At 37.0% G+C, this 72,089-nt stretch overlaps 1 protein-coding gene across 4 annotated transcripts; it reads right to left on the bottom strand.

Moving 5' to 3' along the window:
- Window positions 1–7,549: 7,549 nt before the first annotated feature.
- Window positions 7,550–60,128, bottom strand: MDFIC (MyoD family inhibitor domain containing). Of its 4 annotated transcripts, XR_008489505.1 has the most exons (6): window positions 60,060–60,128; window positions 57,758–57,912; window positions 47,562–47,693; window positions 23,260–23,535; window positions 10,795–11,112; window positions 7,550–9,605 (listed from the first exon to the last, which is right to left on the bottom strand). XR_008489505.1 is itself a non-coding variant. In XM_054399452.1 (5 exons), the coding sequence occupies exons 2-5, from the start codon at window positions 57,846–57,848 to the stop codon at window positions 10,865–10,867; spliced, it is 747 nt and encodes a 248-aa protein (XP_054255427.1). In that variant the 5' UTR covers window positions 57,849–57,912; window positions 60,060–60,128; the 3' UTR covers window positions 7,550–10,864. The 4 variants fall into 4 exon arrangements, 3 of the variants coding, with proteins under 3 accessions (XP_054255427.1, XP_054255428.1, XP_054255430.1); XM_054399452.1 differs by having other exon boundaries at window positions 7,550–11,112; XM_054399453.1 differs by lacking the exon at window positions 60,060–60,128 and adding an exon at window positions 56,048–56,087 and having other exon boundaries at window positions 7,550–11,112; window positions 57,758–57,797.
- Between the last annotated feature and the right edge of the window lie 11,961 nt (window positions 60,129–72,089).

Here is a 72,089-nt window from a genome sequence, read left to right on the forward strand (position 1 = left end):
AATAAATAAATACACCTAATGGGGTAGTCCATGAGTTAAATTTCTCCTGGAGTAGAGGAATGCAAAACTGTTGCTGAATCAATGTAACAAAGCATTGCATTAACCTCTAAGGAGTAGGGAAGCAAAATATGCAGTAAGTGTCCACACATGCTCTATAATTTCCTGTATTGCAACATATGGAAGAATAGTGTACCAGGGAAAAAAAGCCAGCACCCACTTCTTTTCCCCAGCCCAGAGGAACTGGACCTTCTATCTCTGCTTTTTTTGCTCTTTTAACATTTCAGAGTTGATTTGTCATTATTATGGTGAGACTACTGACAACTATCAAGGCATTAAATCCCAGTGGTCCTTTGTTTAATACACTAGAATGCATTTTGTCTTGCAAATTTTTTCATAAACTTCTATATCAGAGATGAACTTTCATGCTTTATTTTGGTATGAGTGGACTATTTATCTTAACATTGCTGTTCATCTTCCTCTCACAGCCCATTTTATTAACTTGTTTATACTAGGTAAACTCACTTTTTATCTATGATGTTTGTTTTACAGGGGATTCATCCAACTGGAAATATATTTTTAGACTTCAATTTAACTATGCTTTTAAAATTAACATTTAATGTGTTTGATATTTTTGCAATAGAAAATAACCTTTATTTGAATTACTAGCCCAGAACTATAACCTACATTCACTATATTTAAATATCGGTATGGGAAACATCTCAGTCATGTTGCCCCAGACAGCTACTAAGAGTTAGGACGTACATCTCTGTGTTGTGAAGATCCTGCACTAGCCAAAAAAGTACATTTGAGGTACATTTCAATAGATACTGACACTTCTTATGCTCCCACCAGTAAGGGTAAGGAAATGGAATAAAACAACTCACCAACAGAGACGTTATAGAGCCTGGTACAGGAAGACAGTCAAAGAGCAAACCACCTTGTAGACCCAGAAAACCTGTCCCTCCCTTATCTGACTCACATATTTTACTTGCAGAGAGCACAGGTCAGAAAAAGTAATTTCCTCATTAGATAATCTCTCTGAATACAGGTGATAAACAACCTAGAATACTGCCACTTTTCTTATGTACCTAGAGAATATATATATTATGCCAATGAAAATTTTATGGAAAAACATTTCCTTCTGTTCCTTTCAGTGTTTGACAGAAATAAGGATTCTATGAACTCCATTTAAATGATCAAAATAATCTACTACTGCCACTACAAAACAAATCCGTGAGGTATTACTACACCTACCTCATCTAACCTAATACAATAGGAAATAAAATTCCACTCATACAAATGTTTATTGATTTTATATGCTTTTTAAATCTATATATGCTATATATAACTGTATGTATATATGTGTATATATATATACACACATCCCTCTAAAGGAAAGAACATCTTTCAGAAAAGTAATTAGTTGTGAGGTAAGACCATTAGGAGGTGGGTAAACAAATGATGCATTTAGTACTTTGTTCTGCTCTTTCTTATCTTCACAGTTACACTCAAGTAAGAGGTTTTACATAAATTTTTATTTGAGTTTAGATTTTAGTTCTTTCCGTGTCTCTCTGGTGAAATACAAAAAGCATCAGACTACAGTAATTTGTGCCTGTGAAGATACCAGCACAGACTGATGAAGTCACATCTCAGTCTTCTGCTGGATAAACTGACTAGAATAGGCTGTGAGATTGTCTAATTTTAAATCAGTTTTATGTCTCCAAGGAATTTTTGTGGCTCTGTTCAGGACTTTTAGTCGTTTTCAAAACGTGAAGTTCAGAAAGCAGTGTTCTGAACCTGCTTACCTAAGCACACTCTCTTTCTTGCTTCCACTCACTACATTACCTATTTAAAATCAAAAGGTCACCAGGAAAGGCCACATCATTTCAAATGAAAGCTATTGTTCAGTACCTTCTTCATTATGATTCTCAAATCTTTTCAATGTTTAATTTTTTTTTTTTTTTTTTTTTTTACAAACTAAATATTACTTTTCCCTTTCATAGCATGAGAAAAACCTTTTTCTCCACAGAGGTTCATCCTGCTAGGTCCAGATTGTTATTCATAAGCACCTTGTAAAAATACATTTGATTTACTGTTCCATTAACTATTGATTCATCTACAAATTCTGCTAGAAGCGTTTCCAGATCATTGATGAAAATGTTGAAGATTGGCAGGTAGAGTACCAATTTCTGCAGAAGCTCTCTAAAATCACCCTTTTTAACAATTATTTCATTTGACAACTACTGTTTAAGACCTATCAGTTACTTTTTTACAAACTATCAGGAGATATTAATGTACAATCTTGCAAATCAAGATGTCATTTCAGTCCTAGGTCAACTATGTTAAGAACCCAAGTATACAACACAATTATTCTTATCAGCCTAAGTTTTATTCTCAGTGATTAATAATTGAAAAGTATTTCCCATGAAACTATATTGACATGCATCAGTACTTCTTCAATACTTTATTACTACTACCAGACCATCCTTACAGTCATTTTCCATATGAATAAAATGAGCTTTCTCCAAATTCTAATTACCATTTTTGAACATGAAGTGTAGGAAGGTGGCATCACCCTTTTGAAATTCAGTTTGGTTTTATTAAAATCCACTCTTCCTAAGGTCTTAAAACTGTATTTTAAAATTATGTTGTAAAACTATATTGTAAAACAAAGCTGAAGGTAAGTTTGACAGGCAAAATACCACTCATTAGTGGCAGGGTTTTCTTTCATAGATAAATATGTTTTAAGCATCAAAGAAGCAATAAGAACCAATAGAACTGGACAGAAAGTTTTAGTGAAAACATGGAGAATGCTGGATTTGTAAGCAGAGGGCTTTAATGACATGGTAGATTCATTTGTTTGCTAAGTGAACGCCTGCAGGGCCTCACTCTGGAAATTTTTTAAGCCCCATGAAAATCAAGTTTTTTTGGAGAAAATCATGAAGGTGAGTCTTTTGACCATTTCCTTTACAGAAGTTAAAAGTGGAACTGAAGTTCTGTCGACATTCTTGTCACAGAAATGTGCCGTTCATTTTACAGTCATTAATACAGTTCTTACCTCAACACACTACCCAAGACCTATGTTTCTCATTAGTAAAGTCCCTTCACAAGTTGTCCTTCAGTCTTGAGATACTTAGAAATGAGAAGCACAGGTAATACAGTCTATAATGCCTGAAATGAATGCCATGTTGAAGAAGATAGGTTGACGAAACCAGACTGGATTTCTCTGGATTAGGTAAGAGAAAACCATGCAGGAGTCAACAAACTATATAAAAGGTTAATATATGAAAGGTTATTACAAGAGAATGGTGATTGTTCTACACAACCACAGGGAATACAACACAGATTCATCAGTCTTACTTGCAAAAATGAAAATAAGATTAAATGGGATGTTAGAAAAAAGGTTTCTATCTCTAAGACTACTTACAAGAGCATCTGTGCCTACTGTTTCTAGTGTGTCCCAAATTCCTTTCATCAGAGGTTTTCAAGAACACTTTTTTAGACACTGTTTCAGCTTAGACTGCTGAACTAGATGTTCCTGAGGACTTAGTTCTAATCATGTACTTGTGTGTTTTCATAATATGTGTTTGCATTTTGGAATTAATACCTTTTTGGTATTAGCCTTATTTTTACAAATATTCTGCAAAGTAATTTCCAGCACAAGTTGGAAGTAGGCATTACTCAGAAACACAGTATGTTTTTATCCTTTCCAAACAATGTGCGAGATGTAAGCTTAGTATGATATAGCCTTTTTTCATTTACATATGCCTATACCTCAGAAATACTACAGTTCTGCTTTCAGATGTTATAAAAATTAGTATTTTGAAATGTAAAAGTATAATTTTAACTTCAAAAAATACATCTTCATCACAGGTTTTTCTAACAAGACTTGCATATACAATACATGGAATGATTCAAAAATCATTTTGATGCATAACAAATCACCTGTGAAAAAATAAATAAGTGAAGACATTCTCAATTTTGGTAAATATTTATAGAGCCAAACAATATGAAGTATATGTAACAATCAAATTTCTAGTGAAAATGTGTGCAAGTGGGTTTATTTTGAAAGGAAAATTCCTACTCCCAGTGTCACACCCAATTAAATTCTCCAGGTAATGACCCCATTTGCATAGAGAGCTGAACCCACAAGTGGGAATTTTAATGGGCGCACCACCTGAGTACATTAATTGAGAGTGACACTACTTGAACTAGTTTTGTGCTTACCCCACTGAAAATTCTACTCATATTATTTTTAATGTCAAGCTACAAGTCAAATTTCAAGATGATGGATTTGTTCTTTTTTTAAGCATTGAATTTGAATAAAAGAAAGCTTTAATTCTGTTATGAATTGCATAGCTTTAACTAATCTGTAGTTCTGATTCTCACCATTGCTTCATTTTTTCAGTGATTGGAATTTAATTTTATTCATTAATTTGTGAATAATTAGATAGAAAATAATGCCTTCAGCAGCTAAATTGCTTTTGGACTGCTGTTTAATGTACTTTTACCAGAATATGTGTTACAGTCAAGCTGGCATAGTTTACTAAAATGTAATTGTATAAATATATCAAATTACTCTTTCTGAAGAAACAAGACTGAATATAAATAATTTTCTTATAATTTTATAGGTTTCTCAAACTTAACCTCATGAAAGCTTGGTAGTTACAAAGCAGATTACTGATGCAGAAATAGCAGTTGTCAACAGTAGTGAAATTCCTGCACCGTATTTCCCTTTATCCTTCACACACTAATAATGACCTTGAAGTTATTGTGGATTCTGAACCACTGCTGTTAGTCTACATTAAATATGTAATCAAGGTGTCTTATCCTCACATGAAGAAACAGATGAGTGGAGTTGCATGTCCTAGGGAGGAGCAGCAAACCCATGTTGTTTAATATATTTCCTTTTCCCTGCCTGTTCTTTTTAGTCTTCATTAACTGAAATGCACAGAATCTGAAAGGTAGCATACAAATGCCACTGTAAAAAGTATTAACTTTAAACTAATGTTTAGATTGGTCTTATTCTTGTGAGTAAAACTATTCTGAAGACTGGAACTGTGCAAGACTCTGCAAAGTCCATCTCAACAGGCCTTTTAGTTCTTTGTTTCAATGAGCAAGACAGTATCAACATAGTTCTAACTGCATATATTCAAATATAAACCACTGTTTCTTAGAGATATTCCAAAGCTTCAGTGATATCACTTTCACAAGTAAGTTCAACTAGGAGATGCTTATAACAGTGAACATAGAAAAGATGAAGAAATTATTTGAAATGTAACATACATCTTGGTATTGTTGTAGACCTCCATAGTGAAAGCATTTTAAAACAAAACAAAACAAAACAAGCTATCTTGTGATAAAGTGAAAGAAACAAAGGTAGGCATTGTGGAAAAAGATTGTAATTTGAAACACATACAGTTGAAGTACAGCGTATTCACAGTGTGGTCACTTGTGCAACTCAGAGATGAGGCAAATTGCAGAAGCCTACACCACTGATTGAAGAGGAATTATATAGTGCTTGGGCACCAATTACATACCCCACTGAGATGATATAAAGAGCCTCAATTATACTGGAGTATTTTGTCAGTTAAAATAGCACATGCATATCAGAATAAAAATTAGTAAGATACTATTAAAGGTACAAAAGGTATTATACAATCCTTCACATAACATCCCATTTTTATGAGTATTGAATGATAATGCACTAACAATTGCTATAATATACATACATAAAGGAGGCAAATAGGATTGTATGTAAGGTTTTTATTAAGTGAGGTGAACTGATACACTAAAAACCATATAGAGATTAAGATCACCTAACCAAACTCAACATCTGCCTGGTTTGCAGCATGGCAATTCACAGAAATTTCTCTTTCCAACACCATATCAAGGACTCTTAAACAAGAGAAAGGCCATCCTTTTATATCAGTAGCACCAAATCACTGGTAAATAGCATAAACAAGTGCTTATGAGATGGCTGAATTTTATGCATGCAATCAATTATGTATCTGACTATACTGAGCACAGTGAGTATGTACATCATTAAAGTGGGCTCAGGATATTATTTATATTGGGCTTCTTTCAATATCCTGATACTAAAATTGAGTTAAGGTCCCCTTGTTCTCTTTGGAAGTGGTAAGAACTGGCAGAAGGGTTTGAAGGTATGAAAAAAAAGTGAGATTAATGCCTGTAGGATTTTAGAACTACTGTTGTCACCATCAACACTATCTGAAGTCTTCCAACACATGGTGTAAGCACATATATATACAGAGAGAAGACATAGAGGGCCTATTTCTCTAATCTTTAATTTAGTTTTGGAAGAAAGAGTAAGATCTCAGGTATAGGATCCATTCCATATTCTACCCAATGACTTTCAGAAAGTCACATGAGTGTTGACAAAAGGAGCTTTACTGTTGGAATATGTCAATATAATTGGCATTGCTCTCCAAGAACACACATAAAACATTGCAATCATCAAGGCTTTTTCTTTTTTTTTTAACGTGTGAACAGCTCAGAAGTTTCTAATTTAGAATATTGTATAAACAACGTCCCATCAAACTCAAGAAACAGTTCTTAACATAAATAATATAGCTGAAATAAAGCCATTATTCAATCCAAAAGCTCCCAAAAGTTCCTGATCATTCTTCACAGAAGCCATTTTTTTTTCCTAGAAATATGATGTATTATGGATACTGGCTAGAACACTAAGTTTCAAATGGTACTATCTGTCTATGTATTTAATAGTTCTCTTAAATTATTATTTTGTCACAGTTTCAATGGTGAGAATTCACAGTGCACACTAAAGCACAATTTATGTCAGTTCTAACGTCTTACCTCTAAAGGCCCACATATCCACAGGCATGGTAGAACATTCAACAAATTTAAAACAGACACAGAAAAAATTACTGCATAAGACTGAAAGCATGCAGTTCCTGCACTATTAAAGTAGGATAAGCATGTTCACATTCAGCTTAAGAGCCAACACGAAAAAAAACTTTGCTTAAATCACAGCTGAAACACACAGCTGTGTGTGCTTAACTGACTTTTTAAAAAATATGCCTTACTTTAAAATGCTGTTACTGCATGTAAGCCTTTGCTTTACAGGCCACATAGACCGTTAGACCTTAATATCAGTCTGCTGCAATAGTGTGGAGCAACTACACTCTTGCTCATCTTGGTTTTAGTAAACTGAAGACTCTTGCTGCTGGTACACTAAAGCAATTTTCGTTTTGATCAAATTTAATCATTACTGGAATTTCACCTCATTAATACAATTTCACTAAGGAATGAATTTCCCTCGTTAATGACAAACATTTTTACTTTTGGAGAGTCATTTTAGCACAGCTTCTATCACCTGAGCTGGTTTACCTCCATCTGTAAGACAACTCACATACACTGGCTCACCCTCAGTGCAAATTACCCAAAGGCCAAAGCCTTCAGGAAGTGTTATAACAGGGAGAAAAAAAAATCACAAATAGGATATTAAATTATCATTCAGAAGAGTAACAGGACAAGACCACATGAAGAAGATATCCCAAAGTTTCAAAATAAAGATCTTTATTTCAAAATAGTGTTTGAGAATAGCACATCCAGTTGATAGAACATACAAATAGCAAGTTACTATTTTTTTCAAATGGACCAGTTTGCAGAACTATATACTGAGACACTGTACAAGTTCACAAGACTTATTATAAAATAGACAGTTAAGTTCTGATGTTTTTATTTCATTTAAACTGTATTTTCACATTTGACCCCTAATTCTGCTTGTTTTAATTACACGGGGTGCTTACAAGATTGCCTATATAGTGAAAATTACAAAACAGAAGAATATAAATATAGAAAAGAATTCCTTAAACTACATACTAATATTTCTTGCTTCAAAGATACATTTTACAAAAGTGCTAATATCTCTATGACACACAGTAGCAGATTACATTTAAATGTCAAACAATTCACACAACTTTTTTTTTCAAATGTCTGTAATACTTTGACACTTCTAATCACCAGGAGGGTTAATAAACACTATTTTCACTTCCGTGCATTTCACAAATGAAGTAGGAAAAGAAATAATATATCTGCATATGTGCATGTGTGTATGAGAGAGAGAGAATCTGTACACATATGCATCTATGCATGAACAAAGTTCTTATGATTATTATTTGTAATTTAAAAATACTGGAAGTGAATGCTTAACAGCAAGTACATGTCCCAGGTTTTCCTCATTTCAATAAATCAAAAACCCCTCTGAATTCCTGTAAGTAGAAACAAGGGTTTGTGCAGAGCAAACTGTATAGCTAAACTTTTATACAGAAAAAGGACTCCCTAGGTTGGAATTTTTCCTTTCTTTAAAACAATATCATACTGTGGTAAAAGTAATTTTTACTAACATTGATTATTTACTAAAGGCAAAGGTGCAGTTTTCTAAGCACAAAACTGGAAGTGGGCATGGACATTGGGGCAGGACAGCAGACTGGAAGTTCTCTTCCTTGTTCCAGAAAGCACTATCAGAAAAGAAACAACCATAATTCACCTCCGCTGTGACCAGGACATGACGAAGGACGTTTCACGGTGCTGCCTAGCCCCAGGGAGCATGTCCCACCATCAGAGTTGTCAACCATAGACCTAGGATGGGTGAAGCACCACCTAGACTTTTTCCAAGGTGCATCGAGTCCCAGTGCTCGCTGTGATGCCCCCAATTTCCCCAGAGGCATTATGCCTTACAAAGGCAAAATGCCTCCAGGCACTGCCACTCAACCAAGGCACCTTTTCCCCCTTCCCAATGTAGTTTAGACTTTTAGGAGTCATAATTGAGCCCCATGGGCCTGATTCTGAGCTCTGGGAATTTATCAGTTTAACTATACAATTCCTTATTAGCCTGCCTATTACCATAATATCTTTTTGCTCTTTAGATGGAGCTAAACCAATAAAAAAATTCTGACAGTAATGGAAATGTACTTTATGCAACACAGATCTGAATTTGGTCCAATACGTGGGGAAAAAAACCCACGGTAAGATCAATTCTTGTTGTAACTATCAAAAAAACAGGTGAGAAACCCTGTGAGTAAAATCTGCATTATATCATAATACACCACAATATTGCATATGTTAAGATAAAATGTAATACTTCTCAGCTTCCTAGTATAGTTGAGGATTTGGCTATGTTACCTTCACTGATAACTTGCAGTAGTAGGCACTACTAGTCAGTGTTCACAGGGAGAAGCTTTGGTTAATATCAGACCATTTGTTGACTTAGCTTCACATTCCTGTGATCTTTAGCTTGTCACATTTGCATAAATTGAATTCACTACAGTGGAAAGAGACATGTACGGTAAATTCACTCAGCAGAAATTTGCTATTGTCTATCAATGACTCTTGCAACAAGACCCAAATTTATGAGGTCCAATAATCTACAAAAGGAAAGTCTGGAGTGTAGGTAGGAAAGTTTAAGTATGTGAGATCACGAGATGTAGGCATTTTACACAAAAAAGTCAATGAGCTACAGGAATGGAAGTGAGGAACTAGCAGATGGTGGAGAAAATGGGTACCATTATTTCCTAAATCTAGGAATGCCATCTATGTGCTGGACCGATTTCATTTCTCAACTGCAATGACAAAGAGAAATATTTTTATAAAAATATTAATTGTATAATAAAGGAAAAAGTTGCCCACTGGATCCTAACTGTATTTTCCAAACATTTTAAATCCCAGTCCTTTTATTTTTAAAGGATGTCATATACTTTTTAAAAATTCCTTTTTTTTAACAATTGTCTAAAAATAACACTTAAAATGTATGTGAGAATAAATATTTTTGCATTTACATTATATATTCAATGACAGAATTCCTTGATCCATTTTAAGTTGGCCTTTGTAGCCTGTTTAAATTCTGCCATCCTCTGAAGATCTTTCTCACATAGTGAAGAAATAAATACTATGTTATATGACACTAGGTCTAAAGCCACAAACACTTGACAGGGCCCCTTAATGTATAGGTTTAGATTCCTGAGTTAGCTTCTAATAATTTTCCTTTTATAGCCAAATTTTGAAGATTTGTTAGTCTATTAGTTAATCTGTCAGTTTTAAGGATATATTTCATGTCCACACATATTTCTAAAGTCTCTTTCTACAAAGAAGCATTTCAAGTAATATTAGTACGGAAGTAAAATAGAAGTTCTCTATTCTATCTTGATTGATAACAAAATCTTGGTACTCTAATTCATGACAAAACTTAAATTTGCTTTAGTTTGCCAAATCTTCTCATAGTATCAATATTGACAATGGAAAATACAAGGAATCTCTCTCAAACCAGTAAGATATTCAAAACAAGCTGTATTGCCATGGTGACCAATGCAGCAAAACCAACAGTAGATTCCTGATGCTGACTTTTGAATGAATTTTAAAATAACAGAGCTAAGTTGCTTTCAACCCAAAGAGACTGAAATAAAGACATTTGACTTTTCAGAATGCCTGTAAAGGCATGTTATGCACAGAGGCATTTAAGCATTTAAACATTAATGTAGTAAAGGCAAATCCTTAAGGCTTTGCACTGTAGTCTCTTCTCTGACCAAAACCTGTTACTCAATTCAAATGGCAGATTTGCCCTCCTACAGCCTGAGGGACCAGGCCTATAATGTGGTGTCAATAAGTCTTCCGCTTGCAAAGTCAAAACGAAGGTGGAACATAGCTTGAGTTCCGTATACAAAACTATACAATTTGTGTTAGAATACATATTTGAGGATTGCTTTAAAAAAAATACATATAGGGAATTGACAGTGCAATGTGTGAAAATCTTACCTTGTCTTTCTTCAAATATATTTAAAGAAAAGCTCTCCAGTTATATAGAGAATAAAAAGGGATAAATATTTCATGATGGGAAGCAGATCCCACAGCATTCCATGCAGATTTCCAAGCAATCTGAAGATTCACAACATGCGTCCATTATGCCACAGTCCATGTCACACGGGCAGTTACAGTCATCCCCCATCTCATCCCCACAGCAACAGCAGCAGGCCTCCGATGTGCAGATGCCACAGGATGCTTGTCCCAGAACAATGTTACAGAGGGTGAGAAATTCACAGAACAAGCAAGCCAGGATACAGTGAACACAGCAATCTTCGTAAGCACCAGTTTGGTAGAATGTCATGCAGGATCAAACACAACAAATAAAACAAAACAAAACAAAAATAGAGAGAAAAAAGAATAAAACATTATTATGTTATTCTAAATATGTAACACTGTCAGACAAGTAGTTGAAAGACAATGATTCAGAATAAACATAATCTAACACCATAAAGAACACACTTGCCATCTTCAAAGCCACTTTTGCAGCCTAACTTGTCTCCAGCTCAGTACTGGGTTTGCTGCAAGTTTCCTTTCCCAGTTTCGTTTTATGTAAATCCCAAGTACCAAATGTCCACTTAGATCTATTTCTCCAGCCACTTATTATGTGAAATTTCCATATCTATTATCTTCAATAGTAACTTTTCCCAGCAGGCCCACAAAGTGATTAAAAAAATAATGTAAAGAATCAGTTTACGAAGGAAACGATTTCTAGCCTCTCCCAGTATATTTTTTCCTTCTGAATGTATTTCGTTGGCTTGATAGCTATGAAGAAAAATAAGGGGGTTGCCTAAACATTTTTGTTTTCTTTAGTTTTATGCACACCTCAAAACCAGTATTAACAAGCACATTATATGAATTTCTGTACTTTCACCAATATATTAAACACTGAGTCAAAACACGAATTCTTCTGTTGCTTTTCTACACAAATCTCCTGATAACCCTTTTACTCTACTACTTGGATCTTCAATAAAGTTTATATCTACATCTGCACATTGATACTCATCTTTCATAAGTACTAAACTATATGACATAACTGAGGCATCTTATGAACTGCCTGCAAAAAGTATGGCACCCAAAGTATAAATATAAGGAAGAACTTCAAATAATTGGTACTTCCATGAGACATGACAGAAAAACTTAAAGATTGGAACTAAACGTGTCAGTGGAAAGGAGACTGCAGGAGTGAGAGATATACTCTGTTCTTTTTATTCTCCTCCCATAATAAGCACATAACATATATAACTCTATATGTATAAATATACTTAACATGTAAGAGACAGTGAACAGTCAAGAAATCTGAGGATAGAGAATTACTTTTCTTTCCTAGGCTCAGTTTTCATTCTTCTTTTTACTATTTCCAAGCCTTGTAATTCTATACTCACAGACAGTTGAAGACTGGAGAAAATGTTCTGGGGAAAATATCGTGCACCATCTGATCCTTTCCCTGTCCCTATGGTCTATCACAGATATCTGCTATGACAGCCCAGTAGGAAAGACAAGATATTGAACTACATGGGGAATTGGTCTGACCATCTACAGATGTTATGTTTTTATGGTTTGCAGGCTGAAGACTGTTATAGAATCATAAAACGGCTTGAGTTGGAAGAGAGGTCATCTAGTCCAACGCCCCCGCAGCGAGCATGGACACCTTTAACTATATCGGGTTCGTCAGAGCCCTTTCCAACCTGACTTTGAACATTCCCAGGGATGAAGTATCTACTGTGTCTCTAGGCAACCTGTTGAGAGCTTCATCATTCTCATTGAAAAAAATGTCATCCTTATATCTAGCCTAATCTAACCTCTTCTAGTTTAAAACTATTACCCCTTGCCCTGTCACAATGGGACTTGCTAAAAAGACTGTCCTCATTTTTCTTATAGACTCCCTCTAAATACTGAAAGGCTGCAATAAGGTCTTCCCTGAGCCTTCTCTTCCCCAGGCTGAACAGCCCCAACTCTCTCAACCTCTCTTCACAGGAAAGGTGCTCCAGCCCTCTGATCATTTTTGTGGCCTTCCTCTGAACCCACTCCGACAGGTTCATATGTTTCTTATGGTTAGGACTCCAGAACTGGACACGTTAGTCCAAGGGAGAAGCTCACAATTGTTTGCCACAGTAATGGGCCTTCTAAAGATATTTATAAATGTCAAAAATGATGCAGTAACCACAGCAAGTATCTTGATTGATTTTGAGTATCTCTAACATTGCAGAAACTTTCACTGGAGGATAGCGTAGTGATGACTACACAAGAATTAAATAAATACTTACAGCAATGTAGCAGCAGAGGCTCAGACCTGTAAATGTGTCCCAAGAAGCAAAGTAACTACCTGAGCTCTTAGCTCACACTGAATATCACACCGCTGGGAAGTGATTTACTGACTAGAACTTAGAAATAGATCCAAACTTAGCTTTGGAATGCCTTTACTGTACTGTGGTCACAGTCATACATACTGAAAACTTACAAACAGAATAAAAAAGAGAAAAAGAAAAAAAAAAAGGAAAAAGAAACCCCAACACAACAACAAAAAAAAAAATCTAAAAACTCTCTACTACTGTGCATGAAGCAAAACTGAGAGGAAACTACAGCTGTTTTTAAAGAAAGTTGTTGCTTGTATTAAAAGGCTGCTTTTGCCAAAGAAATACTGTTGCTAAATAATTGACCTTTATAGAAACCCCAGAAGATATGTGAAATAAAGCTGGGGACTAGCAGTTCACCGAAGAGGTCCAAAGCCAGACTGATAGCGATTAATTAGGTGGTTGTCATGGAGATGGTGTTAAATTGTTCAGGTAAAATCTCCTTTCAGATTTTCTTTTACTATGAAGGAAAAACATAAAAAAGCTGAGTTCCATCTAAGAAACCTTCATATTTGAAGAACTGAGGTGTTTACTATGTTGCATCTTCAAAGCACAGTAGAAAGATGACAATACCACAACAAACTCTGTTCTACAGATGTTTTTTTAAACAAAAAGTAATAAAACTTTAGGTATATCAGTACTGAAGATAAAATACTCAAACAAATTTTGCCTGCTTCATGTGGGGATATGTGAAATTGCAAGGAGATAAAAAATATTCACAGAAATTGTAATGTACATATTTATTGATGGGCAAAAGAGAGACTTCATAGATTAAACAAAAGGGGCTGCACTCAGAAAGAACTTCCTGCACCCACAAAAGAACTTCTCCCTCATAATCTAAAAAAAACCACCAACATTAAAACAATAATTACAAGAAGAAGCTGTGTTAATTTGAATAAAAGTCTTCCAAAGGTAAAAGCTATTAAAAAATGGTTCAAGATACAGAAAGAAATTTTGGCTATTAGTGCCATGATGGAAACTCTGTGGAAAGTCTTTCTTTGCATCCCTTCTTTACTGACTGAAATGCTGAAAGGATTTGTTTGCCTGTTACTTACTTTTATTTTGTTCCCTCCAGATGTCAAAACTATTTTTCTATTCAGAAAATCTTTATATAACATTTCACTTAACCTACACAAATACTTAACATGAAGTAGGGATACCCTTTACCGTTCTCATTCTTGCGGTGACTAATTTGTACAATGAACATAAACTTTGATCCTTATTTCAAGGACAAACCTGAAATAATCATGCTTTTATATTCTTCATGTTATTGACTTTTAATAGCTATCCAGGTAGCAATTATTTAACACATGACAAAGCATGGTGTTACCTAGTTCTACTGAGCTTGCTGAATTCAGAATCATGACTCTAAAGGTCTGTAACATATGTGGATAAAATGGCTGGAAGAATAATTTCTTCCACGCATGACCTCTACTTCTTAGCTTCTCATTTACAAATGTAATTATAAGGAAATGGAAAAGATACAGCCACAATGTTTTTTGTTATAATAACAAATCTACATGCTACACAAAACTCAAACACTATTCTCTAGTACCCATATTCCTACAGCAATCTGTGTAGAAAAATCTGTGTAGCTAAAACTCATTTACTTTCGTTGCTTTTGCATGATGTCACAATCAGTGGGATCTATCCATGAAGAAGATGCTACATAAAGCTCACTTCAGAAGAGATGCCCATGTTGTTCATAACCATGTTGTTCATAACCATATTGTAGACCTCTAAAATATATTTCACTGCTTGCACAATATTGTTTAAAAATTATCTCCTTCCTCCAAGGCCAAGGAGACTATTTTAAATCACAGCTTTTCATCATAGATTGTAGATCTGCTTGTAAATACAGCTTTCATTCGCTTCCAGACTGAGCTAGCCTGGTTATTGTTGGTGTGGAGGGGAATTTCAGCTCACACTGACACACTTCAAATTTCAAAACTATTTTAACATGCTAAGAAAAAAAGACTACACTTAACTTTCACATTAAAATCCTAATAGTTTTTGTGGATGATTGAGCAGTAGAATACATTAATCCAACTGGAACTAAATTTGCTTTATGTATTTGGGAAGAATTTGGATAAAAATGTAAAGCCTGAGGATCTTAATGTCTGCCAACATGTTTTCTGGAAATTTGGCATAAATTTTAGTCTTTTCTGATAAAGAAGCTCTATAGTAATATCAGTCATAACACTGTGTCACTTTAAAAGAGATGCTATCTTACATGATCAATTTCTTTACGTCTTTGTTTTGCTAGAGAATTAGAGGTTTTGTCATGCTTATTTTCCCAGTTAAGAGCTAGGAGTGGGCCTTTATCAAAGACCAAATTCCATCCGTCTTGATTTTACAATGCAGTACTGTTAACTCCCAAGATCACATTTGTTGACCCTGACCCAGGCTCCCAAAAGTCATGCTGAATAACATAAGATAAGATAGGTTTGTTCTGCAGATAGTGGTAGTACACTTTATTAAACTAACTCACAGCTGGGGGAAAAAAAAAAAAAGAAGATAAGCTTTTAGACACTTAAACTTATTTTCAATTATCCTTTCATTTTGCCTGGGATGCAGGTTAGACCTGAAGTTAAAAAATGTTTTTCTAAACATTTGTATATGCACAATTTGTTTTTATGTCTAAAATCTCTGCAAACAGGTATTACCCTGATATCCAATTTCTTCTAAATGCTAAGATATATATTTTGTTTCAACTTCCCTTTCATCATCTCCTCCTTATTTTTATGAAAAGGGAAGGCTCTACTTAAGAAACTGACTTTTAAGAGAACTATCAACATTGAAACTGTACGAGGGATGCAGAAGTTTAACTGAAAAATGTACAGAGAAATGCACACACAGGCTGATCTGTGCTGCTTTTGTAATGGTTGACACTAAGCTGTCACAAACTGACCCAATAAGCTTTCATACCAAGCAGGCAGGTCAGATATGATAAAAGGTTTTCATGTTTCCAATGGTAAATAATCTCACTTACAGGATGGCGACCTTGGTCTGCTTCTTAATAACTATATTCACGGAGTTGAGACAACTCAAAACAAATCTCCAGGCACTCTGCTGTCTCACAGCAAGATTCAAAAAGGGCAAAACCACAATCAAAAAAATTCAATCAAAGTCACATCTGAGGTCCTCAGCAGGGGTTTACTCTAGGCCCCTGCAGAGTGTGGAACAGAAGCCCCAGCAGGTGCTACATGCATCCCAAGGGCTGGTAGCACAAGGCCAGCAGCAGTGGGGACGAACACAGTGCTCATAGTGGAGACATCCATGACCAGAGCAGCACAGTCAGGCGAGACACCTCAGCACAAGTCTCTTAAAGGCATGCATTGCACAAAGGCAGGGCATAAACTTACTGAGCAGAGGTATGCACATCATCATGCCATCATTCCTGCAATGTACATGGTTTGTGTGCAGCCCCTGCTACCCATTCTCTTCCAGAAAACTCACTCCACTCAGGAAAAGGGTCAAGAGAAAACAAGAAATACAGACAGAACTGACAAATCACATGCAGTATAGCTGTTCTGTTCAGAGAGATCTACTAAGAAATGTGCTAATTTCCACTATTTAAGGCTTCCTTTGAATAGGAAGCTTTCACTGACGTTGCTGATCACTGCAAATACTGAGACTACTTAGGCACAAGACAGACCACGACCTTATAAAATGCATACAACAGGAAGACCTTCTTCATTACAGGCCCTGTTTAATACCCACTCTGGTTACACAATGTGTAAGTCACCTCACAAGACTTCTGTGCAAACAAAAACATAACCATCCTTAAAACACAGGACTCTTCAAGATGCGTCCTTAAAAATCACAGGTTTGATAATGTTATTTGCCTACTGCTTGATTGACAACTGCATTCCCACACAATGTTTAACAAAAAAATCTGTTTTGCACTTCATGCTCAGACACAAATCCACTTTGAATTAATTTATAAAAGATAACAATGGAAATTTTTGTCCAAGTAGAGAGATTTTCAGCATACTAACTGGCTGCCTGGCTGTTACTTAAGGCTATGAGATGGATTTCAGAAGTATATGTACATTTGAAAAAAATGAAGAGGGAGAGACAGATGGCCAGCAGATATTTCCACAGTGTTACACTATTCATGGTGAAGTGAACATCCATAGCAAAATTCAGTAAACGAAGCCAATACGATTACAGAAGAATATATAAAAGAAAACTTATTGCTGCTCTTATGGTATTTAAGGAGAGAAAGAAAAATAAGTTTTAAAATCCTATTCAAAAATCATATACCCAAAAGGAAAGTAAAATTGACTGAAAACTATTTTTCAGTTTATACAAAGGTGCATAAACCAAAGTAAGATGCTCCTACTTCAAATAGAGGTCTACTAACCTGCTTAGAGAACTACTCATTACTTTCCATACATATGCACCTGGCTAAACAAAAAGGCTGTTTGATGGACTTACTTTGTCATCAGTTAAGCCATCAATATCACTTGGGATACTCTAATAAATTAATGTAGACAGACAGCAGTATGTGTTAAACAGTATCCACCAACCTCCTGCTTTATTTCAACATATAAAACAGAATAAGTTACACTATACTAAAAAGAAGGGCGGGGGGAAGGTCTCAATCAAATGCACCCTGAAATGTTGAATTTTAAACACTGGATTTGAAAACACTGGGTGAGACTGATCACAGCATCTCCGAGCTCAGTAGCACAAGGTACCAGTCCAGAAGTTTGAGGAAGGTTGCTTCAGGCCTTGCTCCTGGAAAAGTACATGTAGCGACTTCAATCTGGTGGCAAGCCTACCTTGTCTGTCCTTTCTCAGAGCCTCACTTCCACGTTGCAAGTTCTTTTTTACCTACCTTTCTCCTATATCTAGTCCTATTACACTTCCTATGGCCTATCTCGAAAAAAAATCCTTGAAAAGAAGATGCTTTCTGGTGTCTCTCTGGTTTAGAGAGCCTGGGAAGGAATAAGTGAAGATCTTGTACATAGAGGAGGCAGGCTTATGAGCTGTTCACCATAGTTTAACAAGCTATCATTTCCAGACTAATGCAGCAATTGTGTATGCTTTCAGGCTTTTGAATATGAAAAGTGTCATGCTAAACTCAACTTATCATAAGCTGCTGTAGTTCTGGGAACTACCCTAACAAGGGGTTGGTACTGGGACCAGTGCTGTTTAGCATCTTTGTCAGCAATATGGAGAGTGGGATTGAGCACACCCTCAGCGAGTTTGTAGATGGCACCAAGCTGTGTGATCTGGTTCACACATTGTAGGGAAGGGATATCATCCAGAGGGACTTGGGCAGGCTTGAGTGGGGGCCCAAGCCAAGCTCATGGAGTTCAACAACTCCGAGGGCAAGGTCCTGCAGTTGAGCCAAGGCAATACTAAGTACAAATATAGGCTGGGCAAGGAGTAAATCAAAAGTGGTCTCAAGGAGAAGGACTTGGGGGTGTCAGTTGACGACCCAGAAATGGGCACGTGCAGCTCAGAAGGCCAACTGTATCCTGGGCTGCATCAAAAGAAATGTGACAAGCAGGGCAAGGGAGACATCCATTTCAAGTGAATTAAAATCTCTATACCCTCTTTTTATAAGCAATTGCTTTGATTACAAAAATGCGTAACACCAAGCTTCATAATGTTTTGGAAAGGAAACATAGTTTAGGAAGGAAACAAAGGAAAACTTTGTTTAGTTTTTACAGAATAATTAGCACTCACTTCATTTTGCCCCTTGCACCTCCTTAATTAAATACCTCTTCCAACCCTCCCACTGCCCAGCTTCTTTCCTTTCCTCCTCCACCTCTGCATATGTCATTATTGCCTTCCACTACTCTGATACACATATTTATGTATTCAGTTACTCATTTTTCTTCATGTTCTAACATCTGGATTTACTGTTCAGCCACCACATAGACCTCCTCCTGTCTCCTATAGACTTCCTCCTGTCTTCAGGTTACTTTGGACAGGTACCACTGCTTTCAAACACAGCAGCTGAACTGTCTTCTTTTGATTCATCTACTATTGCTTTTTCTCTGCTTTATACATAACAGGTGCGAGAAAGTGACAATTCTCATTGCTAGTGCCAACAGTTTTGGAAAAATTATGACAACTGTGACATCAATAATTTAAAAGATTATTAAAATTTCTTTGAATAAAAAAAATATTTTATTCCCAATGTGCACTGAAACATACCCATTTCCTTTGAAAAATCTTTAAAACTGTAACAGTGTTTAAAAACTGCTTTTTAAGAGAGACACTCCTACTATTTCACAACTCCTTTAGTTTTCTGTAGTCTAAGTTATGGAGCTGAGTAAGATTTCTTCAGGGACAATATGGATTAATAATAGATGAGGGAAAAGCAGAACTGGTGAGTACATTCACACCCTCCTAAGCCTCATTGGATGTGAAAATGTTTCAAAACAGCATATATTCAAATGCTGACATGACTCTCCCATACAGGCTCAATTTAAAAGGCAGTTTTTAAAGGTTTTATACTACTGCTACCAAAATGTCTGTTACAGTTTAGGCATTTCCAATGCAACTCCAATTCCAAAAGTTCACAAGATATGATCTACAGTGCAAATGGAGTTTGCATCTGGAAAAATTAATAAAAGAATTGTTAACTATGGAAGCATGGGATTTGGTGGGGAACTAAGAGGCTTTATGGTTTGCATTAGGGCAGGCTACTACTTCGGGGATGAAGAGGAGCAGTTCTGATCTTCATGGGAAGCTGTGCTATTGTGGGTAAAGTAATACTGGACTTCATGTAGCTTTCTAGTATATATACTGGGGACTGCAGTATATGAAGCAGCATATTTTCTAAGCTTTTAAATAAACATGACCCCAAATATGCTCTTGTGCATCCAGGTGGCAAGCCTGGATGTTTCTTTGTTCTATTCTGTTTCAAGCACTAGTAAGTTTACTGTTCTGTCACTAGATAAGATGTTCTAGAGAAAAATAACTACCAGATCTGGACTTATTTTGCATTACAGATAGGTGTGGTGCTCCAAAAATACACAGCTTTTGTGAGGGAATAAGAAAAAACGTAAAATATTTTCTCTTTCCTATAATCTAAACTCAGCTTGATGAACAGAATTTTCACTTTTCATCTTTCTGAAGATATAAACTATTTCTTTCTCAGGCCACTTTGCTTCACTTAAAAACAGTTATTCTCCTGACCTTATTGATACGGCAGAGCATTCAAGGTAGAAGAGAAGGCAGATAAAGTAAAAATACATGTACTTTCAACTTAAAAAAAAAAAGTTGTAAATGATGAGATTATAAAATTCAAGGTCATACATAAGGAACAGCAAATCTAAAGTGAATTGGAATACCTGAAAGTGGACAAGTTTAACTGTATTTCTTTTATTTCCTTCTCCTAAATTATCTGGACATTATAGTAAACTGAAGTAGCTGAGTTAATTTGGGTGATTGATTAGTTACAGTACAAAAATTAGTATGATGTGCCTCTTTCTGCATAAGGTTACACAAGAAACTGTATACAAGTTATACTGGATAGATGTGCTCAAATACAAATGCACATCTTGAAGTAAACTCAAACCCAGCAGCTCTTCAGCAGTAATCAATGACTTACGAGGTTAACATAGTGCAAGTTAAAGAAAAGCCAAGTATAGTTAAGAAACATAGCAAATAATTTCCAAGTTTCCTATTTTTTCCATCTATCTGTAAGTAATCTTCAATAGTTTCTACAGAAAAGTCATTGGACCAGAACTGCTCACATAAAAGCCCCTTTGCCCTCAAAAGTATCATCCTTAATACAAAGAATCTGTAGAAGTTAGGTAAAAATTAATTCATATGTACCATTTTGAAAGACTGTCTATGCAATCTTCAGTCAGAGGGCTTACTAATGTAATCTTCTGGCTTGCTACAGTTGGATCATGGAGCATATATATACTGATAGTTTAAACATAGTTAAACTCCTCTGAATAAATAACTTTGCTAATTACATCAAATCTTTAAAGTGTATCCTTCTGATGTTAGTTATATGGGGTTTACATTTCTTGAAGTAACAAACAATTTTAAGTTGCAGTTAAATATTTTTTCCTTAACTAGAGATCTTTTCTTTGTGTTATTTTAGACAATTCAACTGATCTTCACCAGAATCTCTGGTTGTGCAACTTATTAAAAAAATGAGGGATGAAAGAACAAATTAAGTATATATTGCTACTGCCTGAAATGTAATAACTTGATAAGAATATTATTCACATAAACTAAGAACAGCAGACATTAGCAGTGTGGGTCAAGCTATTAAGAGCATATATCCAAGTTCCTACATTCAAAATGAGAACATTACAAGGTTCTGAATGTAGTGCTGAATATATTTAATTTTAGCTATTAGATGACTCAAGAAACTACATGTGACAGTAAAGATTACCCTGCATTTCTGTACTTTGAAAGAATGTAAGTTAGACAGTGTGACAACACAATGTAATTATTCTAAACAGATATGCCTTTAAAGGTATCAACACTTCTTATTGTATACTAAAAAAAGTATATTATCAGTTCCAACACAATTACGTGTTGGATAGTAAATCAGGTTTCATGATTTAGAGCAAAATCTGAAGGTATTTTATTAATTTTCTCCTCAATCATTTAGTAAGTTGACATAATCATTACCAAGGCTATTATGAACAAACGGAACCTCACATTGACTATATTCCTTACAATAAAATTTTAGAAGTAAAAGATAGTGTTTGCCATAAATTCTACAGGATTGTGAACAGGGCAGGCACTGTGTCATTAGAAGTCTGTAATTTTATCTTTTTTTTTAAGAGGTTGAATTTCTTAAATTCAGGGACCTGCACTTTGTACCAGTTGTGTGAACAGATCCAGGTCTCCTGACTTACAGTTTTTTTGATACTGCATGAAGGAACAATTTATAAGAAAAATATCAGGCTGGAGACTGAATTGGATTTCACATAAGAAAAAGAGATAAGGGGAATATAGGAAGTATGAAGCTGTGATTTCGGAAAGAAATGTTAGAGGACTGAAAGTGCAACAGAAAAATAACAGTAGGTTCTTGAAGATCAATATGAAAATAAACCACAGCAAGGAGGACCAGCCCATGGCACAGTCCCAGTGAAACTGTTCTTGATATTACTACACAGATTCGCTGAATAGGTTTGACTGAAGTAGTTGAAGTCAAAAGAAGTCACTCTACTGACATCAGTAGGCTTCATTCAGGCCACTACGTGCAGTCCTTCTGATCCCTCTTCCTTTCATCTAGGCTAAGAATCCTCCCCGTTTCACTGAACAGTACTGTCCCCCATTTCTCTAAGAATCTATGTCTGTATCCACTTCTCAGAGGTTTTTCTTTTAACCAGTTGCATCTATGTCTACCTCAAACCAATAAAATTTATAGAGCCTCTGCACCCTTCTTGTAACAGGTAGGAGTATGTTAGTGCTAATGGGAAGGCAGTGAACTGAGGAGCAGCTCGGGAACTCTGGGGCCATTAGAGTAATTAAAAGCAGTGAAAAGACATCTAAAACATAAGGGAAATTATTTATTTTTGTTTATTTAAACTGTGCATAGGGAGTAAAAAGGTTTTTCATGCAGATTAAGCATATGGCATGTTAAACATTAAGCACAGGCCCAAATTTGATTATCCAGCTTTCAGACCTCATGGCTAGTAAGAATATCAAGTAACAGAACATTTTCAAAAGCAAACTCTAGCTTCATGGAGCCTGCCATTACTGGATTTAAATATTTACTATGATTTGAACTAGTAATTTAACTTCTTTTTTTTCTGGTATATACATGACAATGTTGACAGGAATTTCTATCAGTTCAGGATACTAACTAGAATGACTAAAACATTATCAGACTATAGTGGCCAAATGTTTGAAAGCAAGAAATGTCCCATTCCTTCAATTTCCTTCAAATACTTAATATTTTCCTTTGGGGAAGTAACTCATGTTTTATCATCGTGATTTCTATTTGCTTCTGGAGCATGAGTCATGCTCTTCAATTATTTTCAGTTGATTGTGTAATTATTAGTGTGAACAGGATTTGGCTGGTCTGTATGCAGTTTGGGTTTTTTAAATAAGAAATTCTGCTTACCTTCAGGTGAAGTACCTGGCTTTTGAGAAAACACAGAGCTTATCTTACTCTTCTTGCTGCAGTTGCTGTTGACAGACAAGGTAGAATGAATTTTTCTGTGCACTTTTTCTGAAACAGGAGCTGAAAGTTTTCTGTTGTCTGCAGGCGTGTGCTTGACCCCGTTGTGAATTCCACTTCCATTACTTAGACCCACATGGCCGTTTTGGATTTTAACACTTTCTTCCTCACCCCTTTCCAGTGCTGAAGTATTTGGCTGAGGCAAACGTTGAGGTTGTGCTTAAAAGTAAATAAAGAATGGATTAATTTAAACTTGATAACTTAATTTAAAATTGATAACTGAACACTACAGGCTAGATTGGGAATTCAACTTTCATTGCTTTTATTGATCAAAGAATAGAGTGAAAAGTTAACACCTATTGTTGCGTTTCCTTTTTAAAATAGTCAATGTACACCTAACCACAGTTAAAAACAAAATCTTTGGCAGTATCAGGAATCCAAATTTTACTCTAAAATTCAGTGTTCATACTCATAGCTCCTCATAACTATTATTATCCTGCTCAAATGTACTATTAAGGAACGTCTCCCACATTCCATGTAACAATGTTCTCTCAAACTGTGCTGCTTATGATTCCCAACCAGAGTGGTACAGTCGCACCAATGACCTAGAATCAGTGGGGGAGGGTGTTAACCCTCCTCAATAAATAAAAGCAGTAGACTATGCTAAAACTTCTGTATGCCTGGATATGCAAGTTACTAAAACTGACAGCTAAATTGGTGGTGGCAGCTTGTAAGTGTTGGTTTATTTTTAGTGCTTTCCTACATATAATAACTTGATAAAATTATCCAAAATTCATTCTTCAAAATTAGGTGTGTTCCTGTCATTGTAGGTGAAAGTCAGTTACTGAGTCTAAACAGTTGTAGGTTTTTGCTTTAATTATTATAAAAGATTTGGGATTTTTTTTTGTGTTTGGATTTTTAAATTTTAATTTTTAGAGAAATAATCTTGTTTCCAAAGCACTCTTAGTTCATTTTTTTAATAGTAACATACAAATTTTTAGCTGACTGGCTTTACAGTATTCACATGTGATACACAGGTCAAATCAAAATGGAATAAACCCCCAAATGTATTAGTTATCTCAATTTAAATTTATTTTAACTTTATTGATAATTTTGCACTAGGGAGACTTGAATCTTATGGTTAAAACACACTTGAAACCAATTAGGAACCATACGACTGCATTCTAGCATAAAGAACAAAAGCAATTGACAGTTCCAAGACTAAACCACAACCACTCAGTTTAAGATAGAAATATTTTTACCTTATTTTTTAAAGGTTGTGTATATCTTAAAAAAAAAAAAAAAGGAAAGAAAAAAAAAGGTGTAATGTGGGGAACAACACAATGCTTCTTAAAACAGTGATACCCAGGGACTCTCACTCTCTCTTTAATGATCCACTGCTCTCATTCAGCTGTCTTTCTTTTTTCAAATCTTTACATATGTGACAGCTCTCAAAAGTAGACCATAGACCATCTGGCATTTTCAGAGGTGTAACTTGTGCAAATTCAGCTCTACTGGGAACACAATGCTATCTTCTGCCTGCGTTATAAAAGATACAATAGAATGTAGAACTTATGAGTTGTTTTGAATTATTCATTTTTTGCCTGTATATTCAAGAAATTTTACAAACTCTGCATTTTGTACTACATAATCACATGCGTTAAAGGTACAAAGAAACTTTTTGACACCTCTTTTCTACAGAAAGATGGCATTTTGTTTGATATGTGAACATTCAGCGCCTGTTATATCATTCTAAACAGGCCCTGTGCTGCTACAAAAGATCCCATTTTACACTCTATGTATGAGCAAAAATTTTATTCTTGATATTCAGTAACTAATGTAATACACATCAAAATTTCATATATGAGTTAGATGAACATTCAGCATCTGCGAATCAGGATGGCACTGGTCACTTACTGTGCGTCAAAGATTTAAGAAAAAAAAAATCATTCCTCACAACATAGAAATATTGCCATTTCAAACATCCACAATGAATAGTTTCAAATGTCCTAAGTCATACTGTGCTTTTTAGGTTAATATGTTTTTAATCTTTAGCAAAACCAGTAGATTTGAGTCAATATTTTATACAGTGCTAACACTAGTGGATTTGCAATAAGAATGATAAATATTGGATTAATGATTCAATAGACTGAGTCTCTTTTGATAGAAAACTAGCAGATAATGTAGCTAGTAATAACTATACATGAATCTGCTGCCTGTGGAAAAGCAATAAAAAGGCAATATATTGCTATAGCATATAATCTATTAGTGTACTTCACTGCTTCTTTCCTTGTCATTGGTTTCCTTGCAAAGTGGGCTTTCATACAATAAATTCTGCTGTTATTTAAATGACTTTACATAATAATTTAATTGTGTTATTATCTGGTTAGTAAATACTCGAATACTAAACGTTAACTATGGCTTTGAAATAACTATGCACATTCTCATTCAGACTCCAAAATCCTTAGCCCAGTTTTAATAAATGTACAGCCTGACAATTCATTGTTTACATGTTGCAAAATAACAGCAGCTCTTGGGAGAAAAATCCTGATGTATGCATTTAACAGAAAGATGTATGTCAACACAAGGAAATTCAACCAAAAGGGGACAATCTAACTAATCATCAGGGATTTTAAACAGAACACAAAATCAAACATACATGGAATACAGACTCCTCAGAGTCAAAGTTAATCGGCAGATTTGCAGATGACACCAAGCTGTGTGGTCCAGTTGACATGCTGGAGGGAAGGGATGCCATCTAGAGGGACTTGGGCAGGCTTGAGAAGTGGGTGCAAGCCAACCTCATGAAATTCAACAAGCCCGAGGGCAAGGTCCCACACCTGGGTCAGGGCACTCCCAAGCAGTGGATGGGCAAAGATGGCTCAAGAGTGGTCTTGAGGAGAAGGACTTGGGGGAGGCAGTTGATGAAAAACTTAACATGCGCCAGCAATGTGTGATTGCAGCACAGAAGGCCAACGGTATCCTGGGCTGCATCAAAAGAAGTGTAACCAGCAGGACAAGGGAAGCCAAGTCTGCCTGGGGAAAAAGAAGGCTCAGGGGAGACCTTATAGCAGCCTTCCAGTACCTGAAAGGGACCTACAGGAAAGGCAGGAAGAGACTTTTTACAAGGGCTTATAGTGGCAGGATGGGAGGGAATGGGTTGAAGCTTGAGGAGAGCAGATTTAGACTAGATATTAGAAAGAAATTATTTACAGTAAGGGTGGTAAGACACTGGAACAGGTTGCCCAGGGAGGACATGGATGCCCTCTCCCTGGAGGTATTCAAGGTCAGGTTGAATGAGGCCTTGAGCAATCTGGTCTAGTGGAGGGTGTCCCTGTCCATGGCAGAGGCATTTGAACTAGATTATCTTTAAGGTATCTTCCATCCTAAACCATTCTATGAATCTATGAAGCAAAAGAAAGCATCAGGAGGAAGAGAAGAATTGGGACAGCTAAATAGCAGCTTGATCACAACAAAAGAAATACAGATGCCCATGGAGGGGGTCAATGTCACCAGTGGAAAAAATATTTTCCAGTTTACAGCCTGAGTCATCTGACTACGTACCCAGAGAGGTAAGAATGTTGTTTTCTTTCATTTATGACACAATAGTTTACGACATCAGATCAGGCCACAGAAGCAATATTTTTGCAGGTGGACTAGGGAGGAATAAAATTTACAAATCCTGGGTGTAAAAAAAACGTAACCTTTGGTATTCAAAATACTGAGAACATACAAAGTATGATTTCATTTGAAAATCTCCTCAACACCTCTCTGTTGCCCAAAACATTTGCAACCAATGCAACAGGATAAATTCTTTTTAAGAAATACAGAGGTCTTGTCTGGGCCCATTTAATGCTGAAAGCCAAGATCCACATGCTAATTTGAGCTGAGGAAATTGTTTGATCTCAGTGGTAGATGATCCTACTGCCTCTGCATGGATCACATGGAAAAGAGACTATATGCAAGGGAGGTAAGATTCAGGCCTCTAGTTTTTATCAGTGCTTCTTTGTAACACAGCCTTAAGCTTGAGGAAAAAAATAAAGCAGATGACAGATAGTCATGGATTGCACGGTAAAACCAGAGGCTGCCTGGATTCTAGAGTAAAATTAAGGTGATTCCAAATTGCTTCTGGAAACTACGTAATTTCCTGAAATATAAAAGGCAACATTTCCAACTGACTAGCAAAAAATCTTACCTTTTCAAAAACACTACAAATTGTATGCATTCATATGCTCAATAAGAATAACATTTCAGCGAAGCTGAGAGAACTCAAATCTCCCAACCTCTCTCCCTCCCCACTTTTGTAACTAAAATCCTGACTAGTCTCTGCATGGATCTTCAAACTACATTAACAGTTTTCTCTGCCTATCTACTCAGAATATTAACATTCAGATTACAAGATGTACCTCTGAGTCAACCTGTGAAGTGGCTTTTGTCAGCAATTATTTTTGAATATTTTCTAGGACATAAATAGCATATACTGCAGCTTCCATATCACAGAAGGCATACATTAACTAAATAACAAGGTACCATCAAGGTGCAATCTATCTTTTAAAATCAATTTTTTACACTGAATTTTTTATACCATGCTGACTTTACAAGGAAAACAAAGTACCAACTAACAGCATCAACCACTTTTTTTAGAACTGCTTCTTGTAAGACACGAGGAGATCTTCAAAATGAATACAATATATTATTATGAAACAGGGTGTCCTTTGTAATGAAAATACTGTAGCAAAATTGCTGGTGTGAGTTTTACAGGACCCACACTGAGAACATTTTGTTAAAATGCATCTGCGAAGACATCCAGGGAACACCAGGTAAAACAGAAATGGAGCTGGCGGGGGACAAAAGGAAAAGACATTTTATCCCACCAGCTCTCAGTCGGTGAAGAGCTGATGAGAATGGCAAACACATGTGTGCATGTGTGTTTATAGGTTGAGAAAGCGACACAAGTGCACAAGAAGGTGCCAAGAGTACTCTTAAATCTGTGCAAAGACACCTGCAGTGCCTTCCTTTGGAAACACTGCAGGACCTTATACACTCTTTGAAGGGTTGCAGGCATTGTATAAAGATGTCTTTGACGTGCCCAGAAAGAAGCAGTTACCACGGGGAAGCATGAAAAGAGCTGGTAGCCAGAGGTTTACAAAGTTGATAGCAATTCCCACTGAAAATGTCAAGTGAATTTCTCAATTTACAAATTCTCTTTCTTGATGCGTTTTTGCAAAATGAAGAAATGTTTGCTGATTTTTTTTAATGATATCAACAGTGAATTTTTAATCATTGCTGAACTGAGTAAATCCTTAGTATTTTTAATTACCTATCTTTTAATAATTATCTCAAAATCCAAATATCTTTTTGTCTTCATATTGCCATTAGATTATCAGTAAATTTTCATTTATCATACACATATCTTGTCATCATTAGCAATGTTTTTGTGAGACTGCATATACTGGCATCTACTATAAACTTTGCAGATGATTTAAATTCTTGCTAGATCACAATATAGTCAAAGATGATTCACATAATGCAGTGATTGTTAACCCACATCTACATAAAGCAGGATACAGTTCTTACTGAAGCACACAGCCTCACTTCTTGAGAACAAGCAGCATTAGCTCACGATGAAATATCCAAGAAAAGAGCCAAACACAAAACAGGGTGTTAGAGGTAACAGGCACCCAGACACCTGGGGAACAAATTTCTATACGAAGCTGTGTGCAAAAGTGGAAAATTTCATTGCAAACTTTCCACTTCTAACATTTATCTGCCCATTTTTCTCCTCATACATTCATACATCACAGTGTATTTGCTTTTAGGTTTCATAACATTACAACTATTAACAGTGGTAATTGTTGCATGTAACTATGCAATGACAGCTTAACTCATGGTCACCAGTTCAACATTCCATGGGCATATTTATGGCGCTTTACACATTCATTAACTATTACTGAAGTGGGTTTGGTTTGGTTTTGTTTTTATTTAAGGTGAAATGCCTTGTTATTTCATCTCTTTTTGTTTTTTTTTCAACATAAATAACTTATCAAAAGGCATCTTAATCTATTTGATTTTCTTGTTGTTAAATCTTGCTTAATAATGCACAGTGGTTTGTACAATTTGGATTTGAGAGCAAATTAATAAATACATTAAGAATAAAAAAAAAATAAGTCTTTTTTGTTAATTTCTAAATTGCTGAAAGGGATCCATTTCTTCAACATAAATAATCTGTATTTTAATAAATGTGAGGACAGTCCCCCAAATTCTAAATGATACAAAGGGGTGCAAGCCTGATACAATTCCATTTCACTGAGGAATAGAATGCTTTGCTTCTGAAGCTCTAATTTTAAAAGGAAGGTTAATTAACTACTAGATGCAAAAAAAAGGTAATCTAAGCTGTTGGCATGACAATTACAGCAGGTATGCAATTAGTGCCTATTACAACATATGGTTATACCACTGCATAAAGACACACTGCTCTCCCATGGAATTTAAGTCAGTATTTGACACTAAGTCAAATATTTGGAACAGGTTTGATGCCCCTTACCATTGTGTTAGTTGTTCCCAAATCAAAAAATAAACATCAAAGAGAAGCTACAAACAACAGGATATCGCTTGCTGGGTATTGCCTCATAAGCAGCACAGCAGGATGTACCAGACAGGAGAGATAACCTCCATATCATTAACAGCTGTAACCTGGGCAAGTGAACAAACAGGACCTCTTGGCTCTCACATCTCCTGTTCCCTTCCTCAAAACCCAACTGAACACTGAAAAAATAGACACTCTCTTACTGCAGGAAAGAACATGGTAGTGAGAGATGCCAAGGCAAATAGCTTCTCAGCCTTTCGCATTCACCAACAGGTAAGAAAGTGCTCCAAGGTCAGCTATACCATATATACTGAGTTTTCAGATGACAGTATTACAGTGTTCAGTTAAACTCATATGAATACACACATGAAGACAAATGTTTGTTATGAGCAATCCACTGCTCCCTTGATTTCTAGACCTCCACTCACGTAAGTGCTACAATCTCAAAGATGCCAAAAAGTGCTCCACCTCAAGTGTGCATAGAATTGTAGGGACTGGAAGGGACCTCTGCAGATCATCTAGTCCAAACCACTGCGAATGCAGGTACACCTAGATCAGGTTTCACAGGAACACACCCACACAGGTTTTGAAAGTCTCTCGACAGGAGACTTCATTAACTTCTCTGGTCTGCCTGTTGCAGTGCTCCGTCACCCTTAAAGCAAAGAAGTTTTCCTTTAAATGAAAGGAAACACACCTTTCCTGTGTTCTAGTTTGTGCCAATTGTCCAAACTAAACCTAAACTGGTCACCACTAAGAAAAGCCCAGTCTCATCCTCATGACCTCCACCCTTTAGATATTTATATGCATTTGCAAGATCCCTTCTCTTTTCTCTTTTCCAGGCTAGACAGCCCTAGGTCTCTCAGTCTTTCTTCACAAGAGAGATGTTCCAGTCCCCTAATCATCCAGGAGGCACTCCATTGGAGTCTCTCCAGTACTTCCCTGTCCTTCTTGAACTGGGGAGTCTAGAACTGGACACAATACTCCAGGTGTGGCCTTACAAGGGCAGAGCAGAGGCAGGAGGTGAACCTCCCTTGACCTGCTGGCCACACTCTTCTTAATGCACCTCAGAATACCATTGGACTTCTTGGCAACAAGGGAACATTCCTAGCTCATGGTCAACACGTTGTCCATCAGCACTCCCAGGTCCTTCTCTGCTGCTTTCCATCAGGTCAGCTCCTAACGTGTACTGGTGCATGGGGTTATTTCTCCCCAAGTGCAGGACTCTACGCTTGCCCTTCTTGAACTTCATGAGGTTCACCTCTGCCTAACTCTCCAGTTAGCTGAATTGTAGCACAGCCTTCTGGTGTGTCAGCAACTCTTCTGAGTTTTGTATGATCAGCAAACTTGCTGAGAATACCCTCTGTCCATTCCTCCATGTCACTGATGAATAAGTTGAGCAAGATTGGACCTGGTACTGACCACTGGGGAACACCACTAGCCACAGGCCTCCAACTGGACTCTGCACCATTGATCATAACCCTCTGTGCTCTGACTCCCTGTTCTTGACATTCTGTCTTTTGTCATCTCTATAACTCTAAGCAATACCCAATGCTACCATTAACAAAATAAGATGCAGAAATAAAAAACAGGAATAAAAAAGAGAATGTAATCAACAAAGAGAGGGTAAAAAGGTAACAGGAAAATACAGAATTCCTTTGTTGTGCTTATTTCTGCTCTTCTGTTCTTTCTCATAACCTAGAGCTAATGCTAAGTTTGGCATCAGCTGACATAAACTACCAGAAAACCAAAGGAAGAAAGAGAGAAAGCACAGCTGGAAGGGAAATGGAACAGGAGAAACAAATGGGCAGTGACCATGAGGAACTGCCTAAAATTTTACATTATTAAAACAATAGTAGGGCAAAAACATCAAAAGAAAGAAGAGAAGATAGCAACCACCCAGAAGAAGACAGCACTAGAGGGAAAGGAGACAGAAAAGGAAAAACTAGATAGGGAGCCAAGCCACTTCAGCCTGTGAAGGCAGAGAAGAGTAGAGAAGAAGCAAAACAAATGTACTAGCAAAAATCTCACTAGAACTGTTCACTACAAATTTGACAAGAAAATAACTAAATGACAAATCACTAATCGACAAGCACTGAACTAAAATGAAGATAAGCACACAGTACCCTTCTGCTTGAGGTCAGAGAGATTCTTGGAGCCCAGGCCAAAAATCAGCCATATTCAGCAACAGCAGTGTGATGGAAAATGGAAATTATGTGTCAGAGAGCAGGGTGAGGACTTCAGGTCCACAACAATAACTCTTCATGACCCAGTTCGTTGTTACCACTACTTAATAGTGATTGTCAGTAGGAGAAAAAGACATGGAAAGGTAGTACAGTGCAGTAATTGTCCTTCTATTTCCTGATTCTGTAGAAGCAAAGTGTGAGTAGAAAGAGAAACAATAAATATCTGTATGGATAACATTAAACACTTGAGTAGGTTAGTGTCTGCTACAGATGCCTGCTACATGAATTCCCGTATGTCAAGCAGGGTCTGGGCAACGGGCACAGGACCCCATTCACTGATCCACATGGGTGTTATGTCCATAGATTTGACCTCTGCATCCCAAAGAATTCCAGGGACTTCAGGCCACCAAAGAGTCACCCACAGAAAGTTCAGGCAGAGCAGCCATAACCAAAGCTGGCTTTTAGACTGCTTTATGCCACTAATGCATCAGCTTAGCATCGAGATAACCCAGAAATTAAAGTTTTTTTCTCTTCTTTAATTGTTTTGGTGTGTTTTGAATAGATATGGCACAATCGCACCCAAAATATTTTTGTGCAAGTTGTACAAATAAGATTCTTGAGAATACACTTTGACAAGTCTTCTTATCAGGTCCTTGAGAAACCTGTCTTATCTTTTTTTCTTCCCTAAATTCAAAACTGCAATCAGCTATGGTTGAAAGGCTTCATTTGCATAAGAGCTCACTGCCCTTTCCTTTCCCTACTTTACAGGCAGTTTAACTTTGGTTTACACTGAAACAGTAGTGTCACATGCTGAAGGGAAAGGTAATGTATTTCAGAATGTAAAAATGTATCAGCTAAGACATTTGGGTGTTCAGTTTAAAGCTGAATGCGCTTATTAATTGTCATCAAAACTTAGCACATAGGAAAATGGTTTTTGCTTACTTCTTATTTACTGTATTATACCAACATGATCTATGAAGGCCACTCTCTGACTCAGCTGGACTAACCCACCCATCCTGGGCAAGATCTCCATTATATGAATTCAAATAGTGAAAAAAAAAATGTAGGTTTTGCCTGCTGCTCATGCACACATCACTTAGAACAGTGCAAAAGTCAGATTGCTGACCATGTCTGGTGAAGACCAAACTTCCTGTAAAAACTATGCACTTAGTTTCCTGAAAGGAAGCAAAGCATAAGCTGCTCAAACAATTCACAAGAAAACTCTGATAACTGAGCCACAGTTAAATCTATCCTACTAAAAAAAAAAAAAAAAAAAAGAATAAACAAACAAAAAAACCCCAAAACCCAGTCTCATATGACTGAACACATCCACAACAACAAAAATTCAGAGAAAAAAATGCATTAACACAAAGGAGTAGGCACCAGATTATCTGAATAAACAGATAAACTTTCTAATGAGATGAAATTATCTCTAAGACTTTTTTTCTTTAACCCCACAATTGAGCTAAAATTCTGATTTTCCACTTTGTTTGTGAAACAAGTCAAATTATTTCAATACTGTAGAGGCCAATAGCACCTGCAAGTCCTTGTATTATAGAATCAACCAAATAGAAGCAGAATACTGTGGTTTTTAATCTATAACATGTAGAAAAGGAGTATTCTTATTTCAACATGTTTAAAAGCATTCAACATTACATATGGAATAACTCTTACTGCCTATTAAAAATATAAAAAATATTTATTTCAACTTATAAAACTATGTCATCTGGCCCACTGAAGTTTCTTTCATTCACTTTTCTGTTTAAAAATATATAGGTAGCATTTATATTTGGATGAGGCTCATGCTTTATATCAGTGCTTCTTGCAATAAGGAGCTTTTTTGTGCCAAAAACATTTTGGTTTGTCTTATTTGCAAGACATTGTTTCCCTTATTTCCAGAGAAATAAAGGAAAATCCTTCTGTACACTTCTGTATACAGCTACTTTTTTTTTTCAGAGTGCAGATACAGCAGTGAAAACTGTTGTAGGCCAGCATTATTCACAATACTGAAAAGTGTTCATTTTTAGATTTAGAAACACTTGGAAAGATTTCCAAACAAGATGAAGGATTTCACAGAAAAGAAGCAATATTTTAGGAGAAAGTATTAGAATTTACAGTTACTTTCTTTTTACCTCCTTTTATAATCCAAGAGCTCTAAAAAGTCACAGCTGAAGCAGTAGTCTCTTCTTTCTCAAAAAGACCCAAAGTACAGCATCGATCCTCTTCTCATAGCAGACAGCAACTACATCACACAGAAGCAACCTTCCTTTGCTGCTTACGCAAGCCTTCAACCCCACAGAAGCATTCATGCCATCAGTAGTAACAGCAGCTCGAGCAGTCTGGTGACAGGTGAGCCAAACTTATGCCTCTATACCTTCCTGCTGTACTGCTGTTTCATGCTTGGGAAATATCTCAGCCTCGCTTCTTGCATTTCTTGGCCCTGAACAGTAAAAGCTCTTCGGAAATCACCCAGAAAACTGCCAAAAGGACAGAACTGAGCTGGTTTTTGATACATACTTATCCACTCTACTAAAGAGTCACCCTGTCTACCATTTCATTTGTACCGCTGCCACAGCCCTGCCACTTGGAGTTAATTTCAGCCCCCCATCTTTTCACTGTTCCTTCAGTACAACTAGCTACATTTTATAGTGTCATAAAATTTTCTTAGGCTGTTGGAAATGACAGTTCGCAATGGGAACATCTCCCTATTGTATTATATTTAATTAGTGTTATGTAATTTAGACAAAATTCCTTGTTTCTGTACAGTGCTACTTGTGTTTCTGTACAAATGACACAAAAATCATCCATATTTTATTTTATAACACCGTTTTTATTGGTATTCCCAATTTTGAGTCTTTAACTTTCAGACTTTGTCTCTAGCTAAAAACTAAGGCCAGGTTAATCTTTTGTTTATATCATATGACTCCAGAAGTTAAGATTTTCACAGTGTGTTGTCATATTTAACAGTTGATTTGTTGTCTGGGTTTTTTTTCCTAAATGCACATTATCTTTTTTGTAATGTTTTATTTACTGCTACTTCTCCAATAGTCAAAATCCTCCTTCTAATAAGAAGGTTCATTGCTACTTACAAAATAGCTTAAATATTTATATTAACACACAGAAGCTAAAGTAAACAGGCCTTTATACTGAAGCACTTTAAAATCATTTCCAGTCAGCCTCAAAGCACAACCTTTATGTTATGCTTAGAGATACGGAACCGTAACAGAGAAAGAAAAGGGGAATGGGGAAAAGCAGCGTTCAAAAAAAATAATGAAAAGAGGGAAAGGGGAGACTAGAGAAAATTATGCCAACAAAAAAGAGAAAAAGGGCTTAAAGGCAGTGGCTATAATAAGGATGAGTCAGTCTTTCCTCTCTCCTCTTAATTTACAAAATTAATGTGGGCAAGAGGATTTATTAAGAACAGGAACAAATCTTCAGCATTCTTCCAACTTTGACTCCCACTATGACAGCCACTGCTTCTCTTTCTTCCCTATCACCACACACCCTTTGCTTTCTTTGAAAATTACCATAATTTCTAAAGAATTTCATTTTTAATTATCAAAACTTTGAAGTGTATTTCCATTATATAGTCATTGTGAAATAGATTTCTTTTAAGTTTTGAGAGTAAAATGAATTATTCTACAGGAAACTTTCCTGTGCTATCAAATAAGCCTTTAGTCTTTTTCCATAAGGATTCATTCAACAAATATCCAACAAAATATTGATAATGAGACCTAAACTTCTCACTCTGTTCCAACTATCCTAGCAGGATTCTGGTGTGGATGCAAATGTGATAACAAAACAAAGCTTTTGACAGGTTATTTTCAGTTGTTCAAGGAGGGAGCACAGCACAGCAAATGAGTTCTCTCCATTAATCTCCTCACAGAGTTAGAGGTAGGAGATGTTCTGTAATATATAAACAGTCAAAACCAAACAGTCATTTATTTATTCAAAATTAAGACCAAGTTTCTTGAGTCAACTACAGGCAAAAGATTCCTCAGGTATAACGCTGCCCTACAGATGGGAAGAAAAAAATCAAAAGGACAGAAAAGAAGATGAAAAACAGTCAAAGGAAAGGAACAAGAAAAATAATGATAAAAACAAACAACCCTCCCACCTTTTACTAGAATTCCTGCTTTGAAATGGTCTGTGTGTTATTTTTTCCCTTCAATATCTTTCCAAAGTTAAACACTGTCTTATTTGTTGTAAATATAAAACTTAACACTAGTTTCAAGTTTTCAAGTCTCAATCCAGCACAGAACAATTTACAGAATGACTGTGAAGACTGTTACAAAACATGTAGATTTTTAAATCTACTTGAGATCCATGAACCTTCCAATGTTAGACACTTTATATAGAGAGTAACCAGTGCTGAAAGACCTATTACCACATAGAAATATTTCTCAGTACTCATTTTACATTATAAATATGATAGCGACTATTATCACTAGAAAGTGAGCACACAGAAGAATATATATATATTGAGGTAGGAAATACTTTATAAAGTCATAGTTACAAAGTGAGCTAGGAACTACTAATTTGCTAAATGTAATTTAATAGAATTACATATAGGAAAACCACATGTTACATAAAGCTACCTTTGTGTCCTGCCTCACATTCAAATTGTTTTTAGATCACCTCTGTGAAAAACTCAGTTTGATCACTCAGACAAACCTTTCCAGGCAGGCTGATTTCAAATCTTCTCACCAAAACTTAAGGTGTCTTTCAAAACTTAATGTGTCTTTCAACTTAAAATTCAAGCAAAAAGCGTATTTGTTCACTAATTTCCTGTATTTCTGAATTGCACAGACCTAAAAGATCTGGTTTGACACTGCTCTTATGGCTAGTTTTGGTGAGTATAATTATCTTTCATTGCTTTTCTGTTAAAAAGATTAGTTTATTTCTACTTGCAATGTACAGAATGCAGTTAAAATATGCATCTGTCCTAAAAAAAAGAAAGTAAGATGGGAAAAGGTACATGCCTTCTAACAGCTTATACTGTTTCTCAGGGACAAAAACCTTGCCCTGAAGGTCAAAGTTTTACAGGTATGCTTGACAGTTTGCTCTACTTGACTTGTCTCAAAAGCAAACTTCATAACATTTTACACAAACATTATACAACCTTAAGTTTGAGCTGTAAATCAATAAAAGTCAGTTAAACTTGAGGAATCTCTGCAACAGGAAATAGCCTCTTAGTTGAAATTCTACTGTAATTAACATTAGCATTGCTAAATCTTGCCATTTTCTCTAAACAAGTATGGTAATATTTACATCTTTGGATTAAAGTCAAAACATGATAATCTAGTTACTGCACAGAATTTGAGGCAAGCAGGCTTAAAAGTAAAATTTAAACCTCTAATTTTCATTGGTCCAGACATAAAACTCAAAATTTGAAAGCTCTTGTGTTAGAATGCCATGGTTTTGCATTTCATGATCACAAATTTAATGATCAGTTTCCATACAAAAATGTGTTTTCACAGAAACGTTCAGAATACTAGTTCAGTTAAAAATAGTTAAGGCTCAGGTGGCTAATAATTCATCATTCTCATAAATCAACTCTCAATATTTCTGGAGGCCTACCTCAGCAGTATAATGAGTTAACAAAAGCAGTATTAGAAATAGCCTGGGTGACCACAGCTGTTTGACATTTGAATGTTTTTCAAAGGGATCCTTTGTGTTTGGATCATGAAGAATTTTTTTTTTAAAGGAAAACAAAACACCAGTGTCACCACCACAATAACATGCAAATAGGTCATAGGCTCTTGTTTTCCCTTGTTCTTTATAAAAATATCTTCAGGAAAAGGTACTTGTGGTTACTTTTGCACTGCAGGTATTACCAGAATGCAGAACAAGTAAGTAGTATTCAGACCTTTCTTTCCTCTGGAAGGCTATTTAAAGAAGAAAAATTTTTAACCTTAATTACTTAGGTAAGCTTTCTGCTGGGACCATGAGCCCCTCTTTCTTTCACTTTTTTATCAGTAAATACAAAATTCAAAATATTAAAAAACTATTTTGGCTCTCTGCACTTTGAGGAATTAATTTAACCACTTTGATGTACACACAACACACAGTATTACCTTTCAGCTGTATAAACCTACTCCAAAATTTCCACACAAATGACAGAAAAAAAAAATTAAAAATGTGAAAAACTAAAAGCATTTTTGCCATTGTTAAGTTTTGCCAGAAAACTGGTTCCTAAAAGTACAACTTCCATGACAATACTTTCACAGACTTTGTAATTCGGTGTTTCTTTGCTAAAATTGTCTAGCTTAATACTAAAGTCTAAAACAAAGTCTAAAACACTGACTCATAGGTTTCATAGTATAGTATTTAATGTAGAATTCAGACAGAGTTCTTCTTTAAGGAGCCTCTAAAAATACATGGTATTGTTTCCCCTATACAAGGAACTAATCAGGAAAATAATACAAATATTCTTTCCCAGCACATTAATTCTGAGACAGTACCAATACAACAAAGAAAAATACTCTGAAATTAAGGTACAAACACAGCACAGTAATCTTCATATTACTTTAAGAATTTAATCTTTATCTGATATTGATGATTATTGCCATCCAAACTTCCCCAGCCTCAACATAAATTCAGATGATGCTCTGGGAGTCAGAAGTAGGGTAAAACAGAAAATGAAAGGCTCCAGGTAGTTCTGGATACAGGTGGCATGCAGAATACACACATTTGCCTTACGGTCATCTGGTGCAGTTTAAAGTTCTCAGTGATGTTTGACTACTGTTCTGTAAATGGATTGACGACAGCAAGACTCCCCGCCTACTGCAATCCATCATTAACTGCATTGCTTCAACACATTAATAGAATCACTTTGGTTGGAAAAGATCTTTAAGGTTATGGAGCCGAACGATTATCTAACTCTACCAAGTCTGGTGCTAAACCACATCCATAGTATGTCTACATGTCTATTAAAAACTTCCAGGAATGGTGATTCAACCACCTCCCTAGGAAGCCTATTCCAGCGTTCGACAACTATTTCAGTGAAGTTTTTTCTAACATCCAATAAAAATCTCCCCTGCTGCAACTTGAAGCTATTTCCTCTCATTCTATCCCCTGCTGTCTGGGAGAAGAGACCAACACCACCTTGCTACAATCTCCTTTCAGGCAGTTAAGGTCTCACCTCTGCCTACTTTTCTCCAGACTAAACAACCCCAGTTCCCTCAGCTGCTCCTCACAACACCTGATCTCCAGAACCTTCACCAGCTTCATTGCCCTTCTCTGGACCTGTGTCAGCACTTTAATGTCTTTCTTGTAGTGAGGGCCCCAAAACTGAACATGGTACTCAAAGTGTGGCCTCATTAGTGCTGAGCACTTGGTGTTAAACTTCATAGGGTTGGCCTCAGCCCATTGATTCAGCCTGTCCAGATCCCTCTGCAAACCCTTCCTCACCTCCAGCAGATCAACACCACCCCACACAGCTTAATGTCATGCAGACTTACTGAGGGTACACTCAATCCTCTCATCAAGGTCATCGATGAAGATGTTAGATAGAACTGGCCCAAATACTGAGCCCTGGCAGCCACCACTTGTGAAGAGACACAAGCTGGATTTAACTCTGTTTACCACCACACTTTGGGCCTGGCCATCCAGCCAGTTTTTGACCCAGCAAAGAGTGTGCCTGTCCAGACCATGGGCAGCCAGTTTGTCCAAGAGAATGCTGCACGGAACTGTACTGAAGGCCTTACTAAAGTCCAGGTACATGACATCCACAACCTTTCCCTCATTCACCATGTGGGTGGCCTTGTCATAGAAGGAGATCAGGTTCATCATGCAGGACCTGCTTTTCATAAACCCAAGCTGATTGGGTTTCATACCCTGGTTGTCCTGGATGTGCTCTCAAGATGATCTGCTCTATGATCATCCCCAGCACCAAGAGCAGATTAACAGGTCTGTAGTTTCCCAGATCCTCCTTCTGCCTCTCTTTATAAATGGGTGTCACGTTTGCCAGTCTCCAGTCAAATGGAACCTCCTCCCCACTTAGCCAGAGCTGATGATAAATGATGGAAAGTGGCTTGGTGAGCACTTCCACCAGCTGTCTCAGTACCTATGGCTGTATGCCATCCAGCCCCATAGGCTTGTATATGTCTAAGTGTGCAGCATGTCACTAACATCTCCTCTTGGACTATGGGGGCTTCATTCTGCTCCCCATCCTTATCTTCCAGCTCAGGGAGCTGGGTATCCATTGAACAAATGGTCCTGCTACTAAAGACTGAGGCAAAGAAGGGATTGAGTACCTCAGCCTTTTCCTCATCCTTGACCACCATGTTAGACCCTACATCCAATAAAGGACAGAGATTCTCCTTAGTCCCCCTTTTGTCACTGATATATTTGTAAAAGGATTTCTTGTGGTCTTTAACAGCTGAACCCAGATTAATTTATGTTTGGGCTTTGACCCTTCTAATTTTCTTCCTGCATAACCACATGACAACTTCATAGTCCTACTGAGTGGCCTTCCCTTCTTCAATGATCAGGAACTCTCCTTTTTCCCTTGAGTTGCAATCATCTCTCTCCATTTAGGTTGGCCACCTTCTCTACCAGCTCATCTTTTGGCACATGGGGACAGCCTGTTCCTGTGCCTTTAACACTTTCCTCTTGAACAGTGTCCAGACTGCCTGAATTCCTTGGCCCTTCAAGACTGTCTCCCAAGGGACCCTACCAATCAGTTCCCAAACAGGCCAAAGTCTGTTGGAAGTCCTAGGTGACAGGTCTGCTGATGGCCCTCTTTACCTCTCCAACAACTGAGAACTTTACTATTTTGTGATCACTGTGCCCAAGACAGCCTCCCTCCACTGCATCACCCACAAGTCCTGCTCTATTCACATACAGCAGGTCCAGCAGGACACCTTCCCTAGTTGGATCTCTCACCAGGTGTATCAGGAAGTTATCTTCCACACACTCTAGGAACCTCTTCTTCTGAAGACTTTGTAGCCACTGACTGTGGTATTCCAGTGGTGTGAAACATCCCACCATGTTTCAGTGATGGTCACTATATCACAGTTTTCCTGATGTAACCTAGATTCAACCTAGATGCAATTCTAATTCAACTTCAAGTCAAAGGGAAGAGAGTGCACAGAAAACACTCGCATCCCACAGCAGCTCTGTTTACAAGTAAGGGACTACACCAAGTTCATCAACACTTAGGTCTTTCCACAGGCAACTTTAGTAAACAGTGAAAACTCAGTCTGTAACTATACAGATAACAGCTATCTGCAAAAATGCCTCCCTGCCCAGGATAGGGTGACATGGAAACTAAATGAAAATGCTATGGTTGTGCAGCAATGAGGTGTGAAATTCCCTGGATCTAAAAATTATCTCAGCTGAGAGGTTTGATCCCTGAAATCAAATTGGTAAGAAGATGGATCTAACTTTATGCAGAAGTCTTCCAGGCAGAGGCTGGAAAGAGTGCATCATCTTTATCCATATTTAAAAAAATATGCATCTTTATCCATATTAAAAAAAAAAAAAAAAAAAAAGAGGGAAGGGAAGGGAAGGGAAATCTAAACAACCCCAGCTGAATCATCAAGACCAGGAGAACAGTAGCAAACATGAGCTCCAGGATCTCCACTTGCTTTTCTGTGCATCAGCTGCAAAATCTGGTTAGTTTATTTGGAGTACAGAAAATGTTTGGTCTCTTGGTGTCCTAATAGCACTGGCTTCTGATTTCTCCTTTGTACTTCTAAGGCTACTGCACAAGCACTATTCATTCTTCTAGTATTCATTCTTCTCAGCTTTCAACTGGTGTACCATCAGCAGAAGCAATTTCACAGGTCCTTTACAGGCCCTAGTACTTCTGATGCACCACATGCTGGCCTGCCTGTAATTCCAAAACATAAATTCCAAAATTTGTTTAAACTATATAATTTTCCCTATCACCTTTATGCTTTATCATCAGTGAAATCTTTAGAAATACTCCAAATATTCTGTACAACATATTTAGGTAGCTTTCTTCACATTTATATAATCAAAGTCACATTTCACTATTTAGTGCCTGAAAAATTGTCACAGCATAACCCCAGCAGATAGCTATGAAGAAAATTAATTCTTTCCCAGTTAAAAAAATAAAAATACAAAACTATCAAACTAAATCACATTTTACCTCCTGTGTTGTGCTAAGGGAACTAGCTGATAAGAGCATTTTTGGAGAACATTTTTGAAAATGCATCTGTTGTTAGCCAGCTTACACCTGACTGAGAAGAAGTTTAAGACCCATCAGGCTCTTCAGTTAGCACCAGGGGAGTCTCTTGAAAGACTTTTGGAAAAGAAGTATTAAAAGATCTGCCAGGTCAAAGAGAGACAGGCTAGTTCTCTGCTGGGGAGAGAATTAGAAAATGTCTCTGGAGAAGGAGTTCTCAGGGAGGACCTTCACAACTCCATTCCTTCTACTGGCCAAATTCTTCAGAGCTTTATTTTATTTAAGAAGGATCTAAATAATAAAATACTGCATTCCTGTATTTAAGCATTGAGCTGACTGAAGGTTTGTTCATGAACAGGCTCACACTATCTTATTCTTGGTTATATTTTGAATATTGTGCATAAATTGCTTTATTTAACTAAAAGAACATATAGTTCAGACTCAGCAATATATTTTTTTATAATTTCCATTAATTTATTATGCAAAATTTCTGTACTTACACTGTTATACTGCAAGAAGACCATATCTGTCATACTTTGTAGGCTTGAAGAGAACCATTTAAGTTAACCCAAGCACTGTGCACCATTTTTTAGATAGAATAAACAGCCATCTAAAATAATAATAATTATAAAATGACAGTACACTATAAATTAGCCAAAAAAAAATAAATCTCTGGATTACTATTAAAAAAAATTAAAGAAACAACAAACAAACACACACCCAAAAAACCCCAACAAAAACACCCACAACAATTCTAACAGTAGATTATCTTCTTGATGGGAAAAAAGTCCCAAACCCAAAATGTATGATTTAAACTATGAAATCTAACTATCACTCACTCACTTAGCCAGAAGGAAAAGGGAATATTCAGATGTTAAAATTAAATAAATAGCCACGTAAAGGAAAAATGTGAAGCTAAAAATATAACCAACAAAAAAGATAAAAATACCTAGTTTTTTATTTCAATAAAAGAAAAAGCAATAAAGAAGAATGTAGTAAATAAAATAGTGGGTGTAAGAACATGTAAAATTGTTTAATCACTACACAGTGAAATGAAGCATCCTTTTCTCTTAAGAACCATGCTTATCAGGAGGGTGTTTCATGGAGGAGAAAGAGCCATTTGAGGCTTAGAAATGATGGATAGCAATGACCTTTCTATCTGTAAAACATGAGCATATTTTAGGTATTTAATTTCGAGAATTGGGTTATTATTAATCAATTATTCATGACAATTTGAATCTATGGTAGATGTTTTTTGTTTTCTTAAATATCACACGGATAAGGTCCTGCTAGAGAACTGGAAAGGAGATTAAACCCTCACAAGCAAACAGTGTTCAAGACTGGCATTTTCTTCTCTCCTAAACATTCCTTACCGTGCATAATAGCACACATTGATGATAACCTAGTACCACATGTAAAAATTCTGCCTGAAGATTCTGAAATGAACCTTTATAGCCTTGGTTTTCTCAAATCTTTCCCAAAGAACAAAGCAAGGTATTGTGGTAACATAAAGCAGTAAACACTCCTATAGCTTAATTCATATAGCCACGGTTTGCTCTGTTGCATGTTTTAACATTCACTCTTCCTCTCTTGCCAAATGTGAGTGATAACAAGAGGCAGAACATCTCCATTACATGACACCAGAAAGACACAAGCAGAAGGTACATGCAGATATTTTAAATGCAGTGCTGAAGAATTAGGAAATGCAGATGGAGCTATCCTAAGACTAAGTTATTTTGAAAAGCAGAACCTCTACAGCCTGAAATAAAAAAAGAAAGTATTTGTGAGTCTGTGAAGGGAAAGGAATAGCTCTCAAATTGCCTTGAAGAATACCTGAGCTGAAAAATACAGAGGTTATCCCAGTTTGAGGCAACTGGTATGGAAAACAGACACTCCCTTGCTCAAATTCTAAAACTGAAATGGTATGGATAGCAATGGCCTCCTTGTGAAGACTAAAACCAATTTAACACCCCTAAAAACACCAAGTATTTGGCAGTCCTTCTGGTTCTCAATTACTCTGTTAAAAAATGTACACCTTATTTCTAATCTAACCGAACTCCCAAACAGTATATCTAGTTGTCCCTTTGCTACAGTTGAAGAATTGACTCACCAAATTTCTGTTCATCGTGGTATCATATTTATTAAGAACAAGGCAAGCCCCTCTTTGCCTCCCTTGTTAATACTAAACAGATTGAATTCCAGGAGTTTTTCCACAATAAGGCATGTTTTCAACTACTCCAGTCATTCCTGAGATATTTGTGGTTCTCCACTAACTCTCCAGTTGAACACAGTATTCCAGTTAGAGTTATGCAAGTGCATTAACAATTAATACAAAAAGGTAATATAACTGATTTGCTCTTATTTAGTTCTTCCCTTTTTATATTAGCATACAGGGTAACCTTGTGGCTCCCAAGTTCTCTTCGAAATTAATTCTGTGGTTGAAGCTTCCCCTAGAAACACCCATTTACCTGGAATATCATGAAGAAGGAGAGCTCCAAAGGAGGTGAGGAAAGGCCTAATCTGGGTGAAACCTCCTCATCTAGACATTTAAAAAAGGGATTTTAAGAAAAGGACTGCAAGGTCAGTGTAAGGTGAACTGAAAATGCCTTACTGCGGAAAACACGGGCAGCATTTCAGTTTATTGGTGTTGCCTGGTAAACTGAGTTCACAAGTGCAAACGAGAAATCATGCATAATGAAGTCATTACAGAGTCTCTAACACTGGACTTCATTGTTGGTGTGCCAATAAAACTGACAGATTAATCAACTTCCATATCACAGCAGGGTAAAACAGCTGCAAACGAGGAAATCCTTGGAAATTAAATGCTGGAAACATTTATAAACTCAAAACTAAGGCTAACACAAATGGAATATTTATCAACTGTGGGGGTGGAAAACAATCTGCATGGGAAATCAAAAGAAACAAAATCATTAGGACAGTGGTGAATGGTTGCTAACACTTAAGAAACTGAAGTACACCCTGCCTAAAAGAATTTGAAGAAACAATTTTAAAATAGACTGTAATGTTCAAAACACTGTATATTTCGAACCTTAAGCTTCTGTCAATATGCAGTATTCTGCAAACTGTAGTCTAGTGGGCTAATAGGTCTGGTTGAATCACAGCCATTCTTAGCTATGATACTTGTTATTTAAGATGAAACACCCGAGTAATTTTTGTGAGAAACAAGCTTCTCTTTGCTCTGCTTCTTCTATTTTTCAGACTTAGTTACTAGGTAAATAAAGTTGCAAAATTTCTGCAAACTACTTGTAATTGAGCTAAACTCTGTTACTCAATTTTTTTTTAAAGTAGAACAAGATTCTCTACTCATAGCTTCTTAAAACAAGAATAAGAAGCTTACTCAATAATTTTCATTTCTTCCATCTAGAAGACTTTAACATTAAAGGTTAAAAAAGTAATGAATTTGAAATAAATGAGGATCACATGATAGCAGTTACTCAAACATGTCTCATAATAAAGCAACTCTATACAAAACTCAATTACTGCAACTAGAATTTAGAAACTTCCAGCTTTCACCTAAACTTGCTCTTCACAAAGTCAAACTACTGGTGACGATAGGAGGACCATAGTTATGCACACTAGAGAAGTACATGATACCTCCAAATTTTCTCTTTGCCCTATTTCCTATCAATTTCTTAATCTGGCAGCAGATAAGTCTCCCATCGTAGAGACGTAACTGTACATAACTGTCAAGGCACTCTACCAGGGACTTGTGCAATCTGCTGCAATATCTAATATACATTAAAAAAAAAAAAGTGTCTTTTCCTTTCCCACAGTGCAGCCACTACAGGATGGCTTTGCAGTAAAGAGATCAGAAGTACAGCACCACCCTACTGTCCTTGGTTCTGTCCACCACAGCATGCATACGTTGCTAACTGCTATGAAATAAATCTGCTTTCCCATGGGTCTGGGAATAAGGAAGCCTCTAAGAAGAGGGAATGAGGAGGAGGCCACTCCAAAAGCAGCAGATACCACACACACCTTCACATGTCCTCAACACAAGCATGAAGCAACTGCTTGTTCAGGGACAGTTAGGTCTACAGAATAATCTTTTGGAGTTAAGTGAACTCTAAAACTGGGCAGGACAATTCTTCTTCTCTGTAACCCTTTAAGAATTATTTTTAAATTGTCAGATTAATATCTGATAGGCAAAATTTCAGTTTCCTGTAAAAGATCTAGATATCCAGTATATTAATAGTACAGCTATTTACCTAGATTCATTCTTTAGAAAAAAGGATTAATTATGATTTTAAAAGAATGTTAACACAAAGATGAAGATAAGTCATTTGTATAGATATGATTTAAAAAACCCACAAAACCAACAACCAAAAAAAAACCCCAACACCCTAGAATGAAACAGATCACTCCAGAGAAAGTTACTAGTTATGACAACAGCAGGTTCAGAAATATTAATTTACCCCACTGTCTACAGTATAATATATGTGCATTGTAAAGACAGACCGATACTGAAGTGTGTGGTCAGACAACTACTTCAGAGCTGGAGCACCACTCAGCATTTAGTCCATTTGCTTTCTGAATACACCCTATAATTAAAGAAGTTTCTCATGCTGCCCCTCCCTTGAGCAACTAAGGTTCAAGCCTTCACAGAATTTGAAAGCAGTATTAGCTCTGGCAGTAGACAGAAATATTTTTGCCTCAGGAGAGTGCAGTTGTGAACAGCGTATGATCTTTAAGGAAGAAAAACGGCAATAATCTTGCATACTTTTTTATGTTTTAAAGCACTAAAGACATACAAGAAGAATGTGAACTTGCAAAAACTCATTTAAAAAGAAAACAGTTCCATAGCATAGGTCTAAAACCTTGCCTTACAGCATTCTTCTAATTTTGAAAGGATTAACTACTTTAGGATTCAAAACTCTTCATAAACTTACACCTGACCAGTACTCAGTACATCTGGAAGCAACAGCTTTCGGCATAATTTACTCTGCCACTTAAATATAGAACCTGAGAAATCAAGGGTGATGACATCCAGCACAGTCGAATACTGCAACTAAATATGCAGATCTCATTGTGAATGGTGAGAGAAGGATTTAACATTAAGGCTTTACGATATAGATGCTACAGAGGTCTGTATTACACTGCACTACTCAAATCACACCTTTCCTTGAACTCCTTGCTTATGCATGCTGACAGGAGTCATTCTGGGAAATAAGACTGGCATACACGCATTATAGTTGCAACACAATTGCATTTGACACACATTTAACTGAGTCAACAGGCAGTATCCCGTTACACAGCGAAAGCAAGCCTAAATGGCATAACCTCTTCTGGAAATACTTACTTCTGATGAGGTCACCATCAGTGCGATTTCCCCAGACAGGCTGGTCTTGTATCTCTGGTTGTATACTTTGGTTACTGGAAGGCTGTTGTATGTTTTTATCTTCTGCCACAGTATCCTCTTGGCCAGTTTTTTCTAAGTCAAAAGAAATTTTAAGATATTAGTTTCTATGGTATTTTTCCCCTATGTGAACAAAACTCATCTTTGAAGCTTAAAAACAAGAGAGCATGAAATACAACTTGTCTTAGCAGCTCATTTAGTTTCCTTAGAAATAATTCCTAATAAAGTTGGTTTCCAATTTGCTTTCTTATCCATGTCAAAATAGTTCCATTTTAAGAAAGTCCGTCAGTGATACAGTGTTTAATCAGGCAAAATAAAATTCAGCAGCTTTTGTAAAAACAAATTATAGTTGGGGTTGTTTATATTTAGTTACCTTCCAAGAAATTTTCAGATAAAAGATTTCAATATCTTTGTCACAAAACCCCAACGTTATGTTGTGCCAAAGTACATGTGGCTCCGGCATATAAAAGCCACAAAATTTCCACAATAGTCTGTTTTGTATTATTTAAAATTGAACATATAATTAAAGAGAAATATTGTTGAAACTTCGAAACTGATTAATACAGAAATTCAGAAAATTTATTATAACACAATTACATATTTTTTACTGAAAAGAAAGCAACCCTTTAAGTTCCATTCCTGAATAAAAAATCAACATTTAGCCTATGATGAAAAGAAAAATTAAATCAAAGAAATTGCCATGGTAAGGTTATTTGAAGGATTCTTAAACTTATTTCATAAGATAGCAGATCTTGGTTTTTTGATCATTTTGCCAGTTAACATATGCAGATCTGCATTTTCTCAAATAAAGGTAAGCGACAGCTTTCATTTTTATTGTCATTAATAATTTAATAGCCAAATTCAAACATGCAAGTATTTCTGTTCTTGATTGCTACAGGTTTCTCCTACTGGCGTTCAAGAAACATTCCCAAATCTGGAATTTGTTAATTATTCACAGTGACAGATTATCAGTTTATATTACTTACTCTAAGGATCTGTAAAACATTAAATATTTTCAGACTCTTTTTTTTATACATACAATATTTAATATTTACAGCCAAACTAAACGAGCAACGGTTGAAAAGTCTGTTTGCTCTGTTTATTTGTTTCAAACATGAAAGAGTGTTTATAAACCACTTAACACAATATAAGGATACCATATCCTCTAGTAAAGCAATGATTCCAGTTGGAGGATGCAGAGAAATCACATACTGCTACTGCAACATAATAAAGGTTGGTTTCTTTATGTAACCAACAGCAGTTTGATTTTAAATCCTAACTTTCCACTTTTGTTATCCACTCTATTAAACTGAAGCACTGAACATCATTCAAAATAATATATGCTATATTGTATGAACAGTAGCATGTTCCTTCAAGCACTGCTGCTTCCCTTCTATTAATTTACACCTCTGCAATGTCTGACCCAGCCACCTCCGTGGTACTTCTCTCTCAGCCCTCACTCCTGTCACCATATCTTCAATAACTTGTCAGTATTTCCTCAAGCCCACCTGAAATGAGAACCATTTCACTGTGAGTGGTGTAAAGTTACTGAAGTGATTGGAAAGATGTCTATCAATGACTTCTTGCCCTGATGAATTAATTTTACATAGATACCCATCCTACCCAAAAATGACCCCAGACAGAAATAATTTCTCCCTGATATCTATCAGATACAAATCCGACTGTACTGAAGTATGATAGTCTGCCTGTGCAGTTAGGCATTAGGTGCTGATGTGTTTCAAAAGTGTAAGAGAAGTGCCCTGAATTAGATTGAACACAAGTAAGTAGTGTCCTGGAGTTAGAAAGCATAAAAGCACTCTGCTTTCTGCATAGCTTAAATGAGCTATTTTTAAAGATTTTGCTCCTAAATTACTTTACTGCAGTAACACCACCAAGATTATGAGATCTGCCCAGCAGCAACAGTACAAAAATGCAGAGCTACTGTATACCATTTTCTTGTGCAGGATTACAACCTTGCAGAGTCCTGTTTTTTCATGTAGTAAAGAATGAGTAACTCTGAGAAACACTGATGTTAATATTCTGAGGCCCTCAATGTTCTAGATTAGATTTTTACCTAAGAAAGCTGAAGGAGTGCAAAATACAAGCAATCACCATTATTCATAAGAATTTAGGTTTAATTCCTGGAATTATTTTCAGTTCAGTTCTCTTTTCCTCTTTTTCTCTTTTCCTCTTTTTTTTTTTTTTAATGTGGGTTGTCTGTGTATTTTCCATGATTATTATTCTAGCTGGCTATGGTAAATGGCTAGTCAAAACCATGCAAATGATATTAGTAGTTAAAAAGATGTAAGAGGCATTATTAAAAAGTAAAAAAAAAAAAAAAATCCATGTTGCAATTGAACACCAAACAATTTTGGTAATAAGTTTGCAACATTAATTATCTGTTCTTTGATCTATTTGAATTCACAGGAAGACCTTCTCATGAATGTGCATAACAGAGACCTACACCATTAAATATGTATTTGGTACCTTACTTTACAGTTCAAAATTACCTGCTGGAGCTGCTAATCTCCTGTCAAATGCTGTTCTGTGGGTGTGGTGGGCTGACCCTGGGCAGCAGCTAAGTGCCACGGCACTTCTGCTCTCCCCAGCTCCCAAGAAGAAGAGAGAGAGGAGACAACAGAAAGAGCATTGAGTGTGGTAACTTGTGGGCTGAGATCTAGTTTAATAAGTGAAGGATAGAAGAATTAAAACAAGTGATGCAAAGGCAATTGCTTGTCACCTCCCACAAACAGACTGGTGCCCAAGCCAGTCTTTATGCAATGGCTACTTCCCTCAGAACCTCCACTGCTCAGTTTCTATTCCTGAGCATGGAACATCCCTCTGGTCAACCTGCACTAGCTGTTTGGGCTGGGTCCACTCTCAAGGCCCTGCCCACCACCAGCCAGCCCATTCACTGGGAGGGCAGAGTGTGAAAACACAAAACTTGATGACGTGCAAGCGCTGCTCAGCAACAGCCAAACCACTTATTTTAGTCACAGTCACCAAATACAGCACCATGGGGGCTAGTATGAATAAAAGTAACTCCAACCCAGGCAGGCTTTAGTTCAGTAGACGTTTAGAAAAAGTAGATCTTAAGCTGTGTTTATTTAAGATCTTCCTAGATACAGCTTCTGATGCATCAGAACACTGAAAATAAGCAAACACTAATGTTCCGATTAACTGATTTGGTTTTTAATGAATATGCACCAGGTCCCAGTTTTAGGACAAATGAATCTGTTGACTACTCCCTTATAATAAACAGCTGAGGCCAAACATGACTTTTTTCTTTTTTTTTTTTTTCCTTTTTTTTTTTTTTAAATTCTGGAGGTGCATAACAATACCAAGCAATCACAAATGAAAACAGGCTCAAGAACACTTCTGTGTTTTGTTGATGCCATTATTTTCGTGTTAGGTGCGTAAGAATAGGGATAAAAGTAGTTTATGAAACATAACATACCTATGAGTCCAGTAAGAACTGGCATGAAGTCTTTAATCTTCTCTGATATGCCACTCTTATGACAGAACAGCTTTAATAAAGTCTACAGCTGGCACAGCTATTAATGACTGGATGTGGCCATAGGCAGGTATGTCTTTTTGTACTGTATCTTCAAATAAATTTATAACACTTCTCTGTTTTAATCAAGCTTAACCTTAAGAATTTTGTGTAGTAATTCCTTAGTGTTTTAGCTTCTGCTTCCTTTAGTACTCCCTTCCACTCTCATGTGACTAACCTCAAAAAATGACAGCCAAGAAGAAAAAGAGATGCTTTTCCTAGTAGTTCAAACAATGGAAAGAAAAGACTTATGTTCTGAGTCTGGCAGGACTGAGAAATCAGTACAGGTAGAAATCCAATCTGCTGCCTTCCAAACAACAGTGAATCACTTTAGGTCATGTCACAAAAACAACGTAATCTTCGTATCCACCATGGTTCAGCCCCTAAACCAGTGGCCTGTGTGGCTACACCCCTCTGCTAAACAACAGTCCTCAGGCTGAAGAGCTTCTTATTCAAAAGCCCCACACTCAAGAGTGACACCCACATAGAATACCGGTGATTTATCCTGCAGGTAAGCATGGGCATGAACTCCACTTATGTATGGAGATCAATGCAAGTTTAAGGTTTAAATAGGGAATAGATAAAACATACTGGTAAAGTATAGAATTGAAATGGTTAACAACCCAAATCATATCTGTATTTCAGACAACTGCAATTTTAATTACATCTCAAAATTACTGTTTCGTGAAAAAAAGTAAACAAAGTGAACTCCTATTTCTTTTGTCATTTGGAATTATTGAGCTAGATATAAATCAATTTCACAGTATCTGCATCAATTTTACCATGATTTTATTATATTTATTGCAAAAATTACATAGCAATATATGTATTTCATAGAATCAAAACTTGTTTGCCAAGAATTTGTTTGCCAAGAATTATCAAGAAAGACTTCTGTATAGTTAGGCAAAAAGTGTATACAAGGAAATTTCTCCAGATGCCTCCCACTCTGTCTTCAATGCTGTTACAAAGCTGCTGGGATATAGATCAAACTAATTCCTGAAAGTTTCTTAGAATCTTCCAATGAAGTATCCCTCTTCAGAGATACATTTATTCTACCTGATAATGTAGAACATATTGAATGGATGTCAAATACACACATTCTCAGAATGTGATTGGCAGCCAATTTCTATTAATTTCTTCCAAGCATGTGGACTATAAGAGTGTTCGACTAGGAACATGACAAACTGGACTTGAGCAACAGGTTTAGAGTTTGTAAACTGACATAGGGACACAGTGGATGTAAAATGAGTTAAAAATCCTGACGCTGCAACAACAGAAGGCTTTGTTGCTCTGACACATTCACTTCCTGTTCACCAACAATGTGATGGACTGCACCAAGTAATAAGTAAAGGCTTCTGGAAACCTGAGTGCATTGCTTTCATCAAGAAGAGAGTGACAAGCAGAATGGACTGGCACAGTAGAGTAATTGTAACCTTCAAAAAATGCAGTCAGGAACAGTACAACAGTTTTTAAGAGAAGAGGAATGATGGAAGCATACGGTAAAGCTTACTTAGGTACCTAAATCGGACTCAGTTGCTGAAATGCAAAGATGAATCCTCAGAATACCAAGGTTATCTCGGAACAAGTAGATGCGTATTTAAATACACATGGGCAAAGCTCAAACCATCCCAGATGGGATTTTGGCCGTCAAAGCAAAGAAAATTTGAAAAAAAAAAAAATGCACCAAACAAACAAAAAAAAACCCCAAACACCAAAACCAACAAACAAAACAAAAACCACCACAGCCTAATTACAAAAGTAGATCTATGAGGAGCAAAAAAACATGAAGAATGTTTCCAAAAGGAAAGATAGCAAAACAGTTCTGTTTCAAGCCTACAGCAGTTGTGAGCGACTGAAAAGCTTGTGGCAAATACTGCACTTTGAATGTTTCCTTTGTTCATTAATACCCTTGCTGACAAGGAACCACTGAGGATGCTATTTCCTACCAAAACTTCCACTGTTCACAACACCACCACAAAGGAACCATGATAATAATGCAACCATTAACACTATCATGCACCAACTACTTCATGAAATACCTAAAACTTCTAGGCATTTCATGTAAGAACTTCAGCTGTACTATTCATGCAACAAAATTTCTATTCCAGCTCATGATTTGCCTGTACTGGTTGTACAATCTAATTAATATTGACAATTCACAAATTATGGAGTTGGAAACCTCCATTTAGATGTATGATTGTTTGAAAACTAAAATAACTGATTGGGTTTTATTTCATTTCAGTGGCTTTCACTTATATGTCATGTCACAACTTTCAGTGGCCTCAAAAATGTCACTGTAAAAATCAGCCCCTTAAAATTAGAGCAATTTAACTTTTTGGAAAGCTCTTGCACAGAATTTTCCAGATGCAAGCTATGGGACAAATATGAATGTACTACAAGTTTGACTGCCCTGGACAAATTTCAGTCATGACAAGCTGAAAATTAATAGCAATATTCAAATAGGTATTCTACATTTAAAAGTTCAAATACATAAGTGCAAGCTTGTTTTCACAAATAATCACATTGTTACATGATCAGTTACAAATTTATGTGATTTATCCAACAATGTGTCACATAGGTACAAAATTAGCTTCACATTAAGTGCTAAGCAATACTCAGTGGCTATGGTTCCATTAGCAACAGCATGAGCCAATAAAAGTGAAAAGGGTTGATTTTAAGAACACATGCTATATTGTACATTTTACAGGGTGTTCCTGTACTTTGGACTAGCTCTCAGATTTAATCTCAAGATTGAAGGCTTATTAGTGGCTGGAGTGCATTATGCACATTCCTGCAGTGCATCTTTCAAATTATCATGTCCAAAAGGAATTCAGTCCAGGTCACTCCCATGGATCACTCCTTAATGTAAACCAAAAGCAGGGGAGAACTGGAGATTCACTTCAAAACTGCATTGCTGATTCAAATGAAAACACTGGCATAACACATTCATTGCTGGATGCTTCTCATTAGTTAAAAATGAGTGTTTGAAACAAACAGCAGTCTAACTTCTGAGGGCCTGAAATTGAATTTGAGAAAAATTATTCTGGTATAAAATTAGTTTATGAGACGGAACAAAAGTTTTTCAAATTTGATGCAAGACCTTTACATGAAATATGAAATACAAGTCTATCCCAACCATGTGGCCATGAATCACTTTACTAAAACAGCATGCATGTGAAACTGAAAGCAGAAGTATATTTTTATGACAAACTTAAGACACGAACGAACGTTTTGGGTATTTTAGTTAGTAATGTTCAATAAACACTGCAGTACTGACAGATAGTGAAAAAACAACACAAATTTCATCAACTCTTGTCAGATTGCAAGTGGGAACACAAATATAGAGGAAGTATTTAGTAAGTCTGAACAATCTGAGTACACTGGTTAACCGTTAAAATAAAAAATCCATTACTCATAACACTGAGGCATTGCTGGCAAAATCCAGTTATGATGATGATAGTAACCAGTGCTGCCTCAACAATGTCCAAGCATTTCCTGCAGTAAGTCTTTTGTCACCCCATGTTCCTTTAGTTCTCCTCATGAAAACAGTTAAGCAAAGAAAACATGAAGAGGTTTGAATGGCACTCTTGACAAGGAAGACATGCTTTTTGTACTCTCTGAATGGAAATACTAGTTGATGAAGATGATTTCTTCAGATACCAAATCAGAACCATGTCTCCATTCAGCAACAGTGACATGATTTGCACCAGAGAGAATGGTCGCGTTGTTATCAATCTTTGTAAATTGAGAAGCCTAATCTTATTCATTTTTCTAGGTTACATTCAGTTACCAACAGGCAAAAGTAAAAGCATTCCAAATACTTTATGTTTCACAGTCTTCCATTTTCTAAAACGTGGTCTGAATCTCTAAATATAGTTCCTTATTCATTGAATTTCTTTCTTGTGTTCCATGGTTTATTCAAATGCAGAGAATTTAATGGGGAAAAAAAAGGGTTTACACATAGCCTAAGCAATAATCATTGCCTCTCAATGAGCTCTAACATATGAAACATTTTCCTTAAAGCAGAGAGGCTAATGGTCACTAATTGTCACATTCCATGCTTAGGGTCATTATTTTGGTACCTACCAGTGAAGAAAACACTTGATCACAGCGCAAGTGGTCTGAGCGTAGAGATGACACTGTTGACTGACTATATTATACAGCACACAGGTAGAATTAGTCATAATTTGATTCAAAGGCCTATGGAGCTACAAAAGACAGATAGCATGACCAGGATCTTGAACAAGAATGCAAGAGTAGAGCTACACTTTTGGGACTACGTGGCAAAAAATTAACTGGATGTTTACTGAAATTAGGTTAAACCTTTCATCCTGTAGTCTGTACCTTAGAGCAGCCTACATCAGTTAGAACAGAATAAATATAGCAAGCACATTAAAATATGCTGTAACTAATAAAAAATCCTTTCTCACTAAAATGCACTTAATGCTTTATTATATATATAACGTAAGCCATTTTTCTCTGATTAAGGAATCTTTACTTCCATGTGGACACAGATTTCAAGTATCTCACTGTAAATATATGGAGTCAGCACAAATACAATGAGATGATTCTAATTAAAGTAGTATTTATTTAAAATTATTGACATTTTTTCCAAAATATTTCTAGCCTGTTTCCAGAAATAATGTGAATTTCAACCACAGCTTTAAAAATTACCACCAAATTCTAGAAAAGTCAGTATTCGGTATGTCAGACATCCTGGGCATAGTGCAGAAAGAGCAGAGGTTGTTAAAAGTTCCAGGCATATTATCTTAGCTCTTCAGTCCTGGAATATCTGGACTACCTTACCCTGTAACCACACACTGCAAAACTGACAACAGAAATGCTGGAATATAGACTGGAAATGTTATGAACTCACCTCTTCCTCTTTCCACCCCCATTTCCCCAACAGACTTAGGCTAGAAAAAAGCAACAAATATCCACAGTTACCCTTAAATCTAAGTTCATTAAAGTAAAAATTATGTCTTTGAATGCTGAATTCTGTAAAATAACAGCCTTGTCTTTCCATGAACTATACATATATTAAAGCAGAGCATGCACTTTGAAAGGTGGGGCCAGTGAACAAACCTGAATCAACACACTACACTTGTTTGTAACTTACTGATCCCTAACTTTATAATCCTCCACCCTCAATAGCTGGAAGCTGTAATTGTGTCATTCAGATGTTCTGCACATAACTTGCCCATGGACAGATGAGTATTTATTTACTTACTTTTCATATGAAGAGCATATATTGAAAATGTTACAAAATAGAACTATATAAAACTTTAGTTCATACTGCAAACTTGGTGTAAAGTGGCACTGTAATAACAAGACCACTTTCCAGGGAAGTTAGTTTATTGACTTGAGACTTCTGTAACTTCGATGTGTGGCCTACATGAAGAATTTAAACAGTATTTTGATCACATGACAAATAAAATAAACAAGTATCTCAAGATACTCAGGCTTCTCGCAAAAACGTGATTCTAGCAGTTCAGTCCTGCGTACTTGATATTCTGTATCTAATCTTTCATTATTATTTTTTTGTTTTTTACTGTTTAGAAGTTGAGTCATCCTCTAGGACAGAAAAAAACAACCCAACAATAAGATAAGTATAAGCCAATTTAATATGTCTCCCTGCCAGCACGTTTTTTACTTAGCTATGGATACTTTCTGATTTCTCAAATGAATCTTCAACTTTGATTTTACACAGCTATTGATTTTCAAAGTTACAAAACCAAGACTGAATCTTTAATCCACAACTGCACAACTGTGTCATGAGGCTCTGCTCCAGTTAATCAGTTATGAATAAATTTAGATTTTTTTGAACAAGCTTATTTGTCTGTTCTTCAGAGACTTTTTAAATTCCTGTCGGAATTCTGGAAAACAAAGCTGTAGCTGTAAACAACAACAAAATCTCCTCTTCACACGCAAGGACTCAAGGGGCAAGCATACTTCCCTGTTTTAAGGATAAGCTGCAATACACCTTGTCACACTTCCTGACATGCAGGTAATCAGGATATAAGTGTATTTTGTGAAAATGCAAGTAAGACAATTTAATAATTTGTCTTTAAGTTGAATGTATTTTTAAACATTTTTAATATCTGCTCCAAAACAAGTTTCTATCCTGGAAACTAGTTTAGCTGCAGCATCACAATCCAAGAAAAAAAAAAAAAAGTGATCTCCAAACTGAACAACACTTTTGCTCGTGAATCGACCTTTCTCAATTTACTGCAAACCCTGGAAAGCCAGCTTTACAGGAAAGAGCTTCTAAACACAAAGCTGAGAAACAAGGAAGTGATTTTTAAGGAGCAGTATTTGCCTCTGAATCACTGCAGTTTCCCAAGTACTGAGTACCGTTGCTGACACTGGTGCATCATTTTTTAACGTTGGGGTATTTTTTTATATATAGGCGTTTCTGGTTAAAACAATAAAGAGTTGGAAGTGAAAGTGTTACAGAGCTATACCAAAGAGGGGAGGTCGGGGGGAGGGAAAAGAGAAGAGCGTTTAAAACCAACTAAGCAAATCAGTAAACGTATCATTCAAATAAAAGGCGCAACAATTACAGAGAAACTTTAAAGCAACTTACCTCGAGGGAGAGAGATCAAAGAGCTGTTTTCAGTCGGAGCTTGCTCTGGCCCTTCAGGCCCCGGAGGAAGAGGTTCTCTCACTTGGGACATCTGCCAGCTCTGTCACTGAGTAATAAAGAGCCTGCACCCCCTCCAACAAGACTAACACGCGACCCTGAAGGAACAAGCAAATGAAAGGGCTCGTTAATGTATTTTATGCAAAAAACGCACGGCTCGGGGGCGAGGGACTGAGGAGGCACAAGAATGAAGCAACTTTGCGGCGCGGCGGCGGGCGCGCCGTCCGCCCCCCGCGGCGAGCACCCGCGGGAACGGGGGGCGGCGGCAGCGGGGCGGGGGCGGCCGCGGGCTGTGAGCCGGGAGCCCGCGGGGGACGCCCAGAGGGGAGCCGATGGAGGGTGTGGGGGAGTAGGGGGCTCCGTCCGCCGTGGCGGAACCCGTCGGCAGCGCGGCGCGCCCTAGCTCCGCATTTCCTCCCGCTCCGCTGCGGCGCCCGGCCCTTCTCCGTTCGCGGGAACATCCGCGCTGCAGCCGCTTCGTATTCCCCGGCGGCTGCCGCCTCTCCTGCCCCGCGCCCCCACACTGTCCGCCGCGCGCCCGTGGGCCTTTTCCTCGGGCAGGGGCGCGCACAACCTGTCACTCACACCCGCTGTCCCCCCGCCGCTACAGTCGCTCCTCCATCATTTCCGGACAATGAAACATCCCGCTCCGGCTGGCGGCGGCCGCGGCTCGGGGCGGCGGTTGTACAGGTCCTGCCGCCCGCCAACAACGGGCCCGCGGGCTGGGCTGGGCTGGGCTGCTCGGGGCCGGGGGGGCTAGCGGGGCGCCTCGGTGCCCCCCCGGCCCCAAGCGGTCCTCCAGCCACAGAAATTCCCCTAGGAGGCTGAAACCCGTCAAGAAGAAATAGAGTATAAGGGAAAAGAAGGGGAAAAAAAAAAAAAAAGGCAGCTCTGAAAGGGAGGCTTTCATGCCTGCACAAGGTTTGCAGCTGTAGCGCTTGGCAGCGGCGCAGGAGCACTTTTAATGGTGCAGTCACTGGCTCAGAAGTTGTGCACTGCGGTTATTGTTTGCCTTCAACCAGTTGCGCCTCAGGAGCGGGTTAGGCAGGCACGTGGAACGGCGTAGGCCTCCACGCCTGTCCTCCCGGTCGTTCCACTTCTCCCAAAGATCAGTTCTCAACTAAACCCTCTTATGTACCTTAACTGGTAACACACAGATACATACACAAGAAGTACTTTACAGCAGGAATACAAAAGTATTCAAAGGAACATGAGAGATAGAACATTTCTTAAAAATAAAACCTTAGAATGCAAACTACTGCCTTCACTATCATCTGCCAAATTGTTAAACTGTGTTTTATACATACATATATATATATATGTGTATATATGTATATTTATATATATATATATATATATATCATGGCGCAGACTTATTTGATCATCATCTCAGGCTCATCTCATGCGCTGTTCTTGCCCACACCATGGAGTACTGCAGTTAACTGCTCATGTGTGTGCTGGTGTCCCTAAGTTACATGCTTTACCTTGCTTGCTATTAGTATGTCACTTTTCTCTACCAAAGTGTGCTGTTGTTTAAACTGTAGTTTCGTTAAAACTTAAAACATGTTTTTTTTTTTACTTTATTATGGTTTATTAAATATACTTTAGCAGTATGTCTCATTACAGTGTACAGCCAAGTCTTTGGGGGGAAATAAAAGTGCGAAGATAAAATAGCTGTTATAGGTTATCTTGTAAAAGAGATTATAACTAATGGATATTTACTTTGATACTGTAAGTCTTAAGGAATATGCCCAGGTATTAAAAGTTCACTTTTCAAAGTTGAGCATTTCCCTGCAGTGCTTACAAACCATCCAGAACAGTGTGGAAACACCTGAGTAGGAGCTGGTTCTGTCTAAAATTCCACACACTTCAGGGCCTCCTCTTATTTCAGAAATCATGAATAATTTTGCAACACTGTATAGCTTTATTATTGGTCAAAAGAGAACAGTATGGTGAGAAATACGAAATTAAAGTATTTCAGTACCTAAGGTGTGCTTTGGTATAGCATAATCTTTCTTTAATGTTTTTCATTATAAAATAAAAAAAAAGTGGTTTATGTGGGAAAGAAGCTATGTAAAAATTCTATTTTGGGCACATAGAATTATTATTGTACTGCATAATAATAATATTGGTCTCAATATCTATATTTTTCATCTATGAAAAACATTGCAAAACTTTCCATAGTTCCTTTTCTCCTTGCTGTCCTGGGGGCAGAGTGATTGAGACATAAGGTAGAATGACTTACCTCAAAGTCCCAAGTGAGTCAGTAGCAGAAGAGAGGTTATGACTCATATTCCACATGCAAGCTTGTGTTTTTCCCTCTGAAACTGGAAACATAGCAGAGCACAGTGGGAGGAGTAATAAATTAGCTAACCACACCCTGCTTTCAAAATATTTCATTGGATAATAAATGCAAATACTATCCAGGGTTAAAGTTTGGGTTTTTTTCTCAACCTTATCTATGAAACCCATATGGTAAACTCCATGACGTTCAGTTTATCTTCTTAAAAAATATGATGGGATGAGGTCACCCTGCCATAGTTCAACCGTGTAGTACTCTACCTAAGAGTTTAAAGCAACTAAATGAATGGAAGAGGATCTTCAGCTGATATTGAAAGTGATGCAGTGGGAGATAACACTAAGCAAAATCAGATTTAAAAAAAAAAGTTAGATAATTTAATATACAAAAAGCAAAATTAACCGAAAGCCCAATTAACTGAAATAGAACATTAGAAATATTGTACAATACATAATGTATTGCGTGCCAAAGACTGTGGTGATTGCAAAAAAAGATTGGTCCAGATGTGGTCATTATTAATGAGACATCACATATCAGCAAAGTTCTTTGGTATAAGCAAACCATACCGCATTTCTTGACAGTACAAATACACAGCTAATCTAAGATAATTGTTTTAATACTTTTCTTTAAGATATGTATAATTCTAAAATGTTGAAAGCTTTCAGGAAGTGGGAAGTTCACACACTAAAAGCAGCACCCTGATGAAGTCTAACATCAAGTAGGCTGCAAATATCATAGAATCATAGAATCAGCCAGGTTGAAGGACACATCCAAGATCATCCAGTCCAACCTATCACCCAGCCCTATCCAATCAACTAGACCATGGCACTGTGTCTTACTACAACAACTGAGTTATAGGCTGTTGCACATACATATTCCAATATATTCTTTCATTTCTACATTATAAAATTCAGATATGGTATTCTAGACAATTAATACCAGATTGTGGAATGTGTAGAGAAGCCCAAAACATGTAAATGGACAGTAGTCCATGGAGCGGATCCAGAGGAGGGCCACAAGAATGATCAGGGGGTTGGAGCTGAGGTTGTTCAGCTTGGAGAAGAGAACGCTCCAGGGAGACCCGATATCAGCCTTCCAGTACCTGAAGAGGGCCTAGAAGAAGGATGGAGAGAAACTGTTTACAAATGCCTGTAGTGATAGGACAAGCAGCAATCATCAAAGGCTTCAAACTAGAGAAGAGTAGATTTAGATTGGATGTTAGGAACTGGTTCTTTACTATGAGGCAACTGGAACAGGTTGCCCAGGATATATTCAAAGTGAGGCTCGACAGGGCTCTGGGCAACCTGATCTAGGTGAGGATGGCACCTGCTTGCTGCAGAGGGGATTGGACTAGATGACCTTCAGAAGTCCCTTCCAACCCAGACCATTCTATGATTCTATAGTCAGGTAAAAAATTCCTGAAAGCAAAAAAAAAAAAAACCCAAAACAAAACAAAACTACTCACATGAAAAAAATTCTCTACTAAAATTGCACAAAATGTGAAATATAATCATACATCTTCAGGACAAAATTAGTAATCACTATTTTCTAGTTTAAACTCCTACACAAGCCATGCAATAGATATTACCTCAAGTCAAAACAGACTTGAAAATGAATGAAAGTGCTTTAGAAAGACACAAGTTGTTTATTTAAAATAAACCCACAGTATCCCAAAATTAACTGCTGCAAAGGTTATTTACTTATTAAAAGCTGGAGTTATATATCTAGTTTGAATTTTCCAAAGGAAACATTTAGTCTTTGAGGGTATTTGGGTATCAGATAATTTCTTGTGGAGGCAGTTTTGGATAGCAGTCTTCCAGTACCTGAAAGAGGCCTACAAGAAATCCAGGAAGGGACTTTTTACAGCATAATTACTGAAGGGCCGTGGGATTGATGGTGTCTTGGACAACATCTGGTTCTAACAGAGCAGCCAACCCTTCTAGCTTAAGGAAATCCACCTCCAAAAAGCACAAACATAGAAACAAGCAGTGGGATACCTAAAGTGAAATTAGAGATATGCAAATTTAACTCTTTCTGTAACCATAAATGGAATACAGGCATGCGTTCTCTCTTAAAAAGTTGTTTTCCAGTAATGCTATATGTTGCCCTGGGAGCAAGAAGTCTTTCTGTCATAAATGCTTCTTGTCCAGGTTTGATATTTTTCTGCCACAAGATAGACTCCACAGTAGAAAGAAAAGAAATATGAGTTTAATGACTTCATTACACTGCCTCAAGATGACAATTGAGAAATTAATTTAAAATATGAAAAAATATTTTTCTTAAATTTGTTTTTCTGTTTGATATTATAAGAAATCTTTTGTTTCTCTAAATTATTTTCTAACACAAATGACTAAGATTTAATTAAAATTGATGAATTATTAATTCAAATAAAATATTCAGACATTAATTAATTCTGATGTAATTTCAATGAAGTCCAAGAAGTTGCATGAAAATGAATTCAGCTCAACAAGCTTTATCCTACTTAGGGTGAAACACTTCACATGTCATGGTTTATGGTAGTTTCAGCTATTCTTTAACAAGATCAGGCAAGTAGCTCACTCAAGCAGGTAATAGATCTCACATGAAAACGTAACAGATCATATATTGAGGCATGCAAAATGACGTTTCATCACAACAAAATGTCAACTAGTAATTCATTACATTCCTACAAATAAGTCAAGTATTCAATTACAGCTAAGTGTGCTGGACTGCAACAGTCAATTTATTTACATATATTCCCTTCAGTTATTCAGCCTTTCATTTTGCAGTTAATATTGCACCTTAATAAAAAACTTATTTAGTACTTCAGAAGAAACTTGAAATTCAGCAAATATGAATGTTTCAAATTCTGTACTGATTTTCTAGTGCATTCCAGATTATTTTGAACTTCTCTTGACGTTAAAGATCATCTCATCTAAGACAAATGGTGGACAACGGAATCTTTTGAGTTAACAGGACAGGATGTTTACAGAAATATTGACTACAAAGTGCTGCTAACTGTGTACAGAATATTGTAATATGAACTATATAGATAATTAGAAAATTAGAATAATTTAATGTATTTACTGACTGAGCCACTTAGTCATAACAAACCTAGAAGCTGTATTTATACCATGCAAAACCCCCCAAACCCTAAGCCAAATATTTGTGTTGCTCTTCAGGTTAACAAGTCTCCTTTTGCTTCTGTAGCCCAAGCAGTATCTGGGCCTGGCCTTATTCTACATTAGTATTTTATGCACAGTCTTTACAGTTGTGAGTATTCATAAAATTTACATTACCTTTTCTCGGCAGTATCAAACTAATTACCAATATCAAATGATACTTGAAAAAATACAGTATCGAGAATTCCACCAAAATAAAAATGTTTTCATATGAAAAGAATACCTGCTCAGTCCTTCCAAAAAAATGTTAAAATGAAAAATAATAAAGCAAGTATATTTTACAAACAGAATAAATAATGCACTGGATTAGAAGACTGTATGTCATATTGCTATATTAAATCATGGTATCACATCTATAGATATGTAAAAATTTAGTTAATTTTGTGCATTTTCAGTATGAGTTCATAATACACAATACAGTTGCTTCTTCTGAGCTGCCAGAGTGTACACTATGGTTATTAAAAATATTATGCACTCCATGTTATATTTTTACAATACAGAATGCTTTTGTTTATGTACAATGTATTATTCCTATAATACATATTCAGATTATATATTGTAATAGCTCCTTTGGAATCACTAACATGTATGCTGTGAATGTGTACTAACAGTAGAATGCATTTGCATGTTATGAGTCTGTAATAATGTACAATCAAATTGTTTATAAAAAGTCATTGCTATACATGCAGGAAGAAGTTACTTTCTCATGCTTTTCACTCACAACTGTGTCATCTTGCGCAGTTACTTCACATCAGTATCTTTACAACTCACAAAGAAAAAAACCAACAGTACAGCAGCAATTCTCTGAATTATCATTTTTTTTGAAGTAAAATATTTCATGAGGTCGTCTTTTTCCCCTCTCTTTGTTCTATCTCATATTATTGTGTTTAATTGCCTGAATACATCCTCCCAGATTTTCATTTTGACATCATTATAAATTATTGGACTAAGGTCTTAGCATCAAATGCTTATTTGGATATTATGTGTAAACTACAGGTCATAGGAAAAAACAAACATAAAAATAAACATCAGTCAGCTCTACTAGTGTTTTTAATTATCATGATCTTGTTTGTTTGTATATTTGCCTAAAATAACAGGAGTTTATCAGCCAGGAACATGAAATTCTTTAGGAGAAAACTAAAATTACAAAATAATATGATTGCAGAACTTCATTTGGGTCAAAAAATTATTGTTTTTCTGCTAGATGAGCATCCTGGAAGCCATGCAAGTAAGGGTAGAAAACTGCACTCTTACTTGTCTAAAACAGGGAATTAAAGAAAAATAGTCTTCTGCCTCAGTTTCTTGCTTAGGTAGCTGAAAGCAAGGCAAATCTTGGATTCAGATCTGATATAATTCTCTGTGTATGCTCCTGAGAAACAAACTCCTTCATTTCTCTTTTCCTTTTTCTCTGGTTTACTTCTAATACTTAAAAGTGTTAATGAAATGCTGTAAAAGTCATAATATTGAAGTAAAATTTTATTTAACGTTTTAAATTAGAAGAGCTATAAACAGACTCCTGTAAACTTATACAAGCAATTATTTTGAGGTCTGAGGTTGTTTTCCTTTCATGATTGTAAATAGAAGTAAGATCATTTGTATTGAGTTATTTTAAAATTCTGATCTACCAGCTGCTCTTCCTCAGATATTGTTTCAAGATATAAATGATATAAATGTAAATTGCCTTGATCATCAGTGATGAACAAAAACAAGTGAGATTTGCATCTTCTTCATAAATTATTTGAATTTTCAATTTAATACACTTTGTTATAATAAAAGTAAAGTTCTGATAACTGTGATTTGTAGCCAAGTAGAATTTAAACAATTGAGGAATGGGTGCTTTTGCTGTAGAATCTCTGGTGTTCCTTTCCTGGATCTCTGACCTGTTCCCTGATTTTTGCCACTTATGTTAGCAAAATACATTTTTTAAAAAGTCAGATTTTTAAAATGTAACAGTGGTAAACCAGTCCTGAGCTTGATCTAATATTCTCCAGAGCCTAGCTGAACTTTCAAGCATGCTTTTATTGTGGACATGAAGAAGATTTTACATCTCATTTTTAGAATAAAAGATAAACTTTTAATTAATTTATACCATTAATATAATTATTGAGTAAATCAAGGAAATAGCAGAAATGCTACTGCCATTTTTTTCTCATATATTTGTCACAGCAGGGGCAGGAGATATGCCAGGCTGCTCCATTTTTCCACACCTATTCATCAGTCTGTTCTGGAGATGGGAATCGGAGTGCTACTCCTCACATTCTCAAAATATACTTCTTACCAGAACTGTATCTTGCCTCTTTCTACTACCATTTGTGGGTAATTCTGAAAAAGAACCATGTAAAATTTAGAAAAGGGTTAATTACTTGCTTTCACAAAACATCATCAAGGTCTTCTTTTCTTGGGAAAAAAGTACAATGTACATCTGGAACTCATGGCCTATATTCAGCGTCTCCTTCTACCTGCCATTGTAATGGGATCAAGTATGCTAAGAATTAAAAAACAAATACCAAAACAAACAAACAAACAAAAACCCAAAACAAAACCCCAACCAAAAAGAAAAAAACAAACACAAACAAACAAAAATATAAGTAATTTGTGAGAATGTGAAAACTGTACAGAATCACAGAATCAAATAGGTTGGAAGAAATCTCCGTCATCAAGTCCAACCAATCACCCAAACCTATCTAATCAACTAGACCACGGCACTAAGTGCCTCATCCAGTCTTTTCTTAAAGACCTCCAGGGACATCCACCCTGCCACCTCCCTGGGCAGCCTATTCCTATGAGCAATCACTCTTTCTGTGAAGAACTTCTTTCTAAGATCAAGCCTAAACTTCCTCCTGCACAGCTTGAGACTGTGCTCTTGTTCTGTCGCTGGTTGCCTGTGAGAAGAGAACAATCCTCAGCTGGCTGCTGTAAAAGAATTATGAAGAATTATAAAAAAGAACATGAAGAATTATAAAAGAAATAAGTCTTCAGCAACATCTAAGTTATCACCCATTGTATACTCTTGTTACAAAACTGTAGCTGGGAAAAAAACAAACATGAAGGCAAGCAAAACACAGAGGTATGCTGCTTTTTTTTCCCTTTTTAATATCGGAACAGATCTCTCTCTTAAGACATGAACCACTTCTAATATCTTGTCACACTTTAAATTCTTTTCTTCTATGAGATTTATTATGGAATGAGAAGCACCAACAAGCTCCTATGGCAAAGGAGCAAGTATGATATTTTTTAAAATAAAGCAGAAAATAATTGACTTCAACGCAAATGAGTGAACTTGGGAACAATGGGGAGACTTTGGCCTCACTTTGCTGCAAACAAAATCAGAAGCTTGACCCACAGGTACAGCAATCTGCAAAATATTGCATTAATTTGTCTTACGGTTTTCAGGGAATACACAGTTTGGGAATCTGATAAAATAAAGCTTTGGGAAATACACAACATATTTCTGTACTTACACATTAATGTTTGCCTAAGTATCTGTCTAGACAGTCATAGTTAACTACGCTCACAATGTGCATGCGTAATGGATACGCTACAGTAGACCATGAGATTATACATTTATCCTCATTTGCGAAGCTGGATGCCTAGAACTCGTGAATGGAAAAAGATATTTTATAAAGTATTTAATACTAATCAACATGTATTAAAGGAGACAAAGTAAGAGTAGGGCAAACCTACCTAAAGTACCTACAGTACTTTAGAAGAAAAGCAGCAAGCTGGATTTTTTATCATGCAATAGTTAATGAAGTTTTATGATTTATTTTAACCCTGAAGTGGATTTTTAAAAACCCTAATTGCATTAATGTACTAAAAGAAATACAATTGTCACTTAGTTTCATTAAGCATGACAGGTGGCAGTTCCAAAGATAAATGCTGAAACTTGTGAAAATTGCAAGTTCAGGTTGAAATGACAATAATATGTTAGCAATGGGGTGGAATTGTGCTGCTCACTGCATTAATCAATACTAAAGTTTAATTTTTAGTATATGAAGAATGTTTAATTTCATTAATTTATGACTATGTTCTTTCTACTTAAGTGATCCTTTCAGACTTTGGATTTGGGGTTAATTTTAAAGAATTCTGGCTATTTATGAATCCACAGACAGTCTCATAAAATGTCACTGTTGGGAAAGAATCGGTTTACTGCATGCCTTATTTGGGAGACTGGTAATAAAACTAAATCGATTAAAGGGGATGTGCCTCTAGTAAGACTGGAAAAGTTGAACTCTTGTCACCTGTGCTATACTCTGTGTAAAATTAGTTTATTTCAATTTTTTCAGTTCATATCTCACTGATTTTGCAAACTACAGGCTACACTAGCAACCCTCTCTCAAAATATAGGTTATTTATTTCCAGTTGTGAATATGTACACTATGGTTACAAGTCTGTGTTATATTTAGATTAGCAAAGCCTGTATTATACTGTCACAGTCTGAGACTGAGATGATCCTACCATAAATATTTTCATTGCAACTTTATGATTCAAAACACAAATACACCCAGTCTGTGCTACCATGCAACGACGGAGTTTGCTTATATTGTACTTTGCACAAGCCTACCTGGTTGAATTTTAGTACCTTGGGATAAGCACAATTAAAATCTTTAATTTCCAATACAGTCAATGAGCAGAAGTGAGGTGTGTGTGCAGTTGACATTTACGGACAGCTATCAACAAGAATGCTTCCTGCACATAGAATAAGCAAATATTTGGAATATTTCATTAAGTATGGATAAATAATATATAAACGGAAATTGTTATATAAATTTAAACTTCAAAAATTACAATAATGAAATCATTTAAGCCATCTCTTTCACAGTATTATAAAATCAATATGTGAAGGAGTTTTGTAACAAACCTTTACCTTTGGTTTGGGTTGCAAAACCCTTGCCAAGTAAAACCAGAGTCAGTACTAAATATCAGTCACTACTGAAATCTGTCTTTGACACCATTAAGGACAAGAAATAATGTAAATATTTTCACATCAAATGTAAACAAATATATTGTCAAGTGGAAGTGCTCATGAAACTGTTGTTAACTTTATTTGCTAATATCACGTATTTCTGCTCTGCATATTGTATAAACTTCAACTTGCAGATTTACAACATATATTGCTCATCATATCTCCTGTACACCTGTCTTACTATTCTCATAACTTACCAAAATTCACATATAAGTGGGCAATGCCTCCTAAATTTCATAATCCAGTTAGATTAAGAGACTGTTCATGGTGGAGGAGTATATGAGACAATCTATGGCTTTTAAAGGTGATAAAATGCTGAAGTGGAGCCAAGGCATTTGATAATCATGACAGCTGTTTACTGCTGGAATATTCCAGCCAAATGAACGTTTTACCCATTAGCCAGTAAGAGAAGCACATTTACCAAACAATGTTAAAAAGGCATATTTTTCTAGGTAATGAAAGTTTTAAGCTCTGTATGTAACTGCAATTGAGAATCATAGAATCATAGAATCAGTCAGGGTTCCAACCCCCCTGCCATGGGCAGGGACACCTCACACTAGGTCAGGCTGGCCAGAGCCTCATCCAGCCTGGCCTTACCTCCAGGGATGGGGCCTCAACCACCTCCCTGGACAACCCATTTCAGGGTCTCACCACTCACATGGTGAAGAACTTCTTCCTAACATCCAATCTGAATCTCCCCACTTCCAGCTTCATTCTATTCCCCCTAGTCCTATCACTACCTGATAGCCTAAAAAGTCCCTCCCCAGCTTTCTTGTAGGCCCCCTTCAGATATTGAAAGGCCACAATAAGGTCACCTCGGAGCCTTCTCTTCTCCAGACTGAACAGCCCCAACTCTTTCAGTCTGTCCTCATAGGAGAGGTGCTCCAGCCCTCTGATCATCCTCGAGGCCCTTCTCTGGACATGTTCCAGTGTGTCCAGATCCCTCTTGTAATAGGGGCTCCAGAAATGGATGCAGTACTCCAGGCGGGGTCTCAGCAGAGCTGAGTAGAGGGGGAGAATCACCTCCCTTGACCTGCTGGCCACACTTCTCTTGATGCAGCCCAGGATCTGGTTGGCTTTCTGGGCTGCAAGTGCACACTGACAGCTCATGTTGAGCTTCTCGTCCACCAGCACCCCCAAGTCCCTCTCCTCAGGGCTGCTTTCCAGCCAGTCACTGCCCAGCCTGTATTTGCGCTTGGGATTGCCTCGACCAAGCTGCAGAACCCTGCACTTGGTCTTGTTGAACCTCCTGAGGCTGGCTTGTGCCCACCTCTCCAGCCTGTCCAGGTCCCTCTGGATGGCATCCCTTCCCTCCAGCATGTCTGCTGCACCACACAGCTTGGTGTCATCAGCAAACTTGCTGAGGGTGCACTCAATGCCACTGTCCATGTCACCAACAAAGATGTTGAACAAGACTGGTCCCAGGACTGAGCCCTGAGGGACTCCGCTTGTCACTGGCCTCCACTGGGACATGGAGCCATTGACAGCCACTCTTTGGGTGCAGCCATCAAGCCAGTTCTTTATCCATCTCGTGGTCCACCCATCAAACCCATGTGTCACCAGTTTGGAGACCAGGATGTGGTGCGGGACAGTGTCGAAGGCTTTGCTCAGGTCCGGGTAAATGACATCAGTTGCTCTCCCCTCATCTATTAAGGTTGTGACCTTGTCAGAGAAGGTCACCAGGTTTGTCAGGCAGGATTTGCCCTCGGTGAAGCCATGCTGACTGTACCCAATCACCTCTTCACTATTCTTCTGTCTCAGTAGTGCCTCCAGGAAAATCTGCTCCATGATCTTACCAGGCACAGAGTTGAAATTGACTGGCCTGTAGTTCCCTGATTCTTCCTTCTTACCCTTTTTGAAAATGGGAGTAATGTTTCCCCTTTTCCAGTTAGTGGGGACTTCCCCAGACTGCCAGGACTTTTGCAATATAATAGAGAGGGGTTTAGCAACCTCATCTGCCAGTTCTCTCAGTACCCGTGGGTGTATCCCATCGGGTCCCATGGAGAAACCGTGTTCATGTCCCACAAGAGACAAATATAGATAAAGCAAATATGGAATTCAGAAGAAATATGTTCTTTTCCCTAAACGCAAGGCCAAGGACAAATAATTCCATGAGGGAGTTACCTGTGTAGAAATTCAAGGCTGTGACTTGAAGTGTGAACATATATGATTTGAGTTAGGATTTATGACTCATTTTTCATATTGCTACTGTAAATGAGCAACAATTATCATCTGCCAAACTGGCCTGTTAGCACATGTTGGAAACCAGTGAAGAGTGGCTGCAATTCTCCAGTCTCATGGGAACAGGTTTGTTTCATTTATACTCCAGAAATATAAAGGAGGAAAGGAATGATGCAAGGAATGATGCCTTAGGAAGAGGTCACTACAGAATTAGGAGAAGGGAGGTTCTGGTGGAAAACCCACATAAGATCTTGGAGAGGAAGTTGGAGTTGAGGGTTTGGGGGATTGTTTTGTTTTTTTAGTTAATGCTGTGAGTCACAAGTAAAAGGCCAATGCAGGGATACTACTTCATATTTATTTATACAGTGAATACCAAGAGACTCAAATCATTCACAGATCCCATACAGTAATCTGTTATACACAAAACAGCCACGTTTGGTTGTTTTTATCTTTACAAAGAAGGCATCACTGGTATTCGCCTAAAAGCAAGGTAACATCTTCAGCAGCTAAGACCAAGTATTAACATACTGTAATCTTGTGACTTCCAGAACTGGGAAAAGCAATCTGTACATACCCAGTTTCAGTTCTGATCATCCTCCTTCATCCTATTCCTCTGAACTCATATGCATCAGTCTAAAGATGTATAAAATTCAATTTTCTCTTCATTTAGTGCAAAGAAATAAGAAAGGTGAAAGGAAGGTGCTGGAGAGTTGGACAGGAAGGTTTGGAGAGCCTGCCCAAGCAGACTACACAAAAAGTAGGTAACTGTTTCCATTGGCAAGCTGGTACTTGCTTAACTACTATTAACTAACAAGAAATACCATGTGTTTGTCCTTTTCATTGACTGTTATGGGGAAGAAGTAAAGAGGGCTTCATTTGCCCTAGCAGTTTTCTGTCTTCAGCATTCTAATGTTCTCTCTTCATATCCACCAGTGACTATTCACAGAGAAAACCTGACTTTATAGATACACCTAACAGTCTTTTCTAGCAGCATCCTGGCAAGGGCTGCAGATGGGCTATTACTGCATAGTAAAATACTGTATTTATAACTGTTAGATATCTAATTTCAGTATTTAGTTTTTGCTCCATTGGTAACTTCAGAAGTGAAAGAGGCTGGAGGGAAGGGATCCATTCAGAGAGACCTTGACACACTGGAGAGGTGGGCACAAGCCAACCTCATGAGGTTCAACAAGACCAAGTGCAGGGTCCTGCATCTTGGTCAAGGCAATCCCAAGCACAAATACAGGCAGTGACTGGCTGGAAAACAGCCCTGAGGAGAGGGACTTGGGGGTGTTGGTGGACGAGAAGCTCAACATGAGCTGTCAATGTGCACTTGCAGCCCAGAAAGCCAACCAGATCCTGGGCTGCATCAAGAAAAGTGTGGCCAGCAGGTCAAGGGAGGTGATTCTCCCCCTCCACTCTGCTCTGGTGAGACCCCACCTGGAGTACTGCATCCATTTCTGGAGCCCCTATTACAAGAGGGATCTGGACATGCTGGAACGTGTCCAGAGAAGGGCCACCAGGATGATCAGAGGGCTGGAGCACCTCTCCTATGAGGACAGACTGAAAGAGTTGGGGCTGTTCAGTCTGGAGAAAAGAAGGCTCTGAGTTGACCTTATTGTGGCCTTCCAGTATCTGAAGGGGGCCTACAAGAAAGCTGGGGAGGGA

This window comes from Indicator indicator, chromosome 3 (genome assembly GCF_027791375.1).
Source record: "Indicator indicator isolate 239-I01 chromosome 3, UM_Iind_1.1, whole genome shotgun sequence".
NCBI lineage: Eukaryota > Metazoa > Chordata > Aves > Piciformes > Indicatoridae > Indicator > Indicator indicator.

Excerpts from the sequence above, each read along its gene's own strand:
- MDFIC (XM_054399452.1), bottom strand. The coding sequence starts at position 57,848 with ATGTCCCAAGTGAGAGAACCTCTTCCTCCGGGGCCTGAAGGGCCAGAG. Across the intron at positions 47,694-57,757 it reads TTTGATCTCTCTCCCTCGAG|AAAAAACTGGCCAAGAGGAT; the intron begins GTAAGTTGCTTT and ends CTTTTGACTTAG. Across the intron at positions 23,536-47,561 it reads TGATGGTGACCTCATCAGAA|CACAACCTCAACGTTTGCCT; the intron begins GTAAGTATTTCC and ends TTTACTTTTAAG.